This window comes from Lagenorhynchus albirostris, chromosome 14, assembly GCF_949774975.1.
Source record: "Lagenorhynchus albirostris chromosome 14, mLagAlb1.1, whole genome shotgun sequence".
Classification (NCBI taxonomy): Eukaryota; Metazoa; Chordata; class Mammalia; order Artiodactyla; family Delphinidae; genus Lagenorhynchus; species Lagenorhynchus albirostris.
In genome coordinates, this window is record NC_083108.1 from 11,196,171 (window position 1) to 11,268,259 (window position 72,089).

Here is a 72,089-nt window from a genome sequence, read left to right on the forward strand (position 1 = left end):
TTCTAAATTTAATTTATTCTATCTTTAAAAAATAATAAATTGGCTTTGTTATCAATTTAGAAGATATAGTTTGAATGGTTACAGGGAATTATCATATTGAAATGCATGGTACCTGTTAATTGTTGTCTGAATTTAGTTTCCCACTAGTAAAAATTTTTAATGTAACAAACCATTACATATAAAGTCTAAATTTTACTTTCAATATCTAGAGTTCTGATTCAGTTTAATCCCATAATCATGGGGAGTTTTTTTGTTTTTTTGTTTAAATGTTATTGTACTTTGACTACTGAAAAACATTTGAATGCAAAACCTCAAATCTTCTGAGTCTATGATTATAACATTATGGTCTCTTTATTGTAGACTTTACATACCAAAAGTCCCAAGGTAAAATTTCAAAACTTATTTTTGCCAGTTAAATATTGCCAGCCGTTACACATAGCAGAAACAAGGTACAGGTGTCATGATTTTTACCCTTTGCTATATTTTAAACGCTATTTCACCCCATGGAGTTCCCAGCCTGAAGTTTCTGACACTGTAAGCAATTAAGTTTGCATGATCATTTAATACTGGCACCTGGGAATTGATAATTTGTATGTACACAAAGCTTAGGCTTCCATTGACAATCTCCTTGAACAAATAATTCTGCAATAACCAAAAGATCAGAATTGATCTGATATCCTTACAAAAACTCAGGCCTACAATGTGTTCCCTGCTTGCTTGTCAATTTGCAGTTAGAACTGTTAATCTATTACGTAAAAACACTACAAAAGTCTCCTGCCAGGGAAATTCTTTTGGGGAGCACCCAAAAGATTCAGGAACAATAATTGTTTCACTTTACATAATTCCTGAGCTTTTTTTCATTTTCTTCTTTTGAATTATGTGGACCTGGGCAGCCAAATTGCCATACTTTTGGAAAAAGCATTCTTTGCTTACAAATGTATTAATACATAGAAAAATAAAACTCACAAATAACCAAGCTAGCAAAAATAATGAACACTGATCCAGTACTTTTTAAACCTCTAATCAGTTAAAATAACTTAATGCTTCCTTGATGTTTTTACCCCTCTTTTCCAATACGTTTTAAAATACTGTTTTACAGACTTTAACCAATCTCTTCCTAACCAACATTTGTATGTTGTCAAATTTGGTAGCTATAATAAGAATTATGATGTCATACTTTAAAAATAAAAGTGTGTCTCTTTTAGTCATATGCATTTTGCTAACTTGCATGACATTAAATTTTGTACTCTAGTCTCCTTTTTATGTAAGTCTTTCATTAAATTTTGCCTTTTTCAGTCCTCACTTGTTTTTGGACAGCTTCATTTTGAACCATTAAAAGTAAATCTTAAAGGTTACCTCCAAATAATGTCTCCTGTCATTCATAACTTTAATAATTGTCTAGAAAGAAAAAGTAAAGTGATTGTCAAGAGAAAAAAAATGATGGTGAATTCAGTGAAGAATGAATTTAATTAAACTTCCAGTTTAAATGTAATGGCTCTGAAAGCAATAAATGTTTTTTAAATCTTTGAAAGTAAATAAATAGACACTTCAGGCAAGAGATAATAATAAAGCACTGTATAAATATATATTTATAAGGCAAGTATGCTTTTTATTAATAATATAAATTCAGTCTGCATATGAAATTAAACTTTATTTAAAAAATGACATTAACCTACAGTCTTGTTCAATGTTGTAAAACACTGAATGGACAGATAACCAAAAGGAGTGTTTAAGCAAAAGTTGCAGTGGACAAAATGAAACAGGTAAGGAAGACTTTATTCAAAGCTATTGTAATAGGGGAGAGAGAATTTCCCAGACAGAACTCCATTTCAGCTCAATTCAGCTGAAACACAGGCTGGATAGTTTTTAGGAGATAGAGTGGAGGTGAGGGGATCATAGGCTATCTGTGTTTGCTAATTGGTGTCCATCAAAGTTAGCTCTTACCCTCCCACAGAGACTAGGAGATAGAGGTGCTGTCTTTCTGGCTCCTAGGTACTTGAGAGAGACAGTTTGAATTGTAAAACAGGAGAGAGGCTTTAAAAAACATTTACATTTCAGGAGAAAATATGATGCAACTGACAAGGGATTAATTTCCAAAATATACAAACAGCTCATACAACTCAATAACAAAACAAAACAAAAAAAAACAATGAGCAGAAGATCTAAACAGACATTTCTCCAAAGGAGACATACAAATGGCCAGCTGGCATATGAAAAGATGCTCAGCATCGTTAATCATTAGAGAAATGCAAATCAAAACTACAATGAGCTATCACCTCACACCAGTCAGAATGGCCATCATTAAAAAGTCTACAGGGCTTCCCTGGTGGCACAGTGGTTGAGAGTCCGCCTGCCGATGCAGAGGACACGGGTTCGTGTCCCGGTCCGGGAGGATCCCACATGCCGCGGAGCGGCTGGGCCCGTGAGCCATGGCCGCTGAGCCTGCGTGTCCGGAGTCTGGAGCCTGTGCTCCGCAACGGGAGAGGCCACAACAGTGAGAGTCCCACGTACCGAAAAAAAAAAAAAAATTAATGGGGATTTATTTCTAGTATTATAATATCTACTGCAGACTGAGAAATTGGTAAGCTGTCACATGCCTACAATAGCTTAATTTTTTGTTTCAAAAAACCAGGAGGAAAAACTTAGTAGAACAATGGCAGGGAACTGGGCTTCTCGGGCAAAATTCACAACACAAACGATTTAGCAAAAGTTTTAGGCTTCCACAAAGTTGTTTGCTGGAGTCAGATAGTCAATGACATATTGGTTGAGTCTCAGCCTAGCTGCACACAAAAAGATCTAATCAAGATGAGAAAAGCAGTGGGATAGAGACTCAAGCCACTGCATTTCCTCAAATCACTGGAAATTAAATTATTCCCAGCTGTATCTCAGTAGATATCTCAGTAAAAGATAAAACATGTTTCTCCTTAAATAAATGACACCTCCTATGATCGTCTAGACCATTTTAAACCATTGAAGGGTCTCAAAAAACAAAGATAAGTTAGGGTTAACCTTCAAAATGGTCAAGTTTTCTGCCTCTGACCCAAACTATATAAGACATTGTGAACATCTGCTGTACATAGGATACTGAGGGATTAAGCTAAGTATGTGTGCCTCACCATTCATGTCTTACATACCATGTGTATAGTATATAGTATAGCATCATGTATACATATATGTTTGTGTTGTATACATAATGTAGAACTACACTTCCAAATTTTGCATACATATTCTATGTTTTGTAGCCGTCTAATTTTTATTCAAACATAGTAAAATTTTGATCTTCATTGAGAGTGATATAACTTGTTTTTGTTGACTAGTGTGTCTGCTTTGTGTTTTACACAGACTAAAATTCAGGGAGAAGAAAGGCTGCTAGATGGAACCTGAATGCTTTCAGCATCACAGGCACCAGAGAAACATGATTTAAATCTCTCCATATACTGCTATTGTGAACTCCTGCTCTTATGTTTATTATTTAGCAAGCAAGCTGTACTTATTACCTAAGAGATACTTTATACCTGGTCATAACTGGTGAGAGTTAATTCAGTTATCTCCATCCTAAGAATTAATACCTTCATTTTTTAGGTTGAAAATTACCAAAATTATTTTGCTAAAATTAGTTCAAATTTTGTTGTTGTTTGTTTGTTTGTTTTTAAATTGGCAGTCAGACTAATTTAGACTTTTTATCATTTTTAGGGACATTCTTCTTTCTTTTGAAAATAGTCAAATGTTTTAGTAAATAAATAGCTCTAAGGTACTTTGCTATATCAGGGGTGGTAGGGTGGAGTGTGATATAGACGAGGGTAAGAATTCAACAGTGCACGATTCCTTCTCCTTGTTCCAGAAAATTCTAGTTTACTAAATTTGTCTTATATGTCCACAATATCCTGTGTTTGCATATTAGATTGAGTTAAAGATGTAGTGCTGATAACCGAGCCCTTACATCAGTGTAACAAAATCTGAAGTAATCATATTAGACTAAGAAAATTAGGAGTTAGGTTAACTACTTTTTAATGTTCTACCCAAATATAATAGCCATACATTGCATTTGATATAAAAAATTGTTATTTTAAAGATGGGTTAATATAAAACCATGATTAACTCCAGATAACAAAAATGAGGTATTCTCCACAAAATATGGGTATAAAAAATGACATGGAAACATATCAAATTTAATGGAAATTTAGCAGTAATATATATAAACAGTAAATTGTTTGTTGCATATCAAAGAATCTCCTTCTAGTTTTAAAAATATTAACCAATTATTTGAAATACTTTAAAGCCCAGAATCTTGATGAGTATGTATTTTACTTAACAGAATTGTGATGAAAACCAATTTTGGTGCTCACCAACTAGGTAACATTTTAACAGAATCTGATTAATATAGCTGAGCTCTGATTTCAAAATACTGGGAAAAAAATCACGTACATTTTAGATTTTTGTTTGTTTCTCTGAAGGCTAGAAATGACACACATGCAGACAATGTAACTGAGAAAGATGTTAGAATGGGAAAGACAAGAAGCAGAGTAATAGGAAAATGACTTTTGCACCCATGATAGATCAACTAATGAAATATGTTACTTGAAAATCTTGCTGAGAACTGATACAACTTTTTTTGTGTGTGTGATTTTTGAGAGCAGTTTTCTTTGACAGAACATCTTCCATTGTTATGATTCAGCATCCTTTTCTAATGCATTGCTGTGCTGGCCTTGTACAGTACTCTGAGACATTCAAATAATTCATTATTTAGAAGATACTCTATGGAATTAAAAACATTTTACCTAAAAAATAAACCTCTGAAACAAACTAGCATCTACAAACAGCCCCATTTAATACACAAAAAAAGAGGTGAGAGAGAAATTGGGAAATTTGCAGGACATAAGATCACAATATTTCTCAGCTATTAAAAAGAATGAAATAATGCCATTTGCAGCAACATGGACAGACCTAGAGACTGTCATACTGAATGAAGTCAGGCAGAGAAAGACAAATATTGTATGATACCATTTATATGCAGAATCTATTTAAAAAATGATACAAATGAAATTCTTTACAAAACAGAAACAGACTCACAGACTTAGAGAACAAACTTATGGTTACCAGGAGGGAAGGGTGAGGGACAGATTAAAAAAAAAAAGTTATTGTGACTCATAACTGAACACTATACCCCGAATCCTGAGTGATAACTTTCCGCATACTTTTAAGCGATGGTCAGTCAGATATGACCACAAAAGAGAGGGAGGAAAGGCTCAGGAGAACCAAGTTTATTATATTCCCAGATCCTAGAGATGGGAGGCATGCACCTGCAGGGCCCTATAGGAAAGATACCAGGGTAGTCAAGTAGCAGAAGACAGTAGGAGGGGGAGCCCTTATTGGGGTTTCCTAGGGGAAAGCGGGGCACCGTAAATGGTGAGGCTTAGCTAGCTGGAATAACTTTGGTGGCTCTAAGCTATAGGTTGATCCCTAGTTGCCTGGTACCTGACCCAGGCTGATAAAGGCAGAGGAATATTGTCTCTGGGGTGGGGGTGTGGAGGTGACCTGGCTCTGGACTGGTTAGTTTGCATATTAAAGACGTGCTCTGGCTGGGCTTTTTAAGAATCTCTAAGAATTGGCTAATACCAAGAGATGGAGGGAGCCTCTTTCCAGCAAGAAAATTTCTTTTTTAAGATGTCAAAATGGTATAATATACAGAGAATTAAAAAATATATAGACAACACAAATAATAACAACACCTACATATTTAGGTTCATCTGTCTTATATTTCAGTCTTCCAACACCAAGAGCCCAGCTTTATAAAGGCATTCTGTTTTCTCTAGTGTTTTATTGTATTTCTTCCTGCTCCATTTGTGCTCATATCACCATTAATTAGCATCAGCGTATTGAGTAGAGTTCCCTGGGTATACAGTAGGTCTTTGTTGGTTATCTCTCTTATATATAGTAGTATGTATATGTTCATCTCAACTGAATCACTTTGCTGTACACCTGAAACTTACACAACATTGTAAATCAACTATACTCCAATAAAAATTTTAAACAGACAAACAAAAAAAAGTGGTCCTACTTTCAAAGGACTGTGCTCTTACCTGAAAGAGAGAACAGATATAATTAAAAACACATACTTTCTCAAATTATGATTGCATTAGTATTAGAAAGTATACTCCATCGTCCCTTTTTAATACTCCTATGATGAAGTTCAAAGGAATATTCACTGACCACGGAAAGACTGGGAAAAGCAGATTGGTCATGCTATTGCTCTATGTTTTTATGACTTCTAGTTTGTTTTAACCCTGTGGCAGTTTTCAGCATTAACTTGGAGTGAAGATGTGTTGCTTGTATACCATGCATTTTGTCCATACACTTATTTAAACTGTATCACAACAGTATTCTACACAATTATATTTTAGAAGTGGAACAAAATGTAAATATGGTATGTTCCCTTTTCCAAACTCATATGATCACCCAATATCATTGTTAAGATGTAAGCTACATTGGCAAATAGATTTATTTTGACCACCATGACATATCTACTGTCAAATAGATTAAGCATATTTAATTGAAAGATTTTAAATTAGAATAAATTAAACTTATAAAACTAAAACTTTAAATAGTGTTACCAAAAGGAATCTATGATTAATAGTTAAAAGTTCTGGGAACTCCATACATTGGAAAATGTTGGATGAGGGTTATATTGAAATCCTGGAATAAAACAGTGAATCTGTATAATTTAAGTCAGATTTTGTATCCCTTGAAGGCACAGTACATAATTTATTTATCTTTGCCTAATGCATGGCATAGTATTTGGCTGATAATGTGCCTAATACATTGTGAAATTGATAGAATTATATGATATAATGAGATGTAATCTATTTCATCTTTCTTAATTCTTCCATTGTCTGGAAGAACGGAACTTAGTTTTATACACAATTTTGCCAGCTTTTCTTACTCTGAGTTTTCTCATATATTTATTTTCCTTTCACTACCATCTTCATTCGCTCTTTTCTTTTTTGTTTGATGCCTTGTACTGCAAGAGTGCTCAAGTGTTTTAGAAGTAGTAAAGATAAATAGTTTTTAAATATATACATTTCAGTTTTATGTGCATCTGAAAAAATCCATGCTCCTGTGAAACTGACCAAAAAGACTTATCTCCTACAGGATTAAAAATCCACATGCTAATATATTAAAAATTATGTTTCATTCCCATCTGATTGTCAATACCCATTTATACAGGTTGCCCTTAAGGTTCACATTTGAACCGAATGTAATTGCATATATTTTGGCTTAGAATTCAGGTCTCCTTGGTGTTATTGCCAACCTTACCTGCTTTCTCTCATTCATCAAATCCTGTTCTTTATATCTTTTTCTAATAATCTCTTAACCTCTCTGGAGTAACATAGCAGATTTTTTTTCTTTATGCTGTTCCTTCACTTTTGGCTCAATTTCCACTTCAGAACCACAATAAGAACTTTTAGATTTAGTTGCCATAGCAGTGATGTTGTACTGTTCTGTTTGCACGTGCTTGCTTGCTAGGTAAGCAGAGTCTTTTAGAAAATGCCTTTACTCAAAAGAAATTTATTATTATATACTTAACAGAAAATTCAAAAATAATTATAAGTACTAGACTTTTAAGTTTAAAATTAAATTTTAAATTCCTCAAATAGGCATTTCTTTGTATTCATCGTCATTGAATTCATGTTATTCTTTCTAGACCATAAGCTTCTGCATTCTTTAGTTTCAAAATTGTGTGTACTGTAGAGGAGTGAGTTTATAAAAGCAGAATCTTAAGACAGAATGAAACAACCAGTAGTAGAGACATTGGCAAAAACAATGATACTATTTTAAAGAAACTGTTTTGCTTAAGAAATATAGTTTAGCCTGTCAATTTGTATGCCAACTTTACTGTCATCCCTCCTGACATAGATATGATTCACAAAAGAAGGACCACCAAAATTTTGAAAGTTAAAATTAATATTACTTTCAGAAAAGAATATAATGCATGTATTTCCTTTTGTCTATTAGGCACTTAGTTACATGTGAGAAATGATTTTTAAAAATCTCTTCAAAATTGTATTTTCCTGACTGCCAGGATTGAAACAGAATGAAATTAGGATACATGATAAACTTATTATTTACGTGAATTAGCCTTCAAAAAGGTAAATTTTAGGGCTTCCCTGGTGGCGCAGTGGTTGAGAGTCCGCCGGCCGATGCAGGGGACACCAGTTTGTACCCCTGTCTAGGAAGATCCCACATGCCGCGGAGCGGCTGGGCCTGTGAGCCATGGCCGCTGAGCCTGCGCGTCCGGAGCCTGTGCTCCGCAACGGGAGAGGCCACAACAGTGAGAGGCCTGCGTACCGCCAAAAAAAATAAAAGGTAAATTTTATATATTGCTATTTTGATGTCACAGTGTGACGAGGTCCAGTTCTACTCTCAAAATCCCAGCTTAATTTTGAGGTTTCTGCCCGTACTTCTGTGACACACCAATGTCAGTCTTCCACTTCCTTCACAGCTGTAAGAGAGCCCTGCATGTAGGCTGTGTAATTTTCCAGTGCTTTGAAATGAAAATAAATAGGTATATTGTCCCTGATGATCACTTCAGCAGAGTCTCTGTTAAAGAGGAAACCAAAGTAGTTAAACATGAAAATGGTATCTGAAGACCTGGAGAACTTAACATACCTCATTGCCGCTGCTTTGAAATTCATACACAATTGTTGCGTTGACATAAGAATGCTTATAATATTCACCTTCCTACTTTCAAATGTTGAGAATTAGTTCCCTTTTTTAGGAGTTAGTTTTTACTCCACAAGTAAAAAAACCCAAAACACAATTACAAAAAATGCATGAAAAAGTGTCATATTCCGTATTCTCCGAGTCTTCCTCCTATATTCCCTAGAGACATCTGTGAGGGAATTAATTTTGTACTATATAACCTTAACTTTTGTTTTATTTTACCCTCAGATTTCCAGTACTAACAAAATTGAAAAATAGAAAGCAATACCTGTTCAGCCACGTAAAGGAATAAATCTATGAGGTGAATGAAGGAGATGGTGATGTTTCCAACATGGAAAGATTGTATTGAACTACGTCATCAATTGCTCTTTGGTTATCCCAGAAAGGTGTTGCAGGAAAGCGGCGCTGCTGGAGGGAGGGGAGAGATAGTCTAGCATTTGGACGCAAGAGAGAACGTGAAAGAAATGAAATTACAGGGAGATAGCTCAGTTAGAAACAGTTAATAGTATTAAGAGAATGAACACAGAACTATATGGTGAACGAGTGACACCTTCTAGTAGAAAATTTACTGATCTAGGACTTTTCAAGAATGGGGACAAGTAACCAAAAGCTCTGTAAAAGGATTTCTGTATCATTAAAGAGATGGGCAAAGAAACGTTTTAAGCAAACATGTGCTTGATCTGGTACAGTAAAAATCTTTTTTTCCTAAGGTTCATGTGAACTGTGATTGATGTTCATTGAATTTACAAGTTTGTTTCTTTTGCAAGAAACTTTTGGAAATATTATTAATTCTTGTTTCCACTTTTTTTTTCCAGATTACTTATTTAGATAGTCAGAGCATATACATACCTGAAGCGTATATACTTACTTTGCATCTAACAAAGGAACCTCATTTGAATCTCAGAATCACCTCAAAATGTAAGCAGTGGAAGCAGTTCCCATTCATAGAAATTGTTGAGCATGTGGGCTTTGACTGATTAGCTTCAGGACTGCTCAGATCCCCACATACAGAAGGAAGAACAATTTTGATTACATGGGCAAAGCAAAGAATAAACTCAGGTAATAAATACAGCGATTATTAGGCAATGTACAAAAGTATGCATGGGAACAGCTCAGAGAAACTGACCAGACACCTGAACATTGTGCACCTTCATGTGTAGAGGATTTATGTTCTGCTATTATACATGGCTTCTTCCATAAGAAGAAGCTCAAGGTTTGAGCATCTTCGGCCAGCATTGGGCTCACATATTTCCAGCATCTCATAAAAAAGAAGTTTCCCTCTCTCGGTTCCAGTTTGAAAATTCTGAGAGGGTGGTTTTGTCCCTATTTTACACTCTTAAACCAAACGCTGTGGTCCATGAGACGCTGAGGTCCAGACAACACTCATAGACATCCCATAATAAGTAAAAGTAAAGGAAGGAATGGTACCTACTGAGTGGTATCTACTGGGGAGGGGGGATTATGAGAATCAAGGCCATTGCTGGAATCCTTGTCTGTCAGCCAGCCAACCTCTCTAAATTATGTCTGCTACTCAGTGTTTTTCTTTTTGACCAGACACAGAACAAGATCAGATTGCTGTTTTTTTTTTTTGGTAGCTGACATTTTCTTTGAATTCTTCTCGCCTGCCCTCCTAACTTGTTTTGATCTAGACTCAGTCTTCCTGTACCAGATAATGTGGAGATAAGTACTTTTGTTGTAGGTGTTTTACTTGCGATCTGTATAGGTAAGAATTATATGTGAGCACCCTCAGGAGGCAAATCATGAATATTCATTCATGATTATTCCTATTGTATACCAGATGCTCAACAAATACTTAAAAGAAGCAGAAGGGGGGATAAAATTAACATTTCAGGAAGCTATACATTGTATTGGTAATAGTCAAACTACTGAGAAGGAAATAGGAGGGTATAATGAATTATTTTTTTAAAACCTTTGATCAGTTGTTCTAAATTTACATTTAGCCTCAAATATCTGAAAGACAGGGCATATTCCTATCCATACTGACAGTCTTGTACCCTCAAGTGACAGCACCTGAAAGTGAGCAGCAGATGTTCACACTTGTCAGAGGGTTAAGTAAGGATAGAGAATGGCTTGGGGAGAACGTTTTGAAACCTCCTTCCCCAGAAAGAATTGTGAGAAAACTTTGGTTCACCCTTGAGAATCATCACCATTGCCTTTTATTTTGGATTGATGAGGCTCTTGCCTCTATCAGACTTGACTCTCACCCATAATGAAGTGCAGATTATTAAACTCAGTACACATAGTGTGCTGAAGTTAGGAACTTGGGTGTTACTTCTGATGCCTCACTCTCCTTCACCCGCTCTATGGCCAGGTGCTAATCAAGCCCAGTTCAGTACCGCATCCTAAATACTTCTGTCCATTCGCACTCCTCTGTCTCCCCTGAAACCATCCTATAGGCCGCCATTAGCTCTTGCTGGAGCACTAGAACAGCCTACTCAACTATCACCATATTTCCAGCCTTGGCCCCTCCCTTTGCTGCTGCCCAAATGATCCTCCAGTCATATCACTCCCTATTTAAGACATTTAAAGAAGCCCCATATTGCCCTCAGAATAAGGTCCAACACCTTTAAAAAGATTTATGTTTCTCTTCCTAATCTGGTTCTGTCTTATACCTCAGTTTCTCTCTGCCCATTTCTATTTCTGACATGTCATGTTGGCCATACAGAGTGCCTTCTATTTGCATGAAAACACGTTCTCCCTTCAGACTGTTTTCTCTCTCCAACTCTTTCCCCTCTTTCCTTCACCAGGCTATTGTCTACTCACCCTTTAGTTCTGAACTGGAGGTCATGTTCTCTGAGAACTGTCAGAATCTGTAGTTCTGGACTGGGTTTCCCTTATACATGCATTTCTCATGTATAGCATTAATCATCCTATATTTTGATTGCCTTTTTATGTTTCATCTTTCACTAGATTTTCATCTCAATGATCATGTTGACAATGCCGTATCATTCATTTTTCCATCCCTCATTTCTAACACATCTCAAAATGATCCCTTCTGGACATCATCTTATCATCGAAGTAAATTTAATTAACACAGTCAAAGACTTACTACAAGAAAAGAGAGTGGACAATTTTACAATCTTATGTGGGGAGAAAATACTTAAAGCCTTCACACCATGGTCTATTCTGAACTTGACCATTGAACATGATATCATTGGTAAAAAAGCAGAGGAGTCACATTCTGAATCTAGACAGTTGAAGCCCCACACTTGTGTAATGGGCAGGTGGGTTCGGAACCTGTTTTTTGTGTCTCTGGCTACTACATTCCTATACTAGATAATATCAGTAATGGAGGAAAGACATTAAGGAATTATGTTACATTTAACTTGGCCATCAGCCTCTGTTTTGCAGCCCACTCTCCCAATGAAGCCTCTAAACAAGTAATCTGCCGGTCAAAGACTGAAATGAGGCAACAATGATTTCCTCATTTAGTAACTGGTACCTGGTACCTGTGACTAAAACGTTTGAACAGACTAAATGTACGTTATTGCCTAGTATTTTTCTGGAGTTTCCAGTTGTCTTTTGTTCAGAATGACTCTCTGAATCTTATATATATTCCATACACCTTCTGGGAGACCCACACATTCATGGTTCTCCTAGCCTTTTCACTTAATTTTTAAGTATTTATAATTGAATACTGGGTGCTGACAGTGTGCTATTTAGCTAGTAGAGGGCAAAACTGATGTCTAATTCAGTATAAAGTACTAAGAAGCACCTGATATTGACACCTAAGGAGACTTGTGATGAAGATATTAGAGCTGTGAATGAGCAAAGTACTAATTCATAGTTGGGAACTTTATATTCTTGGTATTGACTTTGAAAAGATTAATGCAAACTTTAGTTTTTAACTTTACAGAAAGCAAAATAATAATAATAAAACTCATTACCCAGACTAACTGACAAAGAAATACATTCATGTTAAATGTAAATTTTACATTCTACAAATAATTTTTTTGTCTACTCACAGTGACCAGGACAATGTATTGCCAGATAAACCCTTTATATTGTGAAAGGTAATAATTGAAAAAGCGTTTTTTGACCTCTGTTTCCATTAATACACTTCTAACTATTCCCCAGTGCACTGAAATCACACTAGTAAGTGAAAGGAACATTTAGGTGCTGTCATTAATTCTCTGTCTCATAAAAGCTGGCTGTCTACCTTCTAAATTATCTGTGCTTCTTGTGTAGTGAATGGAAGAAAATTGCTAACCTGGAGTCCTTATGAAGAGAATTTTCCATTGCACAACAGCTCCTAGGGTTTAAAATGGTACCAAGTAAAGCTGAATGGTCTAAAACCTTTTAGGCTTCCCGAATCAGGCACAGGTCAGCAGATTGCCTCATTAAGAACATTTAGTCATCCCAGTAATTTGCCTACTGGCATGTGCTCTATAATTAATGTTTTGCATCTTAGGAAAAATATGTGTTCTCCCAAATAAATACAAATATAGGAGGCTATGGATATATAAAATCATTATGATAACATTGTTATCATTGTTAAGGGTTTGGAGCAAGGAAGTAGCTGGCATTCAATACATCACTAGAAACAACATGATATAATAATTCCACAGAGCTGAGTGATATCTTTATCAGTATTCTCAATGACCATTTTGGTCATTCCCTACTTACTTAAGTCATAACCAAAGTAAGTTATAATTTTCTCTGTGATTAGTAGTGAAAAAGGTTTGCTTGTGGGTACAAGAATAATGAATCAAAATGCCAAAATTGAAAGTTTATAACCTAACCTATTCTACAATTATACATGTAACTGTTGTATGAAGATTGTGGAAAAAAAAAAAAAGGCAAAGAGATACAGAGAAAGTTTGGGCCTTCCAGTAAGGGTGAAACTATATTCAGTTGCGGAGCAAAGGGATTATAAGATATTTCTTATTGAGCTGATTTGTGAAAATCTAAAGAATTGTATAATTTTCGGAAGTAGAAATGAGTAAAACAATGGGATAAATGCAAAGTAAAGAAAGGAAGCAACTTGACAAAAAAATGTGGAAAATTGTTGGGTGCAGGAAAGAGCATGTTATCAGATTTGTCAATATCAAGAAGATGTTGGAAAATAATAGGACAAAGAGTATAAAGTAGAGGAAATTTTCCCTGATCTGGTTCACCAATCTGATGCGAAGTTTGAGCGTAGGGGTGACACCAGGGGCATTGCATAGTTTTCTTACTAAAAATGTTCACATTAGTTTTGGAGTTTTTTAATTTTGGTTTTTGATTTTTTTAAATGAATTGTCAGCCTCATAGTGGCAATCACTGGGAAATACACTTCATGATTAGAGAAATTTAACATAAAAATATTTTAATACTCATATTCACAAAACTAAGGATATTTATATTTACATATATGTATATATGTTTGCATGTATTTTTGGATGACAGGGGAAAATAAATTTTGTTTTTGTTGGTCAAATTGAAATGAGAAATACCTAAATCTCAAATATTTAAATGTTTTCAGCCATAAAGTAAACTAACAGTAATTGGTATATTTTGAGTATGAAAAGGCTAATTAAACAAATAAGTGATATTTGTTCACTGTGATTATTAAGCTTTGGGGGAAGGTGTATATATATGTATATGTCATAAACAATACCTACATGCTGTTGAGTTCAATCTGGTAGGTACAGATCAGAATTTTGCAAATAGAACGTATCAAACAGATGTATTGTCTGCTAGGTGTAAGGTTTATAGAATAAAATATTATTTTCAATCCTATTTCACTATGAATTGGACAATTCCCTGTGAAGATAAATTTTCACCAAATTGCATCAGGACACTTTCATGGCTTCAGTTCCTTTAATGCTGTATCAAGTAAGTGCATGAAATATTCTGTTTTATATCTCTCTGGGAAGCTGAAAATTTATGTCAAATTTTAAATGTTTGGAAATATTAAGGATGAAATTAACCTCAGACTTAACAAAATCTAGTGGTACATCACTTGTTCCAAACAGTAAAGAGAACAGCATTTAACACAAATGCTAGAAACCACACACTGTCTATGTGTACTTCTCTGATACGGTGGAATATGGTGAAAGCAAGTTCACAGCAGCAGACACATTTCAGGAACTTCATGGTCCCAGATTTCACGCAAAGACCAATCTTCAAAGTTCCTCTGATGTCGCCTTAAATCTATTAGTACACTGTAAGTTTCATCAACACTTTCATTTTCTGTCAAAACTAATGCAATCATTCTCTTTTGAGGTTGTCATTGAGAATGTGAAATGGACAAAGGTTCTCATGGTTGTTTTCCCTATTATACTGGGGATTGAATATTTTACTGAAAAAGGAGAATGCTTGTTTCGTTTGGATGGATGGCTGTGCACACGTCTGTGTGTTTTTGGCGTTTCAGGAAAATCATAAAGGTCGAAAACTTCTACTTTATTTTCCACGAATAATAATTCAAGAATTAGTATCCAAAGCCTGCCATTCTGTAAGGCACTAAATAAATAATAGTTGATTGATGTTAACTCAAGTTTCCCTCCTCTGCTTTGCTCTACCAGTTTTGTTGTCCAACCCTCCTTTATTTTACCAAGCTATTCAATGTCTTCCAGTTCCAAAATATTTTCCTCCAAAACATCTCTGAGATTTTTCTTTAGGTTAATGAAATCTTTTCAAGGTCCCACACTCTAGTGCCACATAAAAATCAATTTCCTTTCTTTCATGTGTAATGATTATTTTATGCTTCACAAGTTTTTTTTTAAAAAAATCTTTTCATTTAAGTCATGTCACTCACAGTTCTCCCTACAAGATTGACTTTTTGTAGATTGCAGGGGTCAGATCTCTTTAACTCACTTTGTACAGCAGCTAACAGTGCTAGAAGCAGATCTGTACTTCATCAATGTGTGATGACAGCAACTGTTAGTAGAGGCTGCTGTTATTAATAATTCAGAAAAATCTGGGAAACCTAGGAGTTAATGGAAAAGAAAATTCATATTTTTTTGGATTCCACGTGAAGGAACCATTAACATATATGTCTTAAAAGTCAGAGCCTATACACATCACAAGGTAATAATATAACAGCATAAATATAGAAAGAGTTTCCTCAGGTTAATTTTACAAGTTCTAAGAGAATTTTCACTGCGACATCAGCTTTTTTTTTATCCTACCAGCACATTATGGTGGTTAGGATAACAAAGACCTGAAGAATGACAACAGATCACTTAAACCTTTTCTTATAAATTTACTGCTGAAATCATGAAACTTCTGTTAAATTTCCAAGATTTTCTTTTAAAGTTTAAGCCAGGCTGATTTTAGTATTTCCCCTACTATTGTATTTGAAAAGTTCCATTAGCTGTTTGTTTATTTTTTGTATTTAATGTATTAAAAAATTGTCCCATTTTACTCATTTATTCTACTGCCCCTCCCTTCCCCCAGTTTTTCTTCCCTTCCTTCCTTCTTTCCTTCCTTCCTACCTTCCTACCTTTCTGTCTTCCTTCCTTCCTTCCTACGACTGTTTTTAAAATGTTTGATATTTGATCTATTGTCATACTTTTCAAACTCTGTCCAAGTGTTTTTTTAAATTTAATATAATTTTTATTTTATATTGGGTTATAGTTGATTTACAATGTTGTATAAGTTTCAGGTGTACAGCAAAGTGATTCAGTTATACATATACATATATCCATTCTTTTGCAGATTCTTTTCCCATATAAGTTATTACAGAACATTGAGTAGAGTTTTCTGTGCTATACAGTAGGTCCTTGCTGATTATCTATTATATATATCATAGTGTGTACGTGTTAATCCCAAACTCCTAATTTATCCCTCCCACCACCTTTCCCCTTTGTCTGTCCAAGTGTTTTTACTGAGCTTTTGACACAGACTTGCTAAGTAATAAAGCAAAGGTCAGTGGCATATAAGAGTAAGATTTTTTGTTTTCCTGTGATCCTGTGGGATCACTGGAATGGTTCTACTCCAGGTATGGAGTCTGTAGGTCATCAGAGATAGCTCTAGCTGTGAGTTGGGTGCAGGTTTGTATCACCTATTTTCATTCTGGGACTCAGGTGGGAAGGGTAGTCACTATCCCAGAGAAGTTCTCCTGATCAATTGTCAGCATTTCATAGCTGAGCCAAATATCTTGGGTACATTTAAGCCTCTGCTTATATCCTATTCACTAAAATTTTATTGGCCAAAACAAGTTTATATGATCCGGCCAACATCAAAGTGTGGGGAACTGCATTTGGTCCACAGTGAGGGAGGGAAGGGAGTGACTACTTAATTCAAAAACTCCAGACTCTCTCAAAGCAGAATGTTTTTCTTCCCCACAAAGTCTGCCATGGCATTCAGTATAATAACCAGATCATAAAGATACTTTATTGGAATGCATTAATAAGTTCAATTTTCACATCTATTTATTGTGATGAATCAATGCATAGACTGAAATTGTTTTGGTGGTGTTATGACTTTGTTATGACTTAGTTAAATTAACATTTGTTAAGTGGAGCACAAGATGCTGGAAGGTGAGTCTCAGTTCAACAGCAGACTGCAAGAGAGATTGAAATAGAATTTAGTCCTCACAGCTCCTGGAGCAAGGACCTGGCAGCTCTCCAGGAGCCACATGGGGACGTCAATGCAGGGTTCAGAGAGCACAGGACCTGGGCACATGCCTTTATTAGGGTTCCTGGGCAAGGGCCAGACCAGTCAATTCAAACCCAAAGAGCAGGGTTTTGGTACCCCCATGGGGGTTTTATCTAAGGAGCATATAAAGCACAATGGTGCTGAGAGGCAGGGGTGACTACGATCACAGGGGCTGCTGGGCAAGTCACAGCAGGAACTTCCACTTGCTTGTGCCTCTGCAGCGGGTGCTGTCTAGGGCATGATGTCGTATGGGGACACTCATGTCATGTCAAGGTCCCTGCAGGCTGTTTCCCCAGACAAAATGGACACCGAGGCAGCAATACCTTGGAGGAGCTTAACTAAACTATCCCCAGATGGACACGACAATTTGAAATTGGGGAACGTAGATCATAGTTACACACTATTGAGAAAAATCCCGACTCAGAATTTGTGCTATAAAATGCTATCACGTATCAGGTCAGAATTAAAGCAGAAAAAGAAGACCTAAGCTAGTGCAATGCTAACACTTTCATAATTAATAAAGCATTTAAAAGAAGTCTATATGTATTGTCCTCAATGAGAGGAGAGATGAACTTGTATTCTGATATCTGAAAAATAAATAAATAAACACAGTCTACTGGTTTAAAATATTTTAAATGGACAGAACAATTTTTGAAAATGAAATCTAAATCACAAATATCTGGCATGCCTGACTTTCAAGAAAACCTCAGCCTCTGTGTAACAAAATGAGAGGATTTCACTCTGGCTTGATTTCAAAATGTTCTTCAGGAGCAGTAATTTTAACCCAACATTTTAACTTCTTAGGTAAATTTCTAGCTTGAAAATAACTATTATTTTCAGAAGGAGAGAGAAGGGGAGAGAGAGAGAGAGGGAATAAATTTGAGTTCTCTGGTGATATTCCAAAGTGGATACCACTGGAATATTGGAGTTAGGATTATTTGGCTTCTTTAGATTGAACATTTTATCATATTGTCTCACCCCATGTTGAACTATCAGTCTAATAAGAAAATGCTTGTTTGTAATGATGATAGGACAAAATATTTAAAATTATGACTGTCCCCAAAAGAGTGGTGATGTGACAGCCATAACTATATGTCATTAAAATGAGAATCTCTCTCTTCTTTGGCCGTAGAATACTACATACAACTTAGGAGTGGCCTGATATTAGTGTCTAGTGGTTAAAATAAGTAAATGTAAGTCATTATTGTCATTTGATAAGATTCCAATAAATTATGTAAAACTATGAGGGGAATAAAGGGTATCTCTCCTTTTCAAAATAATAAAACATCTAGAATAAAATAACGAGTAGATTTGATCTTTTAAATGTCCATTTATAAGATTTCTAGGAAATTTTTTTCTTTGAGAAAATGTCTGTTTTACAGATATTTTGCTACTTGAATATATGAATGGATGTTATTTTGTCTTAACCTGTTTCTTTAAAAATCATCATTTGTTAGATTGTTTTTTAAACATATGCATAATTTACTAGAGTTGGCAGAAATTCTGTTAACCTGGTTGTAAAAAAAAATTAAACCACATAAAAAAACTTACAATGTAATTTCAAATTATATCTTAGAAGAAAAACAATCACCTGTAATATATTTTTTGCAGATTTTCCTCATTAGTTTCCATTAAATTATGTCTAAATTTTGGAACTCAAAATGACACCAAGCCAAATTTTAAAAAGGATATATGTCTTCAACTGCCTCCTTTCATTTCAATGAACTCCTTCCTCAGATCCATCAAGTATTATAATTATGATATGGTTTCAATACAGCATCATTCATTAAACAAATAGTATTGAGTGGATACTTGGAGCCCTACGCTGCATCAATTATAGGAAAACAATGATGACTAACTGCTGCTATATAAACAAATAACATAGAATGGGTGGCTTATAAACAGGAATTTATTTCTTAGAGTTCTGGAGGCTGGAAAGTCCAAGATCAGGGTGCCAGCCTGGTGGGTTTAGGTGAGAAACTCTCTTTTGGCGTGCAAATGGCCAGCTTCTTGCTATATCCTCACATGGTGAGGAGAGACAAGTTCTGGTCCCTTCCCCTCCTTATAAGGGCACTAATCCCATCATGAGGGTGCTACTCTCATGGTTACATCTAAATCTAATTGCTTCCCAAAGGCCTTACCTCTAAATATTATCACATTGGGAACTAGGGCTTCAACATATGAATGTTGGAGAACACTTGTATTCAGTCCGTAGCACTAAGGTACCATTAATGCTTTCAAGGTGCTTACCCTTGAATGAGGAAATCATGTAAATTGTTGCACAAAGCAGTTAGTGTTATATTATAGAAAAAATCCAATAACTGTAAGAGCATAAAAGAGAAGGAGAATGTTAGATAAATGATGCAACCTTAAGGAATACAGAAAATGATTAGTGTGAATAATGAAAGATTTGTGATGTGTTTCAGAGATAAGATTTATTCTTGATGGCTCCAGAAAAATAAAGATGCCAGAGAGTCTTCTGAGTTTCCATCGTATTCATTTTCTCTATGTCAGTTTCTTATCTCTGCTGATAGGAAGTCCTATCCATTGCCCAAGGGAGACTGAAAGTGTAATTGGAAACATATGTTAGTGTGGACCGATCACTGCATTCACTCCAGTCCTAACAAGATGTGGTAGCCAAGTTACTTAACCTATTCTGATATCATCTTCTTAACGGTAAAAGAAGAATATTGTCATGGATTGATATTAAATAAATAAAGCACAGCTCATAAACTAGATGCTTTATTAAAAAAGGGGCAGAAATATTTTAGGGCAATTGTATTGACCATAAAGTCAGTGAGACCTCCAGCTGGAAACAACTAGAAATTTACACGAAATATAATGAAAAACCTAGCAGTGAAAAAAAAACCCAAAACCCTACAGGACATTTCTACCCAGCCCTGATAACTCCCTCCTCTACCTCTCCCTATTACTTTTCTCTGATCTCATCTCTTATTGCTGTCCGTTTTATTCATTCTGCTTGGCCACCAGCCATGCTGGCTTCCTTCGTGTTCTTTGAACATTCCAGACATGCTCCTGACTGAGGGCCTTTGCAAGGTCTCTTTGCTTTGCTGGGTACACTCTTCTTCCAGATATGGGATGGCAACTCCCTTGCCTGTTTTTGGTCTCTGTTCAAATGTTACCTTCCTAATGAGCTCTATCAGAGTCAGCTCAAATTAGTAAAATCACAACATGCCCAGTCTAATTTTTTATAACACTTAACACCTTCTAGCATGTTCTAAAGTTCACTTTTTACTAAGGATGTTCTATATTGCCTGTCTCTCCAAACTATAATGTAAAACTAGGGCATAACCAAAAGGTGGAGAGCATCTTTTTTTTTGGGGGGGGGTGTTAGAAGTTACACTTCCACAGCAAAGAAGTTTAGATGTGTAAATATTTGTTAAAATGATGATTGTATAATGAACTATTGAACTTTTAAGAAAGTAAAGGAAACCTTTAGGTCCTGAAGTACAGAGGTTATTAGAAACCACAGGTAGGGGTACTGTGCTGAAGATCTGGCTACACAATGGGAATGACAAATGGGGGGCCTTATTAATGCTGAGCGTTTGTTACCTTAAGGGCTGTACAGAGGTCAGAAGACAAAGCCTATGAGTCTCAAAATATGGGGAATTAGGCCTACAGTTTTCACATAAAGCAAACAAGGACCAGAAAATAAGAAAGAAAGTTAAAAAAGAAGCTGTCAAGGAATCTGGTCAAAGTAAACACAAACCCTCTTTGGAAGGAACAGTCTTTGCAGTTGTATTAGTCTGCTCAGGCTGCTGTAACAACATACACGCTGCATGGTTTAAACAACAAACATTTATTTCTCACAGTTCTGGAGGCTGGAAGTCCAAGATCCAAGCGCCATCGTGGCTGAGCTCTGGCGGGGGCCCTCCTACCGGTTTGCCGACAGCCTCTTTCTCTGCGTCCTCACATGGTAGAGAGAGACAAAAAAAGCTCTCTGCTGTTTCTTTTTATAAGGACCCTAATCTGATCAGATCAAGGTCCTGCCCCCATGACCTCATTTAACCACAAGTTCCTCCCAAGGGTCATATCTCCAAATATCATCACATTAGAGGCTAATGTGAATTTGGGGGAAACACAAAAATTCAGTTCATAGGAGCAGTATTCCCCCAAATGTTTACTATTCTCTGGTTACTCTCTCAAAAATTATTTCCTTAAGTATTTAAAAGTACTCGTGTTTATTAGTAATTAAAAGTGTTGCAAAGTGTTTCTTGCATGTTTGATTCTGCTTTCATTGATTCCACTGACACAGCAAATGGTTTGTTTGCTCATGTATTTTGTGTTCTGAGCTCATATCCCTTGAAATTTCATCTGGGGGAATTCTTTGCATCTTTGCTTTAAGAATAGTTAAGAACACTTTTCTAGAAAATGCATGTATTTGTTCTACCCAAGTGCCAGTGTCACCACCATGCTGTGACTACTTCCATTTAGTACTTGCTCTGGAATCTTTTCAGTTCCACAGCGATTATGGGTTCCATACATTCATGAGGTTGGCTGCTTATGACTAAAATCTCATATGGCAGGTATTTTCTCTCTACCTAGAGTTCGGATGGAAATAAGCAAGTTTTCACACTATCCCCATTGGGTGTGTGTGTGTTTTCCGGTGCACACCCTGTAGAATTTGGTTTCAGAGAAAAGCCCACTTTATGTGGTGCCTCTAATACAGTTCCCTGCATTGAATGGGCCAGAGACTTTGTCAACTGTCCTATCCTTCATTCTACTAAATTGAAAGCTCTAGGACCCTGGAAATCTGTAGGTGACCCCACAGAGCCATCAACTTCAGCACCTGCTTATTTATCTGGGGTTAGCCTAATGGTTTTTGTCCTTTGATGATATGTCTCTTAACTGTTGCTAATTCAGCTATGCTGAATTTATATATATATATATATATATATTTACATATTTTATTATATATATTTATATTTAAAACTAGGAATTTTTTTCAGGACATTCAGTTAGTCATATTTCCAGAAGTGGAAGCTTCAGTCACTTTTCAAACTTACTTCCCTCGTTTCTGAGAAACCAAAAAACTAACTAATCCTCCCACATTTCCTTCCTCAAGAAAAGAACTATTTCACATATCCATCATGTTGAATGACTGTATTTTTCAATGTCTTTGGCCATACATTGCACTTATATCCTATGATGTTAAAAATCACACTTAATTTAAAGCAAACAACCAAACGCTGTGCTATATGCTTATCTGTCATTCTCTGAGTTTGGAGAATGAATTATCCCGATTTTAGGCAAGAAATTGAAGCCAGATTTTACAGCTCCACCACAGTGTTTCCACTGGGAATTGTGGATTATTGGAGGAAAACAATCTAGCAGTTTCTGAATTTCTATGACTTTAGAAAAAAGAAGGAATGAAAAGGAAATTAAACTCTTAGAGATAGAAAACTTCCTGCTACCTCTACCCAATTCACACTCTAGAGCAGAATTTATTTGAAACTTTCATCAGTCCTGGCAATACTAAACCCAAAATGCAGTACTAAATACAAAACACATTTTCCTTAGAAAAGTCTGTTCTATCAACAGCATTGCTGTCTTAAAGTAGGAGAAAATAGGAGTGGAGAGAGGAATGTAGAAACGCAAGTATGGGGAATAGGAAATGATATAGAGAAAGCATCTTTCATTTCTTTCTCAAAATATAGAGGAGATAATACAAGGGCCATATGTGTATGGCTTATATTTAAGTTATGTTATATTAAAAATTCCTCTCCTTAGGAGGCAAGTATATGTACACAGGGGCACTAATATAAAATACTAATAAAAGATGAAATGAACACATTTTAATGTTTTACGAATGGCACGCTGTAAAAAAATTCTTGAACTCTATGTAAGCAGATTTGATTCAAAGAAGTAATTGTAGAGATGAGTTTTTACTGCTAAAGACTTACTCTCCTAATTAAGCAATACGTCATATTAACATCCCTAGACAGTAGCTTTATGCAAATTCCTACAGCATCTATTTACCTACATATCTGCCCATCTCTCTTCAAAAGAGCTAACACTTATGCTTGTATTACAGAGAACAAAGAAAAGCAAACTGAAGAAAACTTTCTCTACTAGAAAATGTTGTCTTAGATAAGTCTCCAAGGTATCTAAGGTCTAATGTGTGGGGAGCAGAAGAGAAACTGGGTTTCAGATCTACCAGAGTCAGAGATGTGAAAGCCAGGGGACCCAGTGGGTGAGGAGCTACCAGATCAGCAGTCAGGAGGAGATGCTGGGTACAGAGTCACTTTTAGTTCAGAGAGAAAGTCTAGCTAATGACAATGCCTCCTGGAAAAGTGCTCTGTAAATTCTGAGATGCCCTCAGCTCAGAAAAGCAAGTGCTCTGGGCGCTGAAAATCCAGAATTCTGTAAAGAATTCACCCAACACAGATAGAAAAAGAGGTTTAAGGAGGGGAGAGGGATTAATTAGGAGTTTGGGATTAGCAGATACAAACTACTATATATAAAATAGATAAATTACAAGGTCCTACTATATAGCACAGGGAACTATAGGCAATATCTTGTAATAAACTATAATGGAGAAGAATATATATAACTGAATCACTTTGTAACACAACATTGTAGATCAAATATACTTCAGTTATAAAAAGAAAGGGGAATAAAAAGGAAAAAGAGGTTTAAGTACTGTCTGGCTGTCAAGACCAGTAATATTCACAAATATTCCCAATGGTATTCATTAATCCATTTGTCAAATTTCTACTGAGTCTATTATGCATCAGATGCCGTGTCAGATGCTGAGATAAATCCCAGTAAAGACACAGACAATCCAGCTTTCCCAGAGCTTAAAGTCAGTTTTAAAAAAAAGTGTAGATATAACCAAAGAAAGACTAAGTAGCTTTCTGTATGCTTATTATCTGAGAAAAGTGGAGGCAGAGGGCTCTTCCTGAAGTGGAAAGCCAGAGGCAGGAATGCATAAAGGAAAAGAGAGGTCTGGCCCAGAACTGGTGCAGAAGGACATCAGAGCTTTAACAAGAACACACTCGCTGTTACCCCCTGTGTGATGCACTAGTGTCAGGTCTGAGGGAGTGCGTAGAGCGTAGCAGGTGAATTCTGTATTGAAAGAGTGCTGTTAAGAACTGGCAAGACTGAGACTGCTCCTTGAGAAGTGGGGCTTGGAAAAACTCCCATTAGATACATTACATAAATGGAGGGATGCTTTTTACTGACACCTGACTCTGTGGAAGAAGTAGGAGTTATTATTGCCACACAGCTCTTTTTTTTAACTTTTTATTTTATATTGGAGTATAGTTGATTAACAATGTTGTGTTAGTTTCAGGTGTACCATAAAGTGATTCAGTTATACGTATACATGTATCTATTCATTTTCAAATTCTTTTCCCAATTAGGTTGTTACAGAATGCTGAGCAGAGTTCCCTGTGCTATACAGTAGGTCCTTGTTGGTTATCCACTTTACATACAGCAGTGTGTACATGTTAATCCCAAACTCGATGACTATCCCTCTTCTGGGTGCTCTTTAATGTGTAAGTTTGATTTATCTATAAGTGTGTGTACAGGAGATAATCAACCAAGCTCTGGTGATTCTATAAACACATTTTGGCCATAGGTAATGTAGTCAGAGCAGAAGCCAAGTAGAAGAGATCTCTAATAGAACATTTTATTCCAATATTATTTGTATAGTTTTTACTTTTCTATTTTAATTAATTTTATAATAGGACATTGAAAAGTATGCCAGTATAAGGAACTTCTGGGTAATCAAGACATTTCTTTAAGACATAACTCAGCTGAGAAATCACTAAAAACAAACAAAAAAAGATATTTTAAATTCTTCATCCACAGCCATGAAATTAATCCACTGGTATTTTTATACAGGCTTGTTCTTTGGAAGCTCATTTCATGTACTTCATCTGCAGATGTAGTACTTTTTCTTCATTTGGTAGTACAAATTTTCATTTTTTTACATTTGAAATATTTTTCTTTAGAAGTGAAGAAAAATATTCTTACTCTAAAAATTTAGTTTTTAGTAATCAAACAGGGAATTATAAGATCAGTTTGCAACAAACAAGCAGCTGGTCCTGTGTAGAACCTCAAAGATTAATGGAAAAGGTAAAAATGGATCAGCAGCATTTAATTATCTGAGAGAGAAGAGAATCCACAATAAACAGCAATGGACAGAAAGCATCTCAGGGAAGCCGTGTGATGCCAATTGCCCACCCAGACCCTAGAGCCAGAGAGTGAAAAGTTCAAATACAGGCAAAACAATGAACATTTGGGAAACCTGTGCGTTGTGCCCCATCTCAATTTCCTCACAATAATAACAAATACAAAATAATGATTTATGAAATAATAAGTAGTTTAATAAATTAATAAAATTGCTTACAATAATAAAACTGTTGTTGTGATAATTAATTAAACTAACAGAGGTAGAACATGGAGAGGTGCCTGGTATATAGCTAACATTTTCTGACTGCTTTCATTAATGTTGTTAAATGGTATCCCAAGTGCCTATCAAAGATCCCAAAGCACAGCACGTGCTTGATATTCTTTATTTAACCACAGGTTTCCAGGGCAGATCAGGAAGACGTTTCCCCAGGTGTTTCTGACCAAAGAATTTACATGACTTTCCTGAAACACATCTTGAAGCCTCTGGATATACCTGTAGGCTATAGGGATAATGTGGCTCTGAAATTACTCTCTTTGCAGCTAGGCGTATTTCAGCTTGTTTATCTGGCCAACCCGAGGTCTCCTTTCTATTTTACTGCTCTATGTGAGTCTGCAAGGAACTTTATTTTGTCAATAAATAAAATAATAATTGGAGCATCCGAACACACCTGCCAATTTGCTTAGCATACTGATTAGTAATCACGATGTGTTTAGGACATATGAATACATTTTATATAGTTCCTTTCATGAATTCCAGAATGTGGGACTCAGAAAATACAATATTTGCCATTTCCCAGATTAGGAATGCCAAGTAAGCCACTCGTAGATGCCCTAAAAAAACACACTTGGGGAGCGAGCTACATGTTGGAGGCTCTCACTTGAAACAAAAACACCCAAGGGCAAGCAGGAGAGTGCAGGCATTGCCCTAAGTTGTGAAAGTTAATGACAGTTGAAGATTTAGACTCCATTGTCCTACATGTTTTCCTCAAAAAAAAAACCCCAAAAAGCCCACCTTATTATATTCGCCACTACTATGTGTCGGTCCAGTGTTTCCGTGTTGTTTCCGCAGTTGAGCCATTCATGGCTAGGCTCCAACATTTGAACATATGCTTTAGGGTGCTTTGGGCTACTTTGGAGGCATTTCTTCAGCCCTCGCTGGTCGTGTTCCAGATCTTCAGTAGCGGACGTGACAGCTGCGCCCCCCCTTCCTGTCAGCTGTGCTCCTCACGCTTCCTGTCCAGCAAAGTCGTGTTATGACAAACACTGTGTTACTGCTAGGGCTTGGCCAGGTGCCAAGACCATGTTGTCTTGTCAGTAGTTGTTAAGTGCGGCTTGAGGAGGACACTAAATGCACTCTTCAGTAAGTGGCAGTTGCACATGGGTCCACGTTTTGCAGTCGTATATATGGAGACGGCCTGGCGCTGCTTCTCGTTCAGAGGCCTTTCGTTGACACTGGAACTTAAAGTGCGTTGGTCTGGGAGTTAGCCTGTCAGCCTCCCGAAAGACGGGCTTGCTGGCTTCATTCCATCCTTCTCCTCAACCTACCCGACAGGACACACGACTACGTGTCGTGGGCAGGTGTGACTCAAGCATCACTCACTAGCGCAACTCAAGGTGGTCTTCCCACCGGCTTCAGCTAGAGAGAACGCACAGCAACATTCAGGCAATCCCACAGAATTAAGTCAGGATGATAACTGAGCATTTAAACAAACCAAAAAATGGCTGTCTTTATGCAAAAGCAGTTGGAGAAGGCTTTCTCAACAAGAATTCCTTTCAGGCAGCATTTTAAAGTTGACGCCTTAAAAGAATCTAAAAAGGAGTGGATATATGTATATGTATAGCTGATTCACTTTGCTGTACACCTGAAACTAACACAATATTGTAGATCAACTGTACTTCAATAAAAAAAATAATAATAAAATAAAATCGACACCTTTTGTTTGGAATCCAGCAAAAAGACAGCAAGGGATTCCTTTCTTGTCAGGACAAATGACTGGTCATCCAGCTGCTTTATGTCTCTGTTTTCTATAGTCACACATCCATGTAGGGGCATTTGGGAGATACGGTGGTCTGAGAAGAATCTTGGTAATATGTACTCATATCAGCTTAAACCCTTAGGTTTTAGGCTTTCAGGAGTGTTCAGAAAGTGACCACAGTAGAGTTTACCTCCTTCTTTGATGTTTCCATTAGGACAAGGAGGGAGAAAAACCTTTCTGGAAAAGAATCAATAGGAAAGTTAGGTAATGCCTGTAACGATTATTGTCTGGGAGGACCTGGTGATGATATAAGTTAACAACCCTTAGTAGGATAAATAAAGCAGCGACTAGGACTCTGTGCCTTGCGCATTTTTATTGAGGTATTTTGTCTTGTAATTGTTTAGTTTTTCTTGTCTCTTAATTACACTATGCCCTTAAGTCTTATTTCACTCTACCGTTGGTTCTATCTCTTTCAACCTCAATGTGCGTGCGTGTGTGTGTGTGTGTGTGTGTGTGTGTGTGTGTGTGTACAGGCACATTTACAGTCTGTATTTTTGGATAAAACTGAACCACAATCACTGACCAGGGTACAGACTGACCAAGTGAGTTGACCCATGACACTTAATGAGGACTCAGCCTTGACTTTGAATGAGGATATCGGTCTAGGATGTCTGAAGGAAGGGTAGGATAGACATTTATCCCCAAGTAGAGAAGGCATCAAGAAGGGACTGCAGAAAGTTAAAATTACTAAGTATCAACAAAGCAGTAGGTTAATAGCAACAGTTACATGGAAATTTGCTTGATTAAAAGAAGTAGTGCTCACTTGTTAACCACAATATTGATACCAGGTTCAAGAACTAGAATTCCCTGAGAGGACACATCCCTACAGTAAAGTCAATCATCTTCCCTTCTTTTGGATAAGCTACATCACTACCTATAAAATGAGAAAGTTGTAACGAACACAGATTTTACAGGGATTACTTAGTGATAATAAAGCATGCAAAGTCATAGATTAGAGCCTGTGCATATCAGACCCTCAGTAAATGGTAGCTGGTATTATTATTATTGTGGTTATTTTAATTGTTTTTACATATCTGTTTGACGATATTTTATTGGTATTGTTTGCTACTAGAGACTGACATCTCTTTCAAGAGTTTGAAAAATAAGAATTATTTAATTGAAAAAACTGCATAAACACTAAGATTAAGAATAATTATTGCATGTCATAGTGTGTTATTCATAGATCATATTCCTGGCAAGCTTTCTAGATTGTGTAATACGTTTTCCCACCATTAATAGCTCCTATACCTGCTCTGTATGAATAACGTAAACTTTAAGGACAAGATGATAATTCATCTTTTCATCTTGTAATACATTGTACTCTCTCCTGCATAGACTTTGAGACTTAGCCCCTTAGTCTTTGAGATAATCCACATACTATCAATATTAATGAGTAATGGGAAAATTTGGTTCTAGTTTCTATCAACACCAACCATCACTACAGTCATCCATCACTGTTTCTGGCCCGCCTATCTGAAAAGTAAGGAGACTTAAACACGTATCTTTAAACTCTATATTTACAATTTTTTCCATAAGGTAATCAAGAATCTGATCATTTTTAGCCTAGGCATGATGGAAGAGTAGAGACAAGTTTATTGTCTAACTACTAAGCTGTAGCTAGAGTCCTTAAAGACAGTTTTTGCTGACCCAGAAAGTTCAACTTAGAAAAAAAAAAGTCTGTGGTTTCCCTTTGTCAGAAATGATGAAGGTTTTAGATTTCCTCTCAGGCTAATATCACCTATTGGGAAGAAAAAGGAATTATGAGGCACATTTAGCAAGAGAGAATTTTACCATCTATGAAAAGATTAAGCTTAATTATGAATTCAATTTATAAAGTCTAGTGTCACCAAGAGATATTTCAGCTCTAGACTTTGAGTGTAGCAATATGCTTTAGTTCTAATTTAAAGTGACCCGAGACTCAGCTGACAGAGGAAGGACACTCTGTGCTGTAGCAAATCAGATACAATTTGGATGCTATTCTAATTTTTTTTCCACTGTTTTTTCCTTGTAAAATCTTTATGGCTATCATTGTTTTTTTAAAAAAAGACTTTCATGCCTATCCTTATATGACAAGAAGCCTCTTTGTAATTTCCAACAACCAGAAACAGATAACTATCGAAAAAAGACGAAAATGCTCACTTTCAGAGCATTCTATGCCCATCTGGTCTACTTTCTTTCTCCCTCCACCCCCTAAAGTCCCATGAAATGTGAAAGTGGTTCCATAGGTATTTAGGATAAAATATGTTCAAAGTGTAAGACCCTTCAGTCTTCAAGTCCACCAAGTCCCAGGGGGATATATCTTAGAAGATTCTTCGGAGCCCCAATACGTGGAGTTTTTCAGAATCTTCCTTGTAGAAATAAAATCACCAGGGGAATGATGATGTTGTTACATTCTGCTGCTTTTCTAGTTCTGCTCTGAATCATTTTCCATTTCTATTCTTAAATCCTTTACAACTGAAATGCTTTCCTTGGATGAAGACTGAAATGTTGCTGTATCAAGAATGAAGACAACATCTGTTCCAAGAGCAATTGCTACGAGGCTGGAATCGAAGTACAAAACAGGATCTCTCTAGCACACTCTCCTTTTTTTTTTTTTAGTGTCAGTTTCTTTCAGTTTTTGGAACACGGTCCGAAAGCAAAATAGGCAGAGAAGTAATCTCTTTTCACCTTAGGATGTATTTTTATTAGAATGAACTTAGAAAAGAAATAACATGTTGCAGAAGATTATTTAGTCCACTTATGAAGTGACAGCTAAAGAAGGTAAACAGTCTACCTCTTTCTCATTAACTGAATGCTTTCTTGTTTCCCTTTTGGGTAGGTGACCCTACGTTATATTACCCAGTTACCGCCCGCCCCCCCGACTCACCCCCACCAAAGTCTTTCTGAGAGTGACAATGGGTGCTACTAATAATTATTCCAGAACAGTGGACATTAGCCACGACCACCCTGGGCCAACTGGGGTGGGTTGGGAGGGAGAGTGGTCATCCTGATTTTGAGAAACAAAATTACTTTATGGTAAGATTCATATGACATCCTTTATTTTTCTCTATTGAATAATTTCTTCAATGACAAAATCAAGATAAACTCAGCCTGTTGCTTGGAGGCAATGACCCAGGTAGAAAAGATCATGTAAGTGCCAAAGGCACTCTTGACTGAGCCTTATAAGACTGTAGCCATGAAATTCCTTCGAGCAAGATGTATGATCTTCAAGAAGACAATTGGGGATTCTTTATTTGTCTGCATAAACTATTTTCAATCAAGGTAATATATAAAGAAAAGGAAGCTTCTTGCCTGAAGGGGGGTCAGTTGTTTTCAGTTTTACATTTCTAATATGGACTATAATCTTCAAGGAGAACAAGACAAGACACTATCTCAGTAATAACTCTCAAGAACAGCTTGCTTTTCCTGGTGGAGGTAAAAAAAATATAAGTACTTCCCATGAACATAGTATTTGAAGTAATGATTCTCCAACCATACATTTTCTACTTCCTTACAAGTATTTCTTTCCAGATTAAGCAGTAAAACTTTGGCAAGAAAGCAAGTCTTTACCTGTAACTGCATTGGCTGGGGTTAATGCCTGGTATTATAAATCAAGAGTTAACCATTAAGTAAAGGATTGACTTGGACTAAAGGAATATTTTAGGAAAACACTGAGCCTGGAAGTGAATCTTGTCTCAACAAAAACAGCAAAATATGTAAAAGAAGACCAGTACTACCATTGGACAGAAAAGTTATAGCAAGCATTCTTCAGAATATCCCATTGAAGATCACATTTTTATCATTTGCATGGCTCTATGTGAAGCAAAATGAAAGTGGTGTTATTAAAGAGTATGTGTGTATGTGTATATATATGTATGTATCACAATATATGTATATATAAATAACATATTTATATGTATATATACATATGTGTATGTGTCACACATACACTTTTGTTTGGAGAGATTGTAGATAGAGTGTCTAAAAATTACCTTAGAAGCAAAAGAGAAAAACAATAATAGGAAGTTGTTCTTGCCTAAGATATAACATTATCCACATATTTATTGTACCTAGCTGAGTAGTCAGGTTTAATATAGTGATTCCATTATTAACAGATAGTTTATTTCACACCAAAGGGTCATTTTTTTCTTCAGATATTTTTTCTATAAACCTTATGAAATCCTGAATTGAAAAGCCCCTTCAGATATTATCCTGGACTTGCTCTTAGGTGATGTTTCTATCAGCTGATATTCTAGTTTCTAGAGCAGCTGGTAAGGTGAACTGCATCCTTTAGGAAGACGCTTGAACAGATCCCATTCCTCTGGCTGAAAGACTCTGTATTCATGGTACAGCAATCTTGAAATCTCAATTGCATTGTGTCATGAATTTCACTTTTTCCACTTGCTTAGTTGAACATACTAATGATGAAGCAGAGTGGCACATGGCTATTTTCAGGTCATGGCTATTTTCTATATAATTCCACAGGGAATCAAAAGGAGCAGTAGCAGCTTCTGACAGCTTCAGCCATTTGGTGGCAAGAACCACGTGTAGTATTTAATCATTAATGTGTACACGGAAGGGGGTGAGTAGCAGTGCCTTAACCGCATGCAACAAAAACCATTTGCTTTCCAGAGAAAAACGTTCTCTACCCACCACAGGCTTCATTAGAAAAGACATATTAGGCCTATCTATGTCCCCGTCTTCTTCCTTTTTTTTTTTGATAACAATATAATTCAAATGGCAAAATGAAATAAATCAGGACACTGATATTTTAAGTACTGGGAAATCTGATAGCTTGAAACATCAAGCCCCTTGCTTCTCTATTAAAGCATTTCCAATCTTAGATAATGTATATATGTCCTTTCACATCCCTTGACTGAGATTTCTGACATATTTTGGGTTTTTGAAGACTGAAGACAAGAACAGAACATTTGATAAATTTAGCATCCAGTAACCATGACTGGCATATTAAGAAAAATACTAAATAGCTGCTTTCTTAATTGAGAAACATATGAAGTTGCTCTGGATCATGGACAGACAAAGAAATGCTCTGGTCTACTGATTATGGAAAGTTTGATAGTTAGACATAGAAGGAGCTTTAGACAACATGCTTTTCAACCCCTCAGTTATATAGAGATGAATCTGAAAGATAAAGGGTTATATGTATAAGGCAAAGTTTTCTCCCCCTTGGTTTCAATATAAAACAACTGAAACACCACTGAGAAGCTAAATCTACAAGGACTCCAAAAGATATTAATGTCTGTAAGGTTAATGGCCCAAATCCCGGAGTAAAATGATGCAGCACATTGTAATTTTCTGGACTTAGAAGACAGTTCACAACTTGCAACTGATAATCTTCACTTCAGCCCAGGTTCTGGGAAATATGCCTAGGTAGTCAATTTCAAGGTACTACAACAGGAAATACCAAATGAGATTTAAAAAGGAAAATTTTGCAAGGTAATAAAAATGTTGTATGTTGGATCACTGGTAGTAAATGTAAGAAACTCAACATTCAGGAAGCTACGCTACAGAGACCTGGTCTAATTTTTCAAAATAATTTTGTATGAGATGCTTTTTAAGTTGGCAAAAGCCCAGCTATTGGAACATTTGATATCTCTGCTGTATAGGAAAGGTAGGATGCGAATGTACAAAGGCTTATGTTGATGTTACCAAGAGCAATGAGAGGGCTGAACAACTTAATAATAATATTACACTTAGGCTTGAAATTGTCTCTGATAGCTCTGTATGATGCTAATAAATTAATGGGCTTTGAATTTGCGTGAGTACCATGCATCAGGGGAAATGTGGAATGTCAGAGTTAAGAAATCTGTCACTCAGTACTTTGAAGAGATTCTGAACCACCTGCAATATGGCATATGCTAAAAATTAGTCAGATTTGAGTTCCTAACCTAAAAAAAGTAAAACATTGACACAGCTGATGACACTTTAAACCTGCATTCCAATACCCAGCCCTAACTGCCTCTCCTGCCACTTAATTTGTTTATAAAAAGATTACTATTGTGTCAGTATGCTTATAAGACAATACTGGTAGCCACTATTTTCAGGATTGAATTAAATGTGGTGATAGTGTAGTTAAGATTTTTGCAGAAACTATTAATCTGCATGTTCTTTTAAGTCACAAATATACTAGGAGAGAGAACTGTTGTCCGGGGAAAATTTTAACTGAAATTTTCCTTGGTCTTCTGTTTCTTAGGATGCATAGGGTTTGTGTTTCATAGGCACTGTGGGATATCGTGTTTGTTTGTTGCTTTTTAACTGCGATGAGTTTCAATTAGATAAAGAAGAATAGACAAGTGGAACAGTCGCGAAAATTTTAAAAATGACTGCAGCAATTCTCAGTATAATGCATATGAAAATAAGTTTAAGCATTCGGATGATATTGTTTGAGATTCAATCCTGTGGATAAGAGAACAGATGAGAGTACATCCAAGCAAGAGATTTGAGGAATGTCAGAAAGTACTAATTATTCTCAAGAACTTTTAGAGGCAAAATGCAATGTTATTAATACATAAATATGTTTAAAACCCAAACTGGTAATACATCCTATGTGTATAGATCTTTTACTACCATAAAGACCAAATCCAGTTACAAATTAAATCAATGTAAAACTATAACCAAAAAAATTCTAATTAGCACTATTAAAATTATGTGATAGATGATATTTTATAAACTAAATTTGTGATACTGGCTTTAGTAGCAATAGATGTAATAACTTGTTTTATATCTACTTGATGTTTTTGAATTTGAACATGATGAATCATCATTTGAATTATCATTTCTAGAATTATTGCTGTATTTTTCTCTTTTAAAAATTATCTTGTTCTTTAAATATTCTTTTATATGTATAAAATAAGCTACAAGGATATATTGCACTGCACAGGGAATATAGGCACTATTTTACAACAATTTTAAATGGAGTAGAGTCTATGAAAATTTTGAATTGCTAGGTTGTACCCCTGAAACTAATATAAGACAGTAAATCAACTATACCTCAATAAAAAAATAAAATTTAAAAATAAAAAGATATTCTTTTATTATTTTGATAGACCAGAAAAGTAAATAAGCCATCCTTGAAATGATATTAAAATACTTTTAGGATGCAAAGATAAGTTATTCATTGTAGATTTTACGTATTACTTATGATCCGGTACAATATATACATGTAGGATCCCTGAACCACATCTATGTGTCACGGTGGACTTCTATCACAGTCATATATATTCTGTTGTGGGTCCTGTCATGGCTCAATTCTGCCCTCACTTCTTCTGTATGAACCATGGAGAAAATTTTGTACATTGTCACTGTAACATCCTGTGACCAGCTTGGGACAAACATTAAACAAAAATGAAAATAGTGACATTAAATTTGGGAATTTGACATATTTCCAAATATCAATTTATAAATTTTTATATACTAGTGTGAAGATGAAAACACAAAACATTAACCAAGCTGGCTGACACTGTAGACTCTATCACTGTGGTAGGCAGAATAGCGACTCCCCCTCAAATGTTCCTACCCTAATTACCAGACCCGTAAATATATTAACTTACACGGCAAAAGAGATTCTGTACATGAGATGGAGACATCATCCTGGATTATCCCAGTGAGTCTAATCTAATCACAGGTGTCCTTAGAAGTGGAAAATCTTTGCCTTCAGAGATCAGGGTGAGATGCAGCAAAGGAAGAAGAACTTGACCCAGCATTTCTGGCTTTGAATATAGAGGAAGAGGTCATGTGCTAAGAAATGTGGTTGCCTACTAGACTCTGAGAAAGGCAAGGAAACTGATTCCTGCCTGGAACCTCCAGAACGGAATGCATTACAGTCAGCATGAGTGCTATGATAGGCTATAGAGAGAATGGAGGAACAAAGGAGGGCTTTTTCATTCTCCCTGGAGGTTTCCTGGTGATGGAAATGGAAAGGTCCAAACAACCAAGTCTTCCCATAGGGCCTGGTGGAAAAAGCACAAGATAATAAGTGGGGAAATCCAGATGCTGGGTCTTGTTGGACCATCATACTATTTTTGCATCTTGCATCTTGAGAAAGGTTTTTAAGCTCTCTGTGCTTTGGCCCTTCATCAATACAATTAAAGCATGTGTGTCCTCACCTTTGTTCTATGAAGTCTCAGGGTTTTGTAAAGGAGTATCAGAGGCTGCCATGGGTGAGGGGTTGAGGAAACGAGGCTCTAAGCACTGCTTCAACCACAGAAGTTTCACCAATGTTTTTTTCACTGATTGGCATTTATACACCTTAGGAAAAAAAAAGATTTCTGCTTTTAAAAACCTAAAAATTTGATAATCACTGGACAACATTGATCTGTTATCGTCTCCAGGTCTAAGATCTGTGATTCAGAGTTTTTGTTTCGTTTGGCATTCCTTTTGTAGTTTCTCCTTTTCTTCTAATGCCATTATTGATTCTGGAGGCAACAGGGCCTTCCAGTAAGATCTGCATTCCATTTTCCTTGCATGAAAAGCCAGAAATAGCTATAAGGCATAAATTCACCAGGAGCTTAGCATGCTTTCAATCACCAAGGAGAAATTTTTAAACTTAAATTCTAACCATTCCAGGTAGAAAGAATATAGGCAGAAATGAAATATATTACCTTGCATAGTAAATAATCAACTATCTGAGAGTACAATATTTTAGATTTCATGAGAGTCTGCTCTTCTCTCTTCTCTCTCGTGTATGTGATTACCCACCTTCTGATCATTTCACTGCTCTTCAACATTTCCATAAAAATACAGGCCAGGAAATGAGGCAGTTGTATAACAAACACACTTAACCGTCATTTATTATTAGCAACTTTTCCTGAAAGTTAGAATGGAGAAAAGGTTGAAACTAGGAACTAATAGAACTTTGGGGTTATTTATCTTTTTCATTTGTTGATGCCTTGCTACTATTCAGTGAGCTGAACATGGATAATTGAGAGTCTGCCATCAAATAAGAGTCCTTGAAATTACAGTTTTAAATATAAATGATTGTAAAGTCAAATCATATACACACTACTAACTCGTAGTTATAACAGATGGATTCAGAGATATTTTTACTTATTCAGGAATATGTCATTTCCTTCTAGTCAGCCACCATTTATTTAGTTGCTAAGCGATTGGGGATATGAAGACATATAAAGTGGAGAAATAGTATCTTGCTTTCAAGAATATTAAGAATAAGTGAAGAAGAAAGTGAGAAAGAGGGAGACTGAGAAAGAGACAGAGAGAGAGAGAGATCAGATATAGTCATATGATCCACAGCCTATAATTATGAAAACTCTTAACTTATAATAATTGAAAGATTGATTTGTAGAATAACTGGAAGTAGGCTCCTTAAGGAATAAAATATTGAAAAATAGAAAATTATTACTCAGAATTAAATTAGTATTCCAATTAAACATTTTTTGCTTTACTTAGAAACTTTCCGGCTTTGTTTCCATTTTAATGTTTGTTCATAATTTCATGAAATGTGCATTTGAAAATCTTTCCTTCCTTCCCCCTTTTTTCCTTCCTGTGGATGATTATGTGTTTGTCCAGTTAGTTAGTTTGTTTGTTTCTAGAAACTGTGTAAGGTGGCTATATCTCTCCGATAACCCCATCTGCTTCCTTTGGGTCTTTTTAAGACAGCTATCGGCCAATTATTACATTACAACACTGAAGTTTTATAATCTCACTTCTCTCAGCAGAATACCAAGATGATCTTTATTTACATAAGTTTTAAAAAGCACAGACCCATTACTCAATGATGGGATCACAGATAAGATCATGAAGCAGTTACATCTCTGTTGTTTACTTTTGCTTATTCAATTTACTGTCTGTAAAACTTTAAGCATTCACAGGACAGTATGGGGTGAGGGTTCTGGTCTCTTTGGCTATTGTTTACAAGTAAAAAAATTTTGAGGCAATGTTCTAAGTAGGGAAATAAAGGAAATCTGCAGACATGAGAGTGGTCGGGCATCCCTCAGGCAAAATCTAAAGGTCCATCTCCTCCCATGAATTGCCTCTGCTTTTGCCTGGAAGAGGAACACAGAGCTTTCTTGTTTTCCCATCCTCCGCTGGTCCTTCAGTTCCTGTGATCTATGAGAATTACGCCAATAGGTATTGTACATCCTGGATCCAGGCTCCCTTTGGCGCTATTCTGAATCATTTCTGGAGTCTTTTACTTTCCTATTGTGGAAGCTTAAGCCTGCTATTTGGAAACTCCGATTGTATTCTCTGTCATCTCTGTTTCTTAAGTACTTTTTATTACAATGGAACTGGAAGTTGTTATACAATTTGAACAGTACTTTGTAGGAATTTCCAGTCTTCTATTTTCACCTTTGCTTTTATAAAAACTTCAGTCAACATTTTATTGTGCTGTTGCCTACAAAAGTAACATAATAGCCCATTAAAGGATATCTGTTTTTGAAAAATAGGTTCTGGGGCTTCCCTGGTGGCGCAGTGGTTGAGAGTCCGCCTGCCGATGCAGGGGACACGGGTTCGTGCCCCCGTCCCGGGGGATCCCGCATGCCGTGGAGCAGCTGGGCCCGTGAGTCATGGCCGCTGAGCCTGCGTGTACGGAGCCTGTGTTCTGCAGCGGGAGAGGCCACGGCAGTGAGAGGCCCGCATACAGCAAAAAAAAAAAGGTTCTGTGCTGATGAGGAATACCATATAACATTACAGTAATTTTTTAATACTCTTTGACTAGTACTTCTCATCAAAATAGAGGAGCAAAGCAATACTTATTTTCAAAAGTGATCATGTAGGGCTGTGAAAACCATCTTCTTTTTAGAAGAAGGGGCATTGCCTTCATTATATCATAAGGTATATTTATTATATATTCTGTTACCTAAAACATTGTTACAAGTTAGCACTTCTATTGCTAGAGAAAAAAAAGTTGGGGAAAAAAACTATTGCCTTTGATGAAAGGTGGGAAAGTTGGATAATTGAAGAGAAATATACAAGCATCATATGCTCATCATAACGTGAAATGATCTTCCAATGTGTTTCATTATTGTTTTATTGTCCTAAATGGTTGCCAGTAGATTTTCAGTTCTCAGAGGGCATGAGACCATGAATATTAAATTTATTCACTTATTTTGTCATCTTTTCCTTTACCAAATAATGCCTAACTTTTGTTGAACATTCATTCAGTCGTTGTTAAGGAACTTGCATGTGAATTACAAGATATATGATTTGGGGCAGGACACTAATCTCTCTGTGCCTGCTTCTTTATCATTAAATCTGGGTGGAATCATAGTCCTTTCCTCATAGCTTATAGGATTCTTGCAATGATTAAATCTAAGAATTTGAACAAAATATACAGAACAGGGCTGGCACTTAGGAAGTGCAAATAAATATTACCTTATAAAGAAATCCTTTTAATTTGCCCCCAAACCCTCAAAGTAATTATCATCCTTATCAATGAGTATCATTTCCAGATGCAGATATCGAGATTCAGAGAAGTTACTTCCCTACCTAGAGTCTTCCAGCAGAAAGGCAGTCAGGCTAGGATTTTTTTTTTTTTTTTTTTTTTTTTTTTTGTGGTACGCGTGCCTCTCACTATTGTGGCCTCTCCCGCTGCGGAGCACAGGCGCCGGACGCGCAGGCTCAGCGGCCATGGCTCACGGGCCCAGCCGCTCCGCGGCATGTGGGATCTTCCCAGACCGGGGCACGAACCCGCGTCCCTTGCATCGGCAGGCGGACTCTCAACCACTGCGCCACCAGGGAAGCCCCAGGCTAGGATTTAACTCCTAGACCCCACTGACATTTTCTCTCATTTCCTGAGCAGCTACTATGCAGAAGTGCTTTCCAGGCTTTAAAGACACAGCATAAAATAAAGTTTTAGTGGGATGAGTCCAAGTTTGACAGGCAGCCGAAATGGTAGGATGGTGGCTTGGTCACTTATAGCGGGACCTTGTTAATTAATCTCTCTGAACTTCACTGTCTTTCTTTATTAAGACAGTGAAGATTGTAATAACTACCTTCCAATCCTGATATTGCTGTGTATATTGCATGGGACAAAATATGTTGTGTGGGGTGCCTAAAAAGTGTGCTAAAATTAAATTTTAGAAAATAGTTATTGGTCATCAACATGTAGTACTCTACCAGGTACAGAAAATAAAATGTGGGCAAGGTGGGCACTTTGTGCCCTTATGAAGCTTGTATTCTATGTGCGAAGACCAATTTTAAACTAATTACAGGATGAACTATAGAAACACAATTTTGATAAGTATCATGAAGAAGTACAGATTAATGAGCTTGTGTAATGGAGGGAGCAGGTCTAGTGTGTTGGTCCAATGATTGGGGAAACAAAAGTAATAAGGTGAGCTAGACACAGGAAAATCAGGTTTTCGTTAAGGTATAGAACAACAGCTATGACTAATTGTACGTTTAAAATTAAGTGTAACTTTGTCCTGTCTCCTGAGATACTCAACCATTAATTGAAGAACCATCTGTGAAAGGGAGCTTTACCCACTACAGATATATTTTTGTCCATTTCCTGGACTCTTAGAGATATTGATTTACTATTGGAGTTGCAGAAATGAGGAACTTCCTAATTGTGACTACATTTGATTGGGTCACAAAAAACATTCAACCTATTACCTGTGGAAATGGCAGACATTGATGCTTCCGTTTTCCATCAAAAGGGTACTTCAAGGTGTCCTTTCTGCTTTCCTCATCATTCAAGCAATAACGCAAACTCCTTTTTAGATAAAGAAAAGTCTTTTTCTTTACACTACGACAGCTAACTCAATTTCAAAATCCTAGAGTGATGCAAGAATATTGAATTTAAAAAATGTATTAGTTAACTGTTTAATATTAATACCTACTAAAACAAAATAAGTGCTGGAAATGTTATAGCAATCTTATTCTGAATATTGAGCATGAATGTTCTCTAAAACTGAATATATATAATTTTTTCTAGTAGCTCCATGAATTATATCTGTTCTACTCTGTGATGGGATTATGGCATAAGCTCTTAAGAAAGGAGCTATATTATTTGTCACTTTTAAAATTTTAATAAATGTAATTTAATCAGACCGTGGAATGAAGTAAAAAAAAACTTTGTTTCCTTTGCACATGATTACAGTTGAATGAAAGAGAATATAAATGGTTTATAAGGGTTTATAACTTCAGTAACTGGATTTGTACATTACTATAATAATGAATGACAAAAGATAAAAATAACCACATTTATTGGACTGGAGGATCTTTTCTTGAGATATTTGATTTCTTTATTACATTTTTAAAGGAATTTTCCTTTTGAAATTTTGTTGATTGATAATTTAATTTTTTTCAATAATTAAAATTCTTTATAATGTGTGAAATTTATTAAAAATAAAATCAATGCATATTGTTATTACCCAGAAAGAGCCACTGTTAAAATTGGAGTAAGTTCAGAAAGTTCCTAGGATCATGCAGATAAACTGATAACATTGTACAAACTATTCGTTTATGATTTATAAAATTTCCACTTGGGGTTATGTCTCCCCTTTCATTCTTAATGTTGCTGTTTAATTATTTCTCCTTTCTTTTCTAATAATCCTTGCTTCAATGGAGACTATTTTATTGGTATTTTTTCCCAAAAGTAGTATTTGTTTTTTTTGGGTCAGATCATTTTTGTGTTTCACTACTTTCTGTCTTGAAACATTCCTTTTTCCATACTTTATACTTACTACACCTTTTCAACCAACTTACGTTGAACTTCTAACATTTATTTCCAGTCTTTCTTATGCATTTAAATAAATGTATGCTTAGACATATATATATATACTTCAATATAAGATTTTAATTGCATTCCACAATTTTTTTTTATTTAGTACTTACTAATTTTTTGTTTAAAAAATTGTGATTCCTTTATTTCACCCCAGTTTTAGAAGAGCATTTACATTTTTAAAGATTTTAAAAAATTTTTATTTCAAAATTAAATTGTTATGAGAGGAAATGTTCTGTGTCACAGTAATGTTTTGAAATTTGTTGAGACCTTTCTGAGAGCTTATATTGCCATTTAGTAAAGGTATGTTAGTGAAAAATTAAAATGTATATTAATATGTTGATTTTTTAAAATGTATATTCTCTATTCATTAGGCTCAGTAATAACTATCATTTAAATTTTGATAGTTTTATTGTAGCATTGAACATTACTTTGTTCTGAAATACAGTTATAAAACTGTATTTTTAAAAAATCCGCAATAATTATAAATTTGTCAATTTATTTTGTATACATAAGATTTTACTTTGCATATTTGCTTTTGTGTTATTGTTTAAAAAGCATCAAATTGGATAAAGCAGGACTCATTCTAACAATAAAAAGAGCTATTCAACAAGAAATAGTAGTATTTGTAAATTAAATGGAAAATACAGTATGTTCTGATTGTGCTAATCATGGCTTTTTTAGACAGTATTTTCATGCCATTTAATTGCATATATTTTTTATTTCTCTTTTTTTGTTATAGGGCATAGTGTATCATAGCATAGTTTATAAGGTGTTCATATGCAGAGTACATACCCTGGGAATTTTGTATCCAGTTTGAAAATATTGTCTTAAACTTATCATTTATAGATATATTAAACTAATTTCTGTCATCATATCTTTTCTGCTTCACATTTTCATTTTTTTGTTTTTTTTATTTACTCTCCTATTTTTAATGTCTATTATTTATCCACTACTTCTAGATTTATGTAAATGCCTAATAATATTTTCCAATGATTTTTTAAGATTGCCTATTATTTACCTTTTTCTTTTTTAAGATCTCTAGGATTTAAAAAAACATAAAGTCCTAGTGATATATTTTTCTAGTCAGTGTTTTTCTCCTACAAAAAAATTCTACCCAAATTTAACATTCTCCCTTTACTTCTTCTAGCTAGGCACCTTGTTATTGTGGTCCAGAATTTTGTTTTACTTTTCCTAACCATAAAAAAATACAACATTATTTTTAAGTAGAGTTAATTTAGCTTATCACCCATATCATTTCTTGTACAATTCTTTCTTTTGTCTTGGACTTTCTCTATTCACTTTTACCTAGTTTTGTTTCATTGTTTCTGATTCTTTCACAGGATTTATATTTATTTTTAAGGGATACTGTTCCTTCATATATCTCTTTGAGCTTCCTAAACTTAGTTGTTTTAATACTTTGTCAGACTGATTCAGAGAATGAACTTTTTCTGGAGTGAATTCCTATTTCAACTGTTGAATTTTTTTTTGGCTAATTTTCAGCACCTTATTTCTTATTTAGTTTTGGATTTTGAATTGGGTTATTAAATATATAAGTGTATTAAAACCTGAAATCATACAAATATAAATAAAAATGTTAAGTTGATGAATTTCTCTAAAAGAAAGCAATGGAGCTTTAAAAGAGGTTGAAGTCCCAAAGATGAATCAACTCTCCAGAAGTCCACAAAGCCTGCAGGGTGATTAGAGAGTGAAGATGGTCTGTATTAAGGACACACAACTGTGGAGAAATCTGAGGAAAATACCAAATATGTATAAGAGCACACAGTTATCCAAATGCCAGTTGAAGATGTTTATTCAATCACTATACCTCCCATACTCACAAATGGGGTATTGAATCTAAAATAGGGTTTATGTTCATTTGTCTAAACTACCAGCTTTAAAAAGGACTCCCCTTCTCCAAATTTCAACATTGTAATGCCATGAAAGCAACGATTTGTTCATATAAAGACCCAAAGCGGGTGTTCTTTGTAGGCAGAGAGCTTTCTTCCATATAACAATCTGAGCCATACAGGTTCTTTCACACGGGGTCCCACCTTCCCTGGGAAACAGTCTCTACACAGCGGGCAGATGGGAATGGGAGAGTGGAGAAGACCCAGATGTCTCTTACACTTCCCAGTCTGATCTCTGTCTAAGTCATCTGGGATGCAAGAACTTTATGAATTATTATCCCTGATTGGACATCTGGACAGCCTTCTAGAAACAAGTGCCCACTGTGAAAAAGGGGGCATTATTTCTTATTTGACAGCTTGCTGACTGTGCCACAAGGCCCTCAAAACTAAGAAAATTTTGTCTGTGGACATGGCTTAAGTAGCAACACCTTTTAAACAGAAAAACTTTTAACTTATCCCATTTCACACTACCGATACTGGTGAAGAGGGAAAAGTTGCTCGTATAACTTCTGTTTTCTAGGAATTTGTTATCTTCCTAAACAATTCTCATAAGAATGCATTTTAAGAACATGTCTCAAATGAACTTATCCTACATTGTAAATCATCGATAACGAAAAAGAGTTAAACAAAATATCAAATTTTCACTTGGAGGAAAACTCAGTTAATTTAAACAAAAACTTTGATTCTCCTACCATGAGGGTAATTGGGTAAGTGTGAACACCTGAGAAGAAAGTTTCTGTTTCCAGAGATTCTTTCATTACACAGGTAATGATGATGCCACATGACTACCACTATTATTTTATTCCCCTTTGGGGAATCAGTCTTTTTCCTATGGTTAATGACAAGATCATATGCAAACCTTGTAGATAGTAGAGATTTTTAGAAGATGGGTTTTTTTGTGATTTACTTCAATTTATTTCCATCAAATGCATTTGAGGTAAGAAAGTTCTAACAAAAATTCTTGAAATTTATTCTCAAAGCTGTCTTTAAAAAAATGTAGCACAAATACACAAAAAGTTTGTTGCCTAAATACATTTTGTCATCTATCCCCTCAACACAAAAGTATGTACACACTCAATAGAGTATGAATTATTTTATAATATGCTGATTTTCCCTAGTATTATCTTCCAAGCCTCAAAATTGCACTTCTAACAGATCTATTTCCCATTTTGAACAGTTATTCTCATCCTTTAGCTGTTCAGTGGCAATTTAATGGTAATTTAAAATTTAAGAAGTAATTATAAGGAAAAATTGAAATAGTGGTCTTCACATTACTCACCGTATAAGTTAATTTTCAAAGTAAAAAAAATATTTTTCATAGTAACAGTTTATCTGACAGAATTTCCCAATATAAAATGCATATGAAATATTAATGCTAAAAGCTAAAGAAACGGTAATGGGAACTTTTGAGAACTTAAAGCTAATTATCATGATTAATTTAGCTTCACCTCTAAGCAATACTAAAATGTACCAAATGTGGACACCATTATCACTCATATTTTGTCTTTGTTAAAGGTTAGTATTTTTAGTACGAATGCCCTGAGTAACCTATATTTCTATTGCATTATTTTCAAGGTGGTACATTTTGGAGGTGATTCTGTCTAAATGGAAGCGCTTTATTTGTGTAATTTATTTTTATATCCTGACTTTGTGCTAACACTGGGGAGATACAAAGCTGACTTGCTGTGTGGATAACATTCCTGTGTACCGCTACAGGTATCTGACTTGTTCACTCGTAGCTAAGATGAAACGTGAAAGTATAGGAAGATCTGAATTCTAACTGCATTTCCCTGAATTAGTTATGCCGTTAGGCAGCCAACTCAGTTCTCTGCATCTCCTTCCCTCACAAGTTTGTCAGGATGATTAAAATTTATATATATATATATATATGCATATATGTATATATATATATGCATATACTGTTTACAATTGTATTTTTATTACAAATTTGGTTCCTCATTGACACTAATTTGTAATTGTCCAATTTTCTCATTAGTATACATGATCAAGAATTAAGTGCCCATTCTCCAACCATACCCTCTCCCACTTTTTCCTAAGAAGAATAAACACTAAGTTGTTATAAATCATATCTAGTAATTTTGTCAAATCAGAATACAGCATTTATGTGGAAGGTTTGTAACTGCATAGTTTTTTTGTTTTGTTTTGCTTTTTGTTTTTGTGGTACGCGGGCCTCTCACTGTTGTGGCCTCTCCCGTTGCGGAGCACAGGCTCCGGACGCGCAGGTTCAGTGGCCATGGCTCACGGGCCCAGCCGCTCTGTGGCATGTGGGATCTTCCCAGACCAGGGCACGAACCCATGTCCCATCAGCAGGCGGACTCTCAACCACTGCGCCACCAGGGAAGTCCGACTGCACAGTTTTAATTATATTAATGCGGTAATTTCATTCACTTGTATATATAATTGTATGCTGACTAATGCATATATTACACATTTCTTTCAAGACTATAGAGAATGAAAGAGTGTAAAGAACATTTACTCCAAAGCAAATAATTTCAATTTGGAACCTTGCACAGTTAAGAGATCACAAAAATGTTAACAAAACACATAAAAAATATTAAGCACTCACTCTTTGCTACTTCCTTCCACCTGTAATCACTTTTAATCATCACAAGTCTTATTAACTGTTATCATTAGTTTTTATTTTATTTGAAAAGAATATTTCATGTGTGTAAAATTTGATTAATCGGAATCATTGAATCATGGTGCACTTCCAGCACTGATCCAAGAATGACCATTTAAAAAAATTTACTTGATATTTATTCATTGTAAATATAATAAGTACCTACAAATTCACCACTGCAAATAGGAGATAGGACTTGCAGTAATCACATGTCTCTGCCCCTCACCCTATCTACCTCCTTATAGAAATAAACATCTCCGGAGTTCCATGTCAATCATACAATTTGTTTTTTAAAAAAATAATTACTGTTTCAAAATCTCCACAAATGAAAAATAACCCCAAATATTATATTCTTTATTTTATTTGTTTTTATATTCAATAAAATGTATCATGCTGTCATTTGTTAAAATTATTTTTTTCCCATTTTAACATTAGGCTAAGATTCATCCATACTGTTGCATATTACTATGTAGTGAATGATTTTGTATAATAGCCCTATATTTGAATATGCAGCAGTTTTTTTCATCAGTTCTCCTTTTGGTGGACATTCTGGTTGTTTCTAGGTTATTGCTATTGTGAATAATTGTTGTTATTACTTTTCTTTTCTGTATAAAGGGTTGTATACATTGTATTTGTACTTGGCAGGGAATTCCTGGTAATATGCTATTTGAATGTCCAAATTTTAAAAAATAAAACCAAATGATTTTCCAAAGCAGTTGCGCCTAATGCTTCCACTGACAATAAAACCAAGTGACTGCACGTGTGCTCTCCCATTCGCTATTCAGACTTTAATTGCTGTCCATCAAATGGATGAATATTGTATCTCAGTATCGTTCATATATGCATTTCCCTGATCATTCATACTCTTCAGGATCTTGTCACATGTTTAGAAGTCAAGTATGTTTCCCTCTTGTGAGATATTTATTCATATATTTCCTTTTTTCCATTGAATCTGAGCTTTTTAAAATTCACTTCTAGGAATTATTTTTTGTTTATTTGTTGTTTCTATGTCACAGACATTTTTTCCATTTATAATTTGCTTTTTAATTTTTTTTAAATGTCTTTCATTAAGCAAAACTTTCCATTGTATGTAGTCATATATATGATTTTATTTTTTATTTATGGTCAACACTTTTCTTACCTTTATTGTGTACTAAATGTTTTCATTTTTTAACACGTCTGGAGTTTATTTTTGTACGTGGTGTGAATTAGGAATTTGGTTATACAATTTATCTATGAATAATTATCTTTTCCATCTTTAGTTACTGAATAGATTCTTTTTTTCTAAAAAAAATTGCATATCACTTGTCATATACCAAAATCCCATAAATTGGAATAATTTTTTGACTCTTGATCCTATTCCATTGCCCAACCCTGCCTAAATAATATGATTTTCATTATAATAAGTCCTTAATACATCCTCGTGTATGGTAAGGGAAATACCCTCCCCTTGACCCTTCAGTCCAGACATTTTTGTTTCTGAAGAAGCTCAGAATCCAGTATGTTCACTTCCTTTTGAAATAACTCGCTCCTTGACTGTCTTATTTTTTTCAGCTTTACCATATACCCACCCCTGTGTCAGCTACCCTTTCATCAATGTTTATTGGGAATGAAATCGCTCAGAAGTTCAGTCTCAGTGAGCTCTGGGGAAGCTCAGCTCTCCATGCTGGCATAGGGAGCCAACGATCAGGCCAGCGACGCATCATAGAAGAACAGGCCTCTGGTTTAGACCTCTAGGGCCGTTTTATAGATGACGAAATCGAGGTTCCGGGAGGTGAAGTCTGTTCATGGTCACATATCTATTAAGTAGAACAGACAGAGTAGCTGACTTCCTGACTCCTTTGACCCCCAGCTTGCATTTCTAATACCTCTCTCTATTTTATTTCTAAGAAAGTACTATTCTGTAAATAGGAATGGTGATTTTCTCTGATATCAAAGTACAACAGCCAAGAAAATTGCTGAATATGATGATTAGATTTTCAGTAAGTAAGCAATTGAGTGCCATAGCTATCAAGACATCAGTGCTTCGACATTTTTAGATTATTCTCATGTCTCGTTGGTTTCTGCCAAAACTGAAATCTGACTTTCAATCATAAGGCAGCAAAATGGCAGGGTGGGGTGGTGATTTGTTTGTTCATTTTTTTACTGTTCTTTTCTAGTTTTTTTTTTTTTTTTAATAATTTGAGGGCATGAGTAAGGGTAAAATAAACCAATGACATGGGGGCTAAATAGTCAATCCAACTTCTGAAGATGAAGAGGTTGTACTTTTGAAATTCATGTAGAGGGATAGCTAGGGAGTTCAAAATCATAAAATTTCTCTCTGCAGTTCTCAGCTTTAGAGACGGAGATGGTATTAATCTTTGAGAAATGTGCTTTTTCATCTTGGCTAGTTTTTCTTCCCGAGTACAAAATGGTAAAATAAAACAAGACAAAAAAAGTAGAAGAGAAGTATCTTTGTTTCTCAGGAAATAATGTTCTTACCACTTTACCAAGGCTCAAATTGCTTTTTATTTTGTAGACTAGAATCTGGAAAAAGAGTGTAATGCTGCAGGCTGTTATGAAGTGTCTGATAAGGCAGAATTTTATAAGTGTGCTAGGCTGATATAGTCCAGCTTGTCAACATAGCAGGACACAAGTGGTGCTATGTATGAAGGGACTGAATCTGTGCCTGGGGATGGTGCCTCCTACCTGTATGATCTGAGAGGTTTTTTAGGACGAATGTGGAAAATAAATATGAAAAATACACAACTGTGAAAGTTGTGGCCGAGTGCACAAAAAGTTTTCTTAAGAAACTAGAAAAAAAACAATTAATTCTTTTTAATTAGGAGGATTTTAATCAACACTGCCTGCCTTAACAGATCTGTAGCTCTAGGTTGGACAGGAGCCTAAGCATCGTGCCACCTTGAGGCTTAGATGTGCATAGATGTGACTGGTGCACTTGAGACTAACACCTGACTAAAACAAACATTTTGTAGGAAGGATAGAGAAACCTTGTTGAAGAGACCACAACATAAAGAGAGGCAGCCAGACCAGATAAAGTTAACCTAGGACCAAGTCTTTTACTTGAATTTATCCCAGGTCTTAATATTCGACATGTTTTGGGTGAGGAAAATAGAAAGGAATATGGCAGACAAAATGTCATTGTTGGCATAAATATTACTATTTCACATATAATATTTGAGTCTGGAATAATAGAAGATCCCCTCCTCTTTAACTCAGACCACTGTGCAGCCACAGCCCTCCGGGGATCTGGAGACAGAGGCCCCCAGTAGAAGCCCTCCTAGCAGAGTCCTGGACCGCTCAGCAGAAATGGTGGTCCCTGGCAGAGACAGCAATGTGCCCAGGGTCTGCAGGAGGTGACAGTAGCCACCAGAGGGAGCGCTGATGCCTTTTGAACCCACTTGGTGCCCTTGAGAGCTAAGGTCCAGGCGCATTTGAAATCCTCCCAGGGAGACTTCTCAGAACTCAAGGGAAGGTTTTCTTCAGGAGTTGAGCTAAGCTGGGGTGGGCAGAGGCCAGAGCCAGTGGCTTTGGCTTCTTTCGAGACTCAGGGACACTTGACACCTGGAGAAAATGGAAGACTAAAAAGCATTCCCTTTCTTTTCTTCTCCTCCTTTCCCTAGCCCTTCAGCCTAGATCTTTTGCCTAACTTGTCTAGAAACTTGTCATCGCTGCCTTCTTTCATTATTTTATGATGATGGTTCAGTAATGAGAGAAATATCACAGCCACGTGTGCAAATAGAAGGCTTACTTCAACACACTGACAGAATCAATTGTGAACTCAGCATTTTCATTGTATATTGATTCAACACAGAGTATTTTAAAAGGTTGATTTTTATCTTGATTTTCATAAAAGTAAGAAAATATAAAGTGGGTTTTTTTCAACAAAAGAAACCTAAAAATGCCCAACATTGCTAAACAACATACAAGAACTAATAGCTAAACTGTAAAAGTCTATCAGAAATAATCCCCAGAGTAAACACATTAGATTGGGAGAAGACAAATAGAAACCAACAAACATCTTAGAAATTCCATAAAACCATTTAATCATCACAAATAAGCTGTGGAGATAATTCTCAGAGGAGTATTTCAGAAAAAAATATGCTCCCCATGTGGATCTGTTGATCATCAACAGGACTAAAATATTTGATGTAAAACTGACTAGCGGAGATACAACTCCATTGAAACACAGTAGGGAGATCATTCAATTTTCATTTGTCCTTTAAGCCATGGTTTCTTAAATAAAATTATACCTATATTCAAATCCAGTAGAATTTTTATTTCATCCTTATTTTAACAAAACAGGATTGCTGTAATTTAGAAAATATCTTCCTTACAAGTGTATCTTATTACCAATAACACACTTAGGAGCATTGGTAAATTGAGTATATATTAGTCACCTAACATGTGGTAATAGTCTGCCATATTTTCCAGAAAAATATTTCAGGAGGAGAGGGGTTAAATTAATCAGTAAACATGTAAATTTGAGACTCTTTTATAAGCTTTAAAATCTGCTATGTTGTTAGCACTATAATAGCTTCTGGGATGTTAATAACACAAGAACAGATTTCATCTAAGCCTATGATGAGCTTGACACTTATTTAAGAAGACAACACAACATGAAGAAAAACAGCATATAAAAGCTGACAATAAGTGTAAAATATGTGGAATATTTTGATGTTAAAGGGAAACAAAAGAATTGCTAAGAGTCATATGAGCTTGGTCTTAAAAAGGTTTGAAGAAATAAATCAAATGCTTGGGGAATGACACCAGTTTCTTTCATCTGGGTCTATCTGCATAAAGTGGAGGAGAGCTATACTGAGAAGGTAGGTAGGTGTCAAAGTCTTCATTCAGGCACTCGCCTTCTGAGGCAATGCATACAGAATATCCTTATAAACTTATAATCGTTTTACAAATCTGTGCTGTTATTATTATTGGACTGTAATACTAGTAATAACAGTTACTAAAGATAATATTATTCTAAGACCTCATCCTTGCTTTAGCTTAATTTTTGATCTGATCTTTTATTATGAACCTGCAATATTTTCTTTGTAAACATTTTTTACTTTTGTAATTTAGCATTATGTTCTTTCTACTAAATTACATGTCTGGATGTGTGTGTGTATGTATTAGTTAGGATTCTCCAGAGAAACAGAACCAATATCTATGTCTATATTTCCTGTATATGTGTATATATGCACACACTTATGTATACCTATATATGTGTGTGTGTGTGTGTGTATATATATATATATATAGAGAGAGAGAGAGAGAGAGAGTTATTATGAGGAATTGACTTATGCAATTCTGGAGGTTGACAAGTGACATGATCTGCAACCTGTAAGCTGGAGACCCAGGAAAACCAGTGGTGTAAATCAAAGACCAATGGTATAAATCCAAGTCCAAGGGCAGAAGAAGTTGAGAGTAGATGTTCTACTTCGATCAGTGAGGCAGGAAAAACGGTGCGAACTCCCCCTTCCTCTGTCTTTTGCTCAGTTCAGGTCTCAGAGGGTAGGTAGAAGGATGGCTACCCACACTGGGCGGGGGTGGGGTTACTTTATGGAGTCCACAGATTCAAACGCTGATCTCATCTGGAATCATGCTTGCAGACACCCAGGTGCAATGTTTAATCTGGGCATCCTCTGGCCCACTCCAGTTGACACATAAAATTAACCATCATGGTTCACTCTAATACAGCTTTTCTTCACTGAAGGTAATAATTAAAATTTTAGTCCAATATCTGCCTATTTACTACAGACTATCATTGGAACTGACAAATCTGAGAAGTGACCCTGGACCTAAATTTTGCCGGGAGCCCAGCCTCCTGTTCTCTTATCAGTCGGGTCCTGACTTGCCACTGGATAGTAACTTAAGGAAGGATCCTAGTAAGGGCAGCAGAAAATAGCTTTCTTGTGCAGGCATAATTTGTGTCATGTTCCTTCTTTAACACACATTCCTCTTCCTATTATCATCTTAAATTCGATTTAAAAATCTATATAGACTGCTCTTCATTTAACCTAGAATCACTTTATCTAAAACGTTTGGGCATGAGACCAGGACAGCATAAAATGAAGTTTACTTAATTCCCAGTTCTTGCTAAATCTATAGTTTATGGCTATGTGATTATAAAATTAAAGATAATTAGATAAAATATTTCTCATGTCCAAACCCTAGTTAGCTATAAAAAATAAATAATGAAATTTTAAATAAAATATAATCTGCAAACTACAATCTGAATACAGCATCTCATAAATACACTTTACTCTGAAGAAGTGATCCACCCATTTCCATTTCTTCCCCTCTTAAAATGAAAAAAAAAAAGAGAGGAAACAGATGCCTTAAAAATAAATTAATTGTTATTAGAGAAATAATCACTGAGGTTCTTTTGTACTGAGCAAATTTGTCCAACTTTAAAAAAAGAGAGGTATTTGTTTTTCATCACCAATATTTTAACTGATTAAGAAATGATAAATGCTTTTACTGAGTTGGTCAGATTTGTTGCAGTGTGAAGGAATAATGAGGAAGTTATCACTGCATGAAGAATTGTGACCTTTAGTTCAAGAAAAATTGCATTTTCTTGGCCAAATTTTCTGCCTGTATTATTACCCGCATACTCATCTAACTTAGCTAGGAAAGCCTTTTGCTGCTCTATGCTAAACATATTTTTTATCTGCACAACATGGTTATTACAACATAACCTAACAGATGATGAATCCCTATATAACTAAGAGATTTTTAGGATCGAGATATGAAAAACAAACTGATAATACAGGCTATCAACCTATCAATCAATTCCTGAATTCTGTTTTTAAATGTTTCTTTTCTAGTCAAGGAGAAATAATAAAAGTATACTTTGTTGTTTAAGTTGTTCCTTTTATTTACCAGTGTGTTTATTTATTTTGTTGTGTGCCTACATATCTCTCTGTGTCTGAATATTTGGGTGAAAAAATCTTGTCCAAAGTAAAAAATTGCCTTTTAGTAACAGCACAACTAATGTATTGGTTCTTTGAATATAATTGTCATCACATAATGTAGCCTGGTTTTGAATCCAGTAAATAAAACAGCAAACATAATTGTCATGATTGAACTCTAAAGCCTATGATAACAAAATAATAGAGTCAGAAAGAATTCCTTCCTAAGACTGCACTTAATTACATTGTTATATGGATTTCCCTGAACATAAAGTACCAAAGAGAAAGCAGCTCTAATTAGAATTCTGTTAAATGCAGGCAGAAATAGACACTGTTATATTCCAAAAGTCCCTTGAGAGCAGAGATCTGGTCTTCATCTGGTCTGGTCTTCATCACCATTGGTCCTTCTGAATTGAATGATGCCAGCCTAGAAATAGAACTTTAATAAATATTTCTTGAAAAGTGAATAAATATTTTAATTTGCTTTTGGTCCTCTAAACCAGATCAAATGGGGTAAGATCGTTTTTAAAGTGTCAGGGTATCTGACATATATTTACTAACATGACAAGCGGGTTGTCAGAACCGAGATTGTGCTTTACCAGTAAGTAAGCACAAATAGTGTGTGAAAATACTGTGTTGTCATGATCCAGCTATATCTGGTTAACATGTCAAAGGACTAGTGGTTTTGTGTTCTTATCTTTTTACTCCTTTGCCAGTAGGTAATGTCTTCTTGCCACCTGAGAGACTCTGCCTAGCATCATGTCACCTCCCAGTCCATTATAAGTGTTCTCTTTACAGTATCTTATCAGTTGAGGACACTTCTGAACTTCCTTTAGGGACAACAAATTAATACGTTAAGTTATTTACGCTACTAAAATAATGGCACTAAATATTAGTGTAAATATTAATCATAGCTACAATGAATTATATTACATAAAAATTATAATTTAAAAAGATAATGTAAATAACAGATACACAATGAACATGATATAATTAAATGATAGTACTTGTTGACCTAAAACAAATAGACTGCCCGATCTATCTCCAGCAAAAATGGGTTTATTTGGGATCAGCAGAGAATTGCAGTTCAGGGTCTGCAACCAGGGTGAGTCATGTGCAGGTTCCCCCAGGGCAAGGGAAGGGTATTTTTATAGCAGAGAAAAGGAAGTTGGGAGGGTTATGGTCAACAGAGTCCATAGCTTTTCCTGGCCGAGTCCTTGCCGGGCAAGAAGAAGAGTCTTTCTTCTTTCTGTTCGGCTCTGCTATTATTTCAAGGGCATGACAGCTCTCCCTTCTGGTCTTCCAATTCTATGTAACTGAGGTTTCTGTTTATTGATTGTTTATGCATTCCACCTAGTTCCAAACTGAAGTTCTTCCCCCCGAGAAATCCAAGCTCTCACTCATCACCAACCTCCCCCCGCTCAAACAGTGTCGATTCCACAGGGAGAAACCATGTTAGCTGCCAGAAAGAATACACACAACGCAGCTCCATTAGCATGTTACAGGATAAATGACTTTCTCTTCATAAATTTCCCCTCTGAAGCCACATGGGAATTTTTAACAGTACCGCTTTGAAAATATCATCCCTTTCTTGGTTGTTGAACTCTTGCACCCCCAAACATTGAGGGGTACGCTAATACAGGCCCCTTCAATTAACCTTGTTATCGTCTTCTTCCTCTGCTTCCTTGTAGCTTCAGACTTGAATATGCAGGAGGCAATGGTGATTTTGCACAATCAGGTTAGGACGGTGGAGGTGCTGGCTCCAGGCTCCTTCTGTTACAAAGAGTGAGATCATCCTGGGAGAAAGATTCAGATACTCAGAGAAAACTGATTGGTTTTAAAACCTACTGAAAAGAAAGATCTGAGGTCATGCATTTACAAAAAAAAATTTGCCAACCCTCCAGCTTATTTACTTAAAACAAGATTTCATTTTCACCTGTACAAATGCTGTCACAGGTAAGAGCAATAGGTGAGAGAGAAAGCAGATGTCAGCTGCAGTCACTTGGAGGACGATGAATGTTGGAATGGAATCAGTATTGATGAACTCCTCCCTGTGGGTGACTGAAAAATGCAATCTCTATAATTAAGGGAGACAGAATATTTATTTTTTCTCTACCCTTTGTATTCTTCCAACTTTTGGATCTAATGAAAGAAAGTGAACAGTTGCAAGCATTAACGTATACTGATGTCTCTAAATATCTCATACGTAGAATATCTCATACGGATTTTCACTGGATTTCTGTGCTTCATCCTATCATGTAAGGACAAACAACCCATCCTCCTATTGAAACTCTAACCCTGGTATGATGTGGCATCTTCATTCTTGGTTTCAAGCATCTGATCCCTGCAAATTTAGTCCCTGGCATCCAGCATCATTGAGACCTTTTTTCTTGTAAGGCCAGTATCTTTAGACTAGTTACCCTCATACAGTTCTACCCCTGTATTTTCAAATATAAGAATAAATCTGCAAGTGTTCATGCATAAATCACATACCAATGTAATCGACTTCCTCAACAACAATGAAGAAAAGCCTGTAAGGTAGGCATTATTGACATCATCATTTTAACAGTGAAGGTATTATTGACATCTTTCATCTTTATGGAGGCTCAGAGTAAGCAGTTTACCTTTGACTCACAGATAACAGTAATGGATCTGGAATTTAAATATATCACCCTCTTTCCACAAACCATGTGCCCTTTACCGCCCAAGCCCTCAGCTTTCTTATATATGGTTATGTGAATTATATACATAAACATGAAATTAAATTTTTTTGACTATTATTTTATTTTTTTCTTCCTGTTTTATTGATCTATAATTGACATACAGTACTGTATAAGTTTAAGTTGTACAGGATAATGATTTTACTTACATCATGAAATCATTACCACAGTAAGTGTCAATACAATTTAAATAAATTAAATAATTAAAATTAAAGTTAAATAAACTCATACAAATCTAAAAGTTAGAAAGCCAGACATTTAGGCTAATTTGCTCTTCTTGCGTTTTTGGGATGGATGATAATCTCAAGAAGATATTGTTGAACCATCAATTTGGTATTAGCATTATTCTTGAATGGTTGCTGCTTCTCTTTCTCATAACTCTCTTATTAATAATATTATCACTAATTGTGTCTGTCTTTTAGGATCTACAAGAAAAACCAAAGTGAGCTTTGGTCTTATAAGTGCTTAAAAGATCATTGTTTCCCACAATTTGCACATATTGCTTTTTGAATTTTACATCCCCTTGACTTTCTCTTGCACTTTCTTCTCTATGAAAAATCCAAGTAATTTCTATATAGAAGAATCACTAGCCCTACTCAGAAACTGAGAAGGAAAAAGAATTAAAAACTCTTAAATTTCTAAACTTAAATTTCTTCTTTTTCTCATGTGAAAACTTAGGTATGAAATATTGGAGCTGTAGAAACATATTTCAGAAATGAAGTGAATGGATAGAAGAATTGCAAAGGGAAAAAATGTTTAAAGTACACAAAAACATTGCAAAATATCCATAGAAATTAAAGTGTACATGACAAATCTTCAAAAATGTTTTCAAAAATGCATAGCTGACAATCATATGTCTTTTTGGAGCACAGGCTCCGGATGCGCAGGCTCAGCGGCCGTGGCTCACGGGCCCAGCCGCTCCACGGCATGTGGGATCTTCCTGGACCGGGGCACAAACCCGCGTCCCCTGCATCGGCAGGCGGACTGTCAACCACTGCACCACCAGGGAAGCCCTGTCTTTAACATATAGATAATTCTAAAAAAACAAAAAGTAAATATTCAATGAGATGTAACCAGCTACTGTGAAGAAATAATTCATCAAATAAAAATAAACAAATCCCCATCAATTAAACATTAAAACATTCATCTTCACTAGTAGTCAAATAAATGCTTATTAAAATTAATAATATTTTCATCCATCAAATTAGTAAAGATAAAAAGTTAAAAAAAACAATGCTACTAAAACAAAGCTCAATAGAATGAACAGAATAAGTCATAAATAGTTAGTGTAAAATTTCATAGAATCTTCCTTGGATGGGGATTTTGCAATATTATTCTTTTGTTCATTCAACAAATATTTATTAAACACCTACTCTCTGTTTAATAAACACAACTGTGTTTAATAAACATGACTCTCTCCTATGTGCTGAGTTACAGCAGGAAAGAACAGTTTGATATTAATATTGCAGTTTGAGAAGGCAGAATATATGTGTCAGGGGAAGGTAGGTACTAAGAAGAGGAAGCAGGCTTGTAGTGATAAAAGAAGTGCTAAGAATTCCAGATCATGTAGCTGCTGAAAAAGACTTTGAATTTTGCTATGGGTGAAGTGGGATAAACCATTGTTGGTTTTGAGCAGAGAGGTACAAAGACATGACTTGAATTTTAGAATGATTACTTTGGGTTCTGCATTGGAAAATTTTTGTAGGTTAGGAAAGATGGAAACTATGAAACCAATTAGGAAATTGTGCTTAATCCTCTGTAGGAGAATAAATACTTAAACCCCTCACTGTGTGTTGAATGATGGCCCCCATAAACATACGTCCCTCAGATTCTGTGAGTATAACCTTACGTGGAAAAATAATCTTTGCAGATGTAATTAAATTAGGGATTTTGAGATGAGATCATCCTGTGTTACCCCAGTGGACCCTAAATCCAGTGACATGTGTCCTCATAAAAGCCACATAAAGGGACACACACAGAGAAGACCATTTGACCACGGAGGCAGAGATTGGAGTTATGCAATCATAAGCCAAGGAATGCAGGCAGCCACTAGATGCTGGAAGAATCAAAGAAAAATTCCCTAAGAGCCCTGAGAGGGAGCATGGTCCTGCCAACACCTTGATTTGAGACTGAGATACACACAAAACACTATAGATAGATCAAAAAAGAGCTCTACCCAGCTAAGGAACAAATTATTGAGACACACAATAACGTGGATAGATCTCAAGGGCATTTTGCTAAGTAAAATGTCAATATCAAAAGGTCACATACTGTAGGATTCCATGTATATAACATTTTTGAAATGGCAAAATTATAGATGAAAATAGATTAGTCCATGTCAGGGGTTAGGGATGGTGGGGCAAATGTGATGGATCTAACTATAAAGGGATAGAACAAGGGTGATCTTTGTGGTAAACCAATGTTTTTTTTAATCTTGATTTCATTGAGAGTTATGTAAATTCACACAGGTAACAAAATGGCATTGAACTATATACACATATTGTACCAATATGAATTCCCTGGTTTTGATGCTATACTGTAATCACATATAATGTGAGCATTGGGGGAAACTGGGTGAAGGATGTTATTCAATACTTTTTTTGTTGCTTCCTGTGAATCTCTAATCATTTTTTAATAAAATATTTTAAATGTCATTATCGAGATGATGTCAACCTTTTTGGCTTATATGCCCCAACTTTATAAAAAAGTACAGGTTAAGAACAATTGATTTAGTATTTTGAAAAGAATTCCTAGAGAAATATTTGTATTCATGCACAAAGATGTAGCTAGAAGATGAGTCATTACAGTTTTAGCAATATTAGGAGCAATTTGACTGCAACATAGAAAGTTACTTCAGTGGCATTCTATGCACCTTATAAAATTCTACTAAACGAAAAATCTGCCTTGTTACGTATAAAAATGCAAATAAGTTGCTTATTTGTGTTGGAATTATTATGCTTTAAAATTTTTCACTTTGATAATTTTCTCATATTGTTCTATTTTTTCATTATATAACTAACATGAGATAAATATTAGTTTATTATATATAGGGCATATATTAGTTCAACTTTCATAATGAAAAAACAGCCCTGAGTTTCTCCTTGCTCACACTTTCTAAAAGGATGGTTAATAGTGTTTCCAGGAAGTGTCATGACCCTATACAAATGAGGGATCCATTTCCAGTTCTCACTAATTCTTCCCATACATATAGAATGCAGCATAGAAAAAGAAAGCACTGCATCCAACTAAATTTTTTAAAAAGCTGATATCCTCAAACAGCAGATATTCACTGGGTCAGCATACCCAGCTTAAAGAAGACCAGTGCTGGTGTCCCACTTCTGTGCCCGAGTTATCGGGCAAAAGTGAAGACTCTACTTTTGACCAAGAGCAGGAACTAGACCAATATCTAGTTAATACAGGCCCTCACAGAAACCATTGATGTCCTGCTGTATCTCGGATGACGTGAACAAGAGTGTGGTGTGACTCTCCAAGATCATTGCTTCTAAGGGTATTCCTTAGAAATAAGGAACTAGAGATTTATCATGATCTACTATGTACTAGTGATGGTTCCTCATATGTAATTAGATATTGTAAATGTTTTACAGTGTTCATTATAGTTTCTGGGTTTAATCATTTTGGTCAGGTTCACAGAACATTTGCAGGTACAGTTATTTATAGAAAACTGGACTAAAAAGGTGCTCCTTAACTATTTGGTTTGAGATTCCAGTGTCCAAAGTCAAATGAAACAGACCAGAAGCAGTCTTATATTATCCTCTCTGGATAAGGTACACAGAAATGAGAGATACTTTTTCAGTATCCTCACCATGTGCTGGAGCCTTAACGGGAAACAATAGGATTCGGGAAACAAAAGCATCTTCTTTTTCTTCTCTCTATTGTATAACGAACTCTTTTTCCTGAGACAGCAGAGAATGTATGCATCTAACAATAAGCTGTTTTTAATACTTCCTCTCAGTCAGAATTAAGAAGAACCCTACCAGTGAAATTGTGTCAAACATGTTTCAAAGGTTCAGATATTAAAAAAGATAATGGAGTTTTTCATTTAAACTAGAGACAATAGGATGAGGATGTGATTGTTTATGTATAATAATGAGAGCAGTTAGAAGAACACAGTTCCTTGAGAGCAAGTTTAGTTTATACCTTAATCAGATGTGACTTCCCTTAAAATGTTTTCTACTTTAGAGCATAGGCAAGAAAAGCAATTACAATTTTTAGATTAAAATTACTACTTTCCTAAGGTCAACATAAAGATATATGAAGAAACATGCATGTGAATAGAATTCTAATCCTTGAATTTTGCATGAAATTACCTTAATACATAAAGAAAAAGAAAGTATATCTGTTGTATACAAAGCACTGATTCATAAACAATAACACCTTTTATTTCCAGGGTATAAAATATATTTCACAGTCTGTTTTTCATGAACAGAAACCAAAGCATTAAAATAGCAAACAAACAAAACTCTACAGTGTATTTGTACCTATAAATTTAACAATAAACTTGGGCTAAAACCAGGAAATGAGGAAAATCTACTAGCAAATATATTAATAAGAGCCATGTTTCTTTAGTTCTATTGCAAATAAGAGTTAACTATTAACTAACTTAAGTGTGTGTGAAAAGATTTTAAATTGTATTTCTATGATAATATTAGCTTAATGAATGACCATTTTAAGAAGTTAAATATATATATACAGGTCAAATATAATGAGAATTTCAAGTACTTGCAATCAATTTTCTTTTTCATTACGTCAGCATCAAAATAGAGGAAAATACTCCTCCTAACAAATTAGATTACTGTTTACAAGTGTTTTAAAATTTTAGGAGGCAAATGCAGTTTTAAAAAGACACCCTTGAGTCATTACATATTTTTCATTCTTGACTAATTGAAAGTCAGGATGACCTTTTCAAAGGTGGTGACATTTCTAATGTTCAGAGAAAGACTGAAGAAGTAAAATTTATCTAATGCAAAAACTTAGCACATCTGGCTGAAAATCTTTAAATTTACACTTTTTTGGGGGGGAGCAACCTGCCACATGTAGCTATTCTGTCACTGAGGTAACTAAATCATGCTCTGATGTGGGAGTTCCTCGAACAATAGGTGTCCTGAATGTTCATGAACTGTGGGTTCAGGTTTGTGCTCATTCACATCCATCCTCTTTCATGCGTGTACAGGATTCATTCTTTGTGCAGTCATAGAACCAGCAAAAGGAGTAGCCACTGGAATGGGTACAAACAGACTCTCTACACAACGGGGACAATTTGGGGAGAAGGACTTTCCACACTAAAACAGGTACAAAACCATTTAAGCCTTCAGAGTGGGCAACTTCTGTGTGAGAACTTCCCTTGAAGTAAGGGATAGAGGGTAGTATTTATATATATACCCAGGAGTAACCTTCATTCAAGCTTTTCAGCTTTGTCCTATAAAACACCATATACTCCACCATCAATCCCTGGAGGCCACCAGGACCCTCTCCTGGGTAAGTAATACTCTCTTCTTTCTGCTACATTGCGCTGATGTATCAGCAGCCTGCTGCACACACACATACACACACTTTCACACACGTACTCACGCATACACGCTTGTTCTTTATCTTTGCCTGGGGGAATCTCATAGGTACTTCTAAATCTAAAAAAAATTTTTAATGTAATTGTAAATCCATAAAGTCTTACCCAAAATGCTCCAGCCTACCTTGGACTTCGGTTCTCTGAATGCCTACACCTTCTGTTCTACCGTTACATTCCCCACGCCAAGAGGGAAAGGAGCTAGCAGTGCTTGAGCATGTGACAGAATATGTGCCCTTCATTGACGTGTGATGACTTAATAGTCTCCAAACCCTGGGAGGTATTATTAGTTCCAGTTTATGATGATGAGGAAATTATGTCCAGATACATTTACGTACAATGACTGAAACCTTACACCTGGTATGGGTGATACTCAGGGTTAATATCCCTGTGCTAATATAATGATTTAAAGTTATCTACATAAATTGGAAAGCTGAAACAATACCATATCGTTAATATGTCTCTTTGACTGTTTGCTCCTGTATAAATTGTTTATTATCTGAAAGCCATTTTCAAAAACCTTGATAATATACATAGTACATATAACAGAGCTAGCCTCATGTCTGAAACTAACAGAAGATTTGATGGGGAAAAAAATGGGACTCTAAAATCCTTCAGACATTGGATTAACTTCTCTAATGTAGCACGCCAAGCATTGCTGAGTGCAGACTAATTTCCAAACAGGGTACTACGCCTTGTTCGTCACCCCAGATGGGTTATCTCTTACATCTTGAGCTTAACGCATATGGGGCACTTTGCATTTCTGAACTTGTGCCTTAGTTATGCTTTTCTCTTTGGTTGAAAGTACAGGTACCCTTCACAGCACTCATTTCTAGTTTATGAAACTCTAACTATGGTTGATGGCCCGTTCATTTCAGCTTATTCAAGAAAATTTTTCTAGTGTCCTCAGACCACTCTCACTGTCCTTGGGGGGTGGATTTTACTCTTATTTTAATTGCGCACTTATCTGAAACCTTTCCTGTATTGGTTACTCGAGACACTAAGATATAGCCGGAAAAACAAAGACAAAAATAAAAACGCTCTGGGATTTGGCACACTGGGGTTCTTTTCTGGATTCTGCCAATTAGTAGCTGGCCAAATCTCGGTTTTCTCACCTGTTACATACAGGATGTGTGTGTGTGTGTGTGTGTGTGTGTGTGTGTGTGTGTGTGTGTGTGTATTAAATAAACACCCAGTGTATGCCACTCATTTATGGGCCTGGGGTGTCTGAACAGTACAATCCCCTGGCTGACAGTGTTACCCAGCATGTGCTATGACACAGACAGCAGGGACTTTAATTGAACCGAAGTGCTCTAAACAGTAGAGACCTAATCATGACTAAATTCTATCAGAGGAAAATATGTTAAGTATGTAATATGAAAGCTTTTGAACAGAATAATCTTGATCTGCTGAAAATCGTAGTATTATGTAAATAGTGTGTATAAGTAATATGGACACCGCCAGAGCCGGAAATGCTGTGCATTTAGTTTGCAGTACTCCAGATTACAAAAGAATTAATTAATACGTGTACTCTAGAGAATGATTTGTGTCAGGGAATACAGCAGAGCGAGGTTAGAGACATCAACAAAGCTAGTGAGTGGGGATGTAATGCAGCCTCCACTGTGATATTTTCTCACTTGGGGAATGGCCTAAGATGCCAAAGGGTAGAGAGAGTTCTCAGGGGTGAAGGTCCTGCTGGGTGACAAACACAAACTTCGGGTTAGAAAGTTAAGTAAACAGCCAGCATTTCGCAAAGCCTTGGCAAAAGTGTTCCTAACGTCAAACTGGAGTATTTTCAGATACTGAAATAATTAATATCTGAAAATAATTAATTATATCTGAAAAGAATTACTTTAATTAATAAAATGTTATTTTACACCTGAATGGAGTGGGGAAGATTGGGGATATTAGTTAATTTGGGCATGCTGGGAGTAGAGTAAGATGGAGAAGCATACACTGAAAAAGTATCAGAACTGGAATGTCGAGAAACAAGAACTTGGCCTAGGTCAGTCACACTATTTAGAAGTTATCACCAGAAGCTCAGTGAGGAAGAAATGGGGATTGGGATTTCTATCTTACATGTATGAGGATAGCAATATTTACAGTAAATATTTTTGCCTGAATCAGCTATATACTTACACATTTTAACTCTCACTCCAAAATGTGTACTAAATAATTTGCAACAAATTCTTTCTGATATTCATACAGCTCCAAGTTAAACGACCTTTCCGGAGTAATATATCAATATATATGGGTAGCAAGTATCTCTTCCAAATATAAGAAGTATTGTGTTATTTAGAATGGAACATTTTAGCTAATCAGTACACCTCAAAGAATATTTTTCTTAAAAATATAATTCTGAGTGTACCACATTTTAACACTTACCTGACAAACATAAGTGCCTATATATCTAAACAATCATTTTCTGTGTAATATATGTTAATTGTGGCATTTGGAGATATATACCAAAAATTTAGCTTTTCAAAGAATTCTTCCCTTCCTTAAAAATCAATCTGGACCTAATTACGGTGTTAGAACTCTAGTAGCTTCACTGCAATTCTTTATTAATTAACTTGCCTTATTTTTCACCCTCTAACTGGTACTGTCTAAGCTGAAGACATGGCCAAGATTTCATAGGATAAGTGATAGTAGAGGACGGCACTTGGAAGTTCGTGGAGGATATTCACTCATTCTCCCAAGTACATTGATTCATTTATTTATTTACAAATATTTGTTGAGTTCCTAGTAAGGGTCTTGTACAGTGCAGGGTAGGGGTGATACAAGGATGAATATATAAGGGGTCTTGGGAGGAAGATGAACAATGGAAATCAGTGATTTCAATTATAGGAGGTAAAGTGCTCCAGCCAGGGGTTCATAGGTGCTACTCTTGGGGTGTCAAGAAGAGACTAATAAAGATAGGGGACACATTCTTGGGCTTCTTGTTTGGAAGGAGTGAATCTGGAGGGCAGGGGTGAGGTAATTTCTGGCAAGGTGAATATCTCATGCCAAGGAATAGATGCATGAGAGAAATATTTGAGAAGAAAATAATTCAGAATAGATGGTGTCAAGGAGAGTGACTGCAAAGGAAAGAAGAGAAAAGAATCGCCTGAGGGAAGGAAATATGTGGTAAGGTGATTTATAAAAGGATGACTTACAAAAGGAGAGAGACAAGAACACATTTGTGAATAGAGGGGAAAGAACCCAGTGAAAAGACGGGCGATAGTCTGTGGAAAGAGGGTGAGGGGGAGAAAAGGGAGCACACATTTAATGAAGCAAAGTGCTAGAGGAGAGTCTGCACAGCCTGTTTCAGAGAACCTCGCTTTTCTCTGTGGAGCAGACGGTGGACCAGGACGGCTGTAGCCTATTCAGGGTGGAATAGGTGGGCAGAGACTTGAGAAAGACAGAATAGCCACAGGGATGGAGAGAAAGAAACAGATATAAATGCCCTCACTGGGGAAGAATTGACAGCTTTTGTTACCAGTAAGAAGTAGGATGAAGATTAGCGTGGACATGTGGGAGTTGTCAAGACCGACTATGGATTAATAAAAATTAAGAAATGAAAAATTTGCAATAAAAGTAGTGTTTTAATTTGCATATATCAGTACATAGGCATCAATTGATATAAACCAAAAAAAGGTATTTGCTTCAGAAAATCAGTCATTTTGTCATAATTTTTTCAAATCAAATTGAATATCTGTACAACTATGGTGCCAATGTTTCTGATTATTCTATAATGACACAAAATAGACCTAAAATTGAAGTGAAAAAAGGTAGAAACTGCAGATGTAGTTAGGACCAGTGGGAGATGGCTCTAATTTGAGATGGTTGTGTCACCTATCAATTACTTCCAAACTCCTCAGTCAGAGGAATTTAGCTAAAATTTATACTCCAGAGGAGGTTAGCTAAAATTAAAATACTCTAACAGGCAATCACACTCCAGGTGTGGTTATTTAGCAATTGAAACACCCTCCAGAGATAACACAAACAACTTCAAATTGTTCTATCTAAATCTTATCTAATTAGCATAAAGAAGTAAGAAATTGTTTTCATCGATGAAGTGAGGAATGACGAACACATGTAGTTGTTCAGAAAGGTTGTATAGATGTTGCTCTCCTCGCATGAGCAGCGTTCAGAATCCTGCAAGCCCACCAGCCTAATACTGACTGAGAGAGGGCACAGAGGGGAAAGGACATACAGGACGTATAACTCCCATCTTCCTCTGATCCAAAAGAGTTATGTATACTTTCAAAAGATCTTTCCATTGTGAATGGGGCAAATTTTGAGCAGAAACAATATTTTGATAAGTTCAAAGTATCTCCCCATAACCATTTAGTAATCACAAAGGGACTATCGTACCTTTAAAATCCTGGCAGACACCACTGTAACCAAGCAATCACTCTGAGATTTACAGTAAGACATGCTGACGTCATGCAGCCTTTGATATGTTGAGCACATCACGTCTGTGATGGATAGCCCCTATAGGGGAGATAATATTTTACCTCTGGCTTCTTAAGGTTTTCCGGCTGAGCCTGGGATTTAAACTGACATAAGATAGATCAACAGGAGAAAAATGTACACATGGCCGTGAGCCATGGCCACTGACCTTGCGCGTCCGGAGCCTGTGCTCCGCAATGGGAGAGGCCACAACAGTGAGAGGCCCGCGAACCACAAAAAAAAAAAAAAAAGTTACCTAAAATGAAAATTTTTCTTAATGAAAATGACCCTAGACATAATGAGTCAAGTTTGGGAATGGGCCTTAACATAAGACTTTTCACAATGGAATTTGTAAATATGTATTGGCCAGAGATATCCCAACTTCTGTTGATGCTGGAAGTAGTCATTTGTTACAACCTCCTTCTGCGTCCTCAGATCCAATTTCAGAGATACCAGGTGCAGATGGTGCATTTCCTCTTTGAAGTTCTGAGTGTTAGCTCTGTCCAGGGTCTCCTTTCAATTCTGAGGTTTATAGTACCCTACATTTTCCCTTTTTTTCTTATCCCAAAGGTTGTAGCAGTTTCCTGTAGTCACCATCTCTGGGTTACCAAAGTAATCCCTTTTCACTCTTTCAATAGTCAGTTCATATATAATTAATTATATGTATTAATTCTCATTTATCTGAAAAGCTTAGTAGTTTCTTGTTACCTAAATGGATTCTGAGCGATTCATAAGTATTGTGAATGGAACAGTATATACTAAGAATAATAAATTCCAAACAATCATGGAAGGATTTCTAGGTAGTTATAGGAGATATTCTGAAATGCTAATCGGTCAGGTCTATAGATCACAAGGTGATGTGGAAATATGATGATAATAAAGTAAAATACTGTTAAAACATTTCATTATCTTTCGGGTTAATCAACTTTTTAAAAATTTAATTTACTCAACCAATACTGGTTAATAAATTTTAAAAACCACATTTTTATTATTCTTTTCCTAAAATATTAGTTGAAACAATTACAATTTAACACAATGGTGGGTGCATGTTTTGTTATCTTTAAACTCCAAATTCAATTCAAATGTAATTCATTTTTACTACATTTAAGTTGAAGGAAAATAAAATAAATCCCAAAGATAAGGAAAACAAGACTTTTGATAAATATATATCTCTAGCATAAAAAAGCATAGCCTATTCATAATAGTAGGCTTTACCTCATTTTAAATATAAGCTTAAATGTTGAAAAGTTATGATGATACTTTTGGAAATTTCAAAGCATAGGAAGTTTAAACAACACACAGGATCATAAAGACTCATGCATCTCCAAAGATCCTAAGAAAATCATAGTTAATAGAGATTTGATTTATAAAGTTTGGCAGACTAGTACATGAAATCAGATTCTTTTTAAAACAACATTTTTAAATTTATTTCTTTTTAAGAAATATCTTGATTGTAAACCTCCTTTTGCTTTTGAAGGAATTTGAGAAGCCAGCATTTGCAATTTTTTAAAATGGACTATTTATTATAAGTTCTCACACATGAAATATTTTCTACTTTGAAACTCCTTATATTAATGATAATTTACATTCCCCCACCCAATATTAATGGTGTTGCACAGAATCCAAAAAATAATTCAAACGTTTTACTAATGATTTCTTTTCTAAAAATTTAAAGAAATTAAATTGTACAGATTCTTTCCCCAGAACATTTGTTATTTGCTTTTCAGCATGAATTCCTTACACAAGTTTCCTTACATTTATCTTTTTCACTTTTAAGTTGAATAAAGGAAAAAAAATTTTCACGTAACTGGAGATCACATTAATTGTGTTCCATTAATCAAAGTTTTACAAAGCTTCAGAATTTGAGCGTGTAAAATGCACTAGAGATAAAAGGATGAGATAATTTCCACCTGTTTTATGAACAATAACAATTATCTAGGAAAAAAACGGCGCCTTCCCCACTTCTGCCTATTCATCCCCAATTTGAAATAGATGAAATAGATTCTATGCATTTGGGTGAACAAAGAGTGAAGTTATTATAGAATACTATCTGTATTAGTTTTCTATTGCTGCCATAAATTATCACAGACTCGTGGCTTAAAATACCAATATACTATCTTACAGTTCTTTTGAGCATAATTCCAAAAAGGGTCTCGCAGGGCTGAAATCAAGGTGTCAGCAGGGATGCCTTCCTTTCTGGAGACTCTAGGGGAGAATCCCTTTTCCTGCCTTTTCTAGTTGTTAGGGGACACCTGCCTTCCTTAGCTCATGTCTTCCTTCCTCCATCTTCAAAGCCAACAAAGGCAAGTCAAGTCCTTATCATATGCCACCACTAGGACCAAAAGTCCTAAAGAAATAGCACATTATAGAATTTATAATATCAACCTGTAGACTGGAAAGATGGCGGGGAGATGCAGAGGTGCAATTTTGGTGATTTTGAAATCATCTCATCTTTGAGGTAAACTTCATAAAATAGTCAAACCTGATTCTAGTAATATACTGTTATAAAATCATGTTTGTCTACCATATAAGCACAAAATAGGAACATTATTACTTGTTTGGTAAATAAACTATTAAATGTAGCAGAAGGTCATACAAGAAGTTGTTATTACAGGGTCATAATATGATCATAAATTACCCCATTGCTAAAATGTATTGTGGACATATTCATTTAAAATACAAACACACACTTATTTATTTCACATGCAGACATATGGTTATTAAACTTTTGAAAGGTTATGATAGAACAATCTATAAATAAAATTAAAAGTCAAAATAAATATTTTCCATATGGTTGACATTCTGTCTAATAGTTATTTAGCAGTTCCTTAAAACTAGAGCAGTGCTGTACAATAGAAATATAATGCAAGCCACACATGTAAAGTAAAATGTTTTAGTATATTATATGGAAGAAAGAAATGAAATAAGTGAAAGTAATTTAGTAATATATATTTCATTTAATACCATATACCTTAAATATTAAGATTTAAGCCTGTAACCAATGTAATATATATATAATACAATTAAAACTTTGATATTGAGAGCACCTCTCAATTCAGACTGGCTACAATTCAAGTATTTAATAGTAATATGTGGCTTATGACTATCATATGAACATCTAAGCCTTAAACAGATGAAGGATTCAATGATGGAAATTAAAATGCTCTAACTTCAGGTACCTTGCAATTTCATGGAGTAAACCATCTATGTATATAATTAGACACATAAAATATAATATTTTAAGATAAAAATAAAACCAGATATCTGTAAAAATAGAAATGAAGAAGTCAATTCCAATTAAAGGTATTAAAGGAATCTAATGGATAGAGGACAGAGATAATGCTAAACGTTTCATGATGTACACTCTCCCCAACACTGTCCCGAGCACACAAAGAATTATTGGAGCCCAATGCCAGTAGGACTGAGATTGAGAACCTCTGCTATAATGGAAAAGCAAATAGAACTTTTGGAAAATGGTATGTATCATCCATAAACTTTAGCAAATTTTCAATTATTTTTTAAATTAAACAAATCAACACCTAATTACAAAATCTATATTTGCCAAAATTGCAATTTCAAACTACTCTGCTTCTGCCCTTCTTTCAAATGCACCTTAATTTACGTAGTCCAATTCTAACTCTCATGTCTTTTCTTCATATATTTTAAATCTTTCTCTTCTAGTCTTGGGGCAACATAGTTTTCCCCCATAGCCCTGATGTAAAAGAGTTATTACGAACTTTTATTATTTTACTTAAAAATCTCACACATAAAAACAATTATTTTAACTTTAGTCATAAGCATTTTATAGACTGTTTCTTAAACTTTGCCAAGAGATAGAAGGACAAATTCAGAAATGAAAATATTAAATTCTGAGACATCTCTCAGGACTAGATGAAGGAAGATTATGTGCATCGAGGTTTAATGATCCACTTCAGTTTTAGCAGCAGCATTACTTATGTTCAGCGTTTTAAATATTTCCCCTGATAAAGTTTTATTTCTCCTTTTCATCAAGGAATTTCCATTAATAGTAACTGAGGAAGATGTCGAATTGATGCTTCTAGAGATTTACTTTTCCAGTAAGATTTAGATTGAAACTGAAGTTACCTCCCTACTAAGTATGAGTAAATACTACACACTTACTAAATGTTTAACACACTTAAAAGTTTACTTAATTGCTAAATAGCACATTGTCCCTTATATAAATTACTTATATGATTAATTTTAAAGCATTATTAATCATTAGAATTGTTTCTACTTCTATCAATTTAATTTTACAGCTCTACAGAGACCATAGAGAACAGGACCAGGTTTCTTCTGCAAAACCCAAATTCAGTTTAGCTTTAGTATGGTCAGGAAGGTAAACCTGATTATATTAAACTCTTCAGAAGCAGAATTCCAAAATTTTCTCTTTGATTGTGTCAAAGGAAAATTGCATTGAACAAAGTTAAACAGTTAAGGAAGAATTTGCTCAAAACTATTGCAAGAAGGAAGAGATATATTTTTTCTCTCCTACCAAAACATAGGCTTACATTTAGAAGAAACATATTTTAGAATAACTATTAACCCAGGAATGCCAAGAACACAAAAATTATCTAATCAGAAAATATTTTAGAAAATGTCACTCTAAACCGATTATGTAGAGAGAACACGTGTTTATTTTATTAAATTATTTTGTATAACTTTTTTATCTGAATAGAAAATTGCACTTTCTACATGCTTAGCTTTCCAAAGTCTCCCCTATGCCCTTTTCTTCCAATCTACAGTCTAAGGAAACATAAAATATTAAGATATAATCAACAATGTAGGGTGCCCTAATTCTGTTTCTCTTTTTTTATGACCATAAATAATGAAAGAAAAGTAAGCTGGGACGAAGTGAGAGAGTGGCATTGACACATACACACTACCAAATATAAAATAGATAGCTAGTGGGAAGCAGCTGCATAGCACAGAGAGATCAGCTTGGTGCTTTGTGACCACCTAGAGGGGTAGTATAGGGAGGGTGGGAGGGAGACGCTAGAGGGAGGGGATATGGGGATATAAGTATACGTATAGCTGATTCACTTTTTTATACAGCAGAAACTAACACAACAATGTAAAGCAATTATACTCCAATAAAGATGTTTAAAACAAGAATAAAAGAAGGGCTTCCCTGGTGGCGCAGTGGTTGACAGTCCGCCTGCCGATGCAGGGGACGCGGGTTCGTGACCCGGTCCGGGAAGATCCCACATGCCGCGAAGCGGCTGGGCCCGTGAGCCATGGCCACTGAGCCTGCGCGTCCGGAACCTGTGCTCCGCAACGGGAGGGGCCACAGCAGTTAGAGGCCCACGTACCGCAAAAAAAAAAAAAAAAAAAAAAATCTAAGAAGACATTTATAATTTTATAACAAGAATTGAGGAAAATTTTCCTATTTCATAGGCATTAGGAAAAGACTAGATGTACAATACAATAATATATATCCTTTAAGAAAAAAAAGAGAAGGTTAATTTTAAAGATTCACTTGACAACTAGAAGTCTGGATTGCGGTCCAAGCTCTTCCCGTATGTGTGTGACCTTGAGCTGTTTCCACTTTTTAGATCATCTCTTAAATCATTTTTAATTGCAAATGGTGTTATTATCCAGGGACTCAATATAAAAATTCTAACAATTCTATGCCCATATCCATTCATTCTAAGTGGGTTATTCACTATTCTCTAATCATGTAATTGACTTTCATATGCTCTTAAATAGACATAAAATAATGGTTTACTAAAACAACTGGTCACATGCATTCACTCTATCTGGAGTCAGAATCTGCAAAACCTCCTTTTTTATCCTTGCAGAAATGCAAGCTTGCTTTCAAGCTTGAAGAAATAGGGAAATATTCTATTGGAAAAATGAAAACATGACAACAGAAATCAAAATATCACTTTAAGTGTGAAATTATTTTAAATACAATGACATTGAAGTGGGTTAGTTGAACTTAAATTCTTGACCATTCATGTATTATGCCATGTGAATCACCTTTTCTTTACTAATAAGAGAAACTAGAGGATATGCAATTTTTTAATCAGGATCCTATTTTTTCTCCACTTCCTCCTCCTTCTTTTGCTACTTAATTAGGTTAAGAAAACTCTCAAGTGAGGCTAAAAATTTGATCCTGCACCATCATAAGTGGCAGATTCCTTGTATTAAATTTTCTTGTCATGCATTGTATATTAAAAAGAGCAGTTATTTGCTATTACATTATGTTGTTACCTATCTAAATATAAGCTTTTATGACAGTCAAAAATTGTGAAACATTTATATAGTTAGGAGAAGTCATTAAGGAATGACTGCTATGGGAAATAACAATGGTTAAAGATTGTAATTATTGTTAATTATTTGAGATACATTTACATTTCTTAAGACCTTGCTGAGGTCTCCTGCGGACGTTTAGCTTGTGTCCCAAACTATACACAAAATGAAGAAAAAAAAAAGAAAGCAAAAAATGAGTTTTGAGATGAACATTACGATTTACTACCTCAATTTAAAAAACAAAAATTTAAAAATAAGCTTGAAATTGATCAGTTGAAAAGTGTTTCTGGCAGTTTTTAAAGTTATTGAAATCACATAACTGATCCCTTATGTAGTCTCCTACAGATTCCGATAAACATTTTTTCTTATTATCATTATTATGAACCAAAGGTTCACACCTACTATTTTCTTGGT